Source organism: Abramis brama (genome assembly GCF_963993115.1).
Source record: "Abramis brama genome assembly, chromosome: 9".
NCBI lineage: Eukaryota > Metazoa > Chordata > Actinopteri > Cypriniformes > Leuciscidae > Abramis > Abramis brama.
Window position 1 is genome coordinate 28,488,862 of NC_139971.1, and position 72,089 is coordinate 28,560,950.

Here is a 72,089-nt window from a genome sequence, read left to right on the forward strand (position 1 = left end):
ATCTGGTTACAGGTCTGATAGGTGCTCGAATGTATTTTACTGGCAGGCAGCAGTATGGACGGCCTGTGGGGTCCTGTGCAGTTTTCCTCTAGAGTACAGATGGCCGATAAGGGGAGAGAAGCATACAGCAGTTAGACCGGACCACAGGCAGTGAATATACTATGCTTCATTCTCTCTCTCTTTCTCATTGATGCCAATCTCTGTGGATGGAAGAATACTGTAATAAAAACACATATTCCAGAAAAAGGAGAGAGATCGGTTGGGAGATGGGTCAAAATCTTCTTATCTTGCTGAGTTATTAGTAGAGTTGACTCTGTAATGAAGTCTCAATGCTAAGATCACTCCACAGCAATATACTGGCCAATGACAGCTTGCCTTAGGCAAAAACTGTGTTTGCAATGAAAAATTAATAATGTGTGTTCCAAATCCTTGCCAATATAGATCACTTGGGCCTTGAAAAGATTTGTAGTCTTTAAATACGGGGTGTAACTCTTGTCCTACAGATCATGGAGGATTATTAGGAGGCAAAAGAACATAGCATCATATTGTTAATTGGAAGACTATTGTTTTCAGAGTGTTCAGAAATGAGACAACCGCATTGGAAGTATTGAAGGATTTACAAAGCAGATATTGTGTTCATATCAGTATCTGCCAGGATTAACACTCATTTTGTGAACTCTCTGACCATTTTTTCTTAAGTAACTAACACTTCCTCCACCATCTTGCCCTGCAGATTACCTAAACCAGCCGAACAACAAAGCTATCAACTATCAATCACCTTAGACTGGTTTAAAATCCGCATGAAACAGAAGTTACGATAGTCTTTTCTTCCTTATTGTGACGTATATCCCAGTGAAACAGCTTCTCAAACAAGCAAAAATGGAGGATGGTTTTGAATTGGTTGAAGTGTTGGGTGGTTGTGGTTTGCTATTGGTGTGTGACAGGTTGTTCCGCCCTCGCGCCAGTAAACACGTCATCAGAGAAGAGAAGATATGTAATTTCAAGATGGAGGGTAAGTTATGATTTACGATTATTATGATGTGCACAGATAAATCATTTATAATAAACATGGCAATATTCCATAAAAAATAAGAAGTGTCAATTTTGATTTCCTAGTGACTTTAAGGTGTTTTTTTTCTTCAGGTTTTTGACTTGGATTTGTCATCTTTGCTTTAGCTTCCCCTCCTCCCTCAGTTTAAATGGCTGTTAATCTGTCCATCATAGCAACGCCCAGGCCACAGAAGGGCCAGCAGACATAAGTGCCAGTGGGAGGAGGACAAAGCCCAGTGCTGTCTGTCAGTCACTAGGCAGGAAGTGCCGATCCCATGTTTCTCACCCTCGTTTCCTCTCTGTCACAAGCTGAGGGACTTTGACCTAATGCCACTCCAGCCACACTGCCTCTGCACAGCTGCCAGTGTGACAGGAGAAAAGACTGGAGGAGAGAGTAGGAGAACAGAAGAAAGGAGGACTATACTGTGCAGTATACATTTTCATGATCCATCTGTCTTTATATTCTGGATAAAACATCAAAAAACATCTTAAAACATTTTTTTTTATCACAATATCACAAATTACAGTTTAAAAAAAAAAAAGAAAAAAAAATATTTTGTAAATAAGTATTTCAGTTCATCCATCCATCCGTCCAATCTTTCTCTAATCCAAATATTTCAAACACATTTTTTTTCTGTATTATTTTAATTGTTAATCAATTTATATGTTTATAAGTTTTCATCCTTTTTTTTAATCATTTATTTATTATTCCTTTATTATTTATTATTCCTTTAACTTACAAATGTTATTCCCCCAAATTCCAGTTCCTTTGTGACACCATCCTCCAGGAATTGACTTAATTTTAGAAGGAAAACAACAGCACAAACATAAGTAGGTATTAGCAATTAATTCATTCTGATCCTTCTATTTTCTTGCCAAATAATCAAATTGTAATTAACAAATAAAGTGTCTGCTCTTGACTGGAGCATATTTTTGAAAGTGGACTACATAATTGTATAGAAATGCCATACAGCACAAACGTGTTGTTTACTTTGTAAAAGTTAGAGAGTTCAGTAGGTACTGCATTCCAGGAATGACCCAGGAATTGTCTCATTATTCTGATTTGAAGAGGCTGGGGAAATTCAAACTAATTAAATGGAGGTGAAGACTTAAAATGATTGACACTACGAGATGTCACACACGCATGCACGCACACACGGAATACCATTGCTAGCAGATCATCTCAGGTTTTGTGCAAATGAAAATGAATACTCTCAGCTGACTGGGTAATTGAATCAGCTAGCATGGCTTTTTATATGATAAACAAGGAAAATTGTCCATTGGGTTTCATGCCAAAGTGGAAAAGCCCAAGGCATGGGTGGAATCAGAGCACAAGAGAGAGGAAAGGATGGGAAGGAAAGGTGAAGACCCTGGCGTGTGTGGATTGTGGGAACATTATGGCAAGAAATATCCATCTTTGTCTTTTATTCAAAAGGCTGGAGGGTTAAGTTTAATGTGAGGACACTTTAGTTTGAAATGTGTGATTTTAAAGGTTAAGTGTGAAATTTGTTTAATGATAAAATACGCCTGTCCCAACTTGACAACTTGACCGACAACAAGAAGCAAAATAAGTTGATTCCCAATTTAAACAAAGCATCCCAGCCTGTCCAACACTGACTCAACCAATAGAATGAGTTGGAGGCGGGGTTTCATTTTTGTCCAGGCCAATGACAGTCTCAAGGGTTGTGTTTGGGAAACCTGTTTCAAAACAGTCAGAATTTTTTGCTGTTTGTGCATGCACCGACATTATAAACTTCACTTTTAATCTTTGCAATGGAGTCATATTTATAAGAGAGTTCATTTTTTTATGCAACAGCATGTGATTATATGTGTGCTCCTGCAATTTTTTTTAATTTATTTTTTATCAGCCTGACAGCTTTCGTTAACACCCAGTGCCTCGGTGCAGACATTCATTAGGGGTGTTTATGGGTGAGATCGGACACAGTGGTTGCAGTTTTGAACATAACCCTAAAGCAGAATTTAATACAAATGAATGTTTTAGGACATATTGAACATGTCTGAACCAGTGGGCAATTCCTGTCAGTTCTTATGATCTTTCTAAAAACCCCAAGCGTATATTTAAAGTATGAAAGCCAACGTTTTACTTACAGTGTGTGCTTAATCCTTTCCATGTGCACCATGGAATAGTTTGCCCATATATGATATATTGCATGCAGCTCATCTCTCTTCTAGTTAACTTACTGTTATTAATGTGAAGACATTCATTTTGAGCTTTTATGGTTTGATTTTTATTGGTCACTCACAGTGATGTTAAGCTAAACAAGTTTTTAACACCTGCGCCATTACTCAAAAAAACTTACAGCTTTCTCTGACATCTTTTAGTGGCTTAAACACACGCGCACACACACACACGCACACACACACACACACACGCACGCACGCATACTCGCACACACACACAAACAAAGGTTCACCCTATTATCGAGGCACAAGCAAGAGTGTGTCCACCAGCTGGCTAATATTACACTTAACACTTAACTTAAACAACTTAACATTTTCTCTACAACTATTTTCCAAACATCTCCTGCAGGTCAGAAGCAACCTCCTGTCTGTTGTCTCCTTTCTCCAGTTCTCCTTCTCTCTTTTTCCCAAAAATTCATATATCACATATAATATCGTATTTTGTTCCACATGCACCCAGACATCTCACTCTGGGATCTATATATAAAATCTCTCAGAGTCACTGAAGGATTTGATTTATTCGGCTCAAGTTACATTTGATTTTTTTCAAAGCTGCAAATGGACAGAATGGAAAATTGTATTGCTCACAGGCTGTTCTTTCATAGCTCAGTAGACTCTGGTTCTCAGTTATGTTTCATCAACTTTGTCTTATATTTAATATTCCTTAGGAGAAACAAAGACACAGTAGGAACAAATTAAACAATTGTTGGCTTACTGTAAGAATATAGAGCCATACTGTAAAATCCACGTGGATAGCACAGCTCAGATCACGTCAAGACATTAATAGAATTCCTCTTGAAATTTTTGATTGGAGGGGTTTTGGGTACTTCTTTGACATTTTGAGGGGCTTATAGTGTTTTTTCTTTGCTCTCCATTTTATCTAATTGCTATCTAGGAGAGATACTTGAGCTATTATAATACGTTTTTTGTTATTCTTTAAGGAAGCAGACGAATAAATCCAGTGTATAATCTCCCAAGAACAAACAAACACTGGCAAATGCACAGTGTTTACACTTGGATTTTGCAAGATGATTAATGGGAACTCAGAGGAAACTGGTTTCCTGACATATATCGACATGTCATTGCTGTGGAATGTGGATGATACAGTATGACACATTGTAAACAAATAAACACACTGTAGTTGGTATGCTGACTTCAGGTTTAGGCTATATATTTTAGCCAAACCTCATTTTAAGATGCTGTCAAAACACATATGAATTACATTACTTCTGTGCGTCGTTGTACATTCAAATATAAACACACCCGTATAGATGTATTTCAGTTGTTTATCTATTCTGACATGATGTCAACCAGAGCAGACATACTTCTGAATGTCACTACTATATACATATATGCGTATATGTGTGTTTAACTTCCTTGCATGTTTCAGATCTCTGCCGCTCGGGACAACAAAACACCTCGGCCACACCAAAGAATCCAGCTGTCTGGTCTCTAAGAAAAATAATAAATAATTCTATGCACAGACGCTTGCCAATTGTGAAAAAGCGACGGGGTAAATAAACACAGTACAGAATGAGAGAAAACTTTGCTCGGCTGATTACATGTTTTTAGTGCAATTGTGGCTAAATGGATTTTTCCCGTTAAGTGTTTACCTATGGAAGAGTGAGACTATGTAGACTGCCACACTGTTTATTTACAAGGAATTAACTCAAGGCTGGTTGGAAAACGACCTGTGTTCGGTTGCATATGTCTGAAAAATACAAACAGCAGATATCAGGGCATCTTTCTGCCTGCTTTGTCAAAACAGTGATTGTTTTTAGTGCAATGCCACAGAGAAGGGGGCAACTGGTTGGGTTTCTGAACCGGCAAAATTAAACAAAGAAACATTAATGTTCTGTTCAAGATGTGGAATTGTTCTGATGGTTGTCGGTGAGAATTAGTGCAGGGCGTGAATTTTGCTTCTGATTGGATGGAGTGCTTTTAACGGTCCGGTCGTGAAGAATGCTGAAATTTCTTTTCATTCTCATGGGGAGTATAAGGAGGAATGTGTACTATTGTGTGTCCATACATTTCTAAAGGACTCATACTGTACAGCAGGGCTTGACACTTACTTTTTTTGCTCACCAGCCACTGTGGCTAGTGGTTTTCCAAAGTTACTAGCCACTCAGCATTTTCTCTGGCCACAATTTTGACATCGATACCATGGGGAAAACTGCCATATAGATATTTTTAAAGGGTTAGTTCATCCAAAAATGAAAATTCTGTAAGTAATTACTCACCCTCATGTTGTTCCAACCCCGTAAGACCTTCATTCATCTTCGGAACACACATTAAGATATTTTTGATTAAATCTGAGAGCTGGCTCACTCCTCCATAGGCTTCTAAAGACGTTATAACTTGCTGGCCCAGAAAATGCATTAAAGACATCGTTAATATAGTCCAAGTGACTACAGTGGCTCAATCTCAAGTTTATAAAGCGACGAGAATACTTTTTGTGCGCAAAACCCCCCAAAAATAACGACTTTATTCCACTATTCTTTTCCTTCTCTCTGGGCCTCGAGTTTTTTCACGTAGTGTAATAGCGCAGTGCGTCTGTGTCGCACGTCACACGCATCACACACATGACCAGCGTTGGCCAATAGTGAGCCTACGTGGTGACGTGTAACACAGACACACAGCGCTAAAACACTACGTGAAAAAACTCGAGGCCCAGAGAGAAGGAAATGAATAGTGGAATAATTTGTCATTATTTTGGGTTTTTTTTGCGCACAAAAAGTATTCTCGTCGCTTTATAAACTTAAGATTGAGCCACTGTAGTCACTTGGACTATATTAACGATGTCTTTAATGCATTTTCTGGGCCAGCAAGTTATAACGTCTTTAGAAGCCTATGGAGGAGTGAGCCAGCTCTCAGATTTAATCAAAAATATCTTAATTTGTGTTCCGAAGATGAACGAAGGTCTTACAGGCTTGGAACAACATGAGGGTGAGTAATTATTGACAGAAATTTCATTTTTGGGTGAACTAACCCTTTAATATTATCTCATAATTTGACAGCAGGTATATCAGGCTGATGTCACTTTAAGACCCATTATACTGTTACACATGCGTTTTCTATCTCAACTGTTTATGTTCACTTAAAACATAACTGACTGTGTTTACATGAATGCATACATCTATGCACACAATAGTTAGCAAAAATTGAATCAATTTAATAGAGGTGGCTTTATCTGTCAAGCCCTGCTGTACAGTATGTGTGATGTGAAATGAGAGGAAGTTCAGCTAATGCTAAAAATAGTTTGACAACAAATCTCTTTGTTTACATTGTAAAATGATCCTGTCCTATATATGCTCAAGCACACAAACACATATATGTCAAGTGGGGAAAATGACTTTAAATTGTCCAAAAGATGGGCAGTTTATTAAGATGTAGACATTTTAAAAAAAGAGAAAAAACTGTGATAAATTCATTCACATTTTCAACTAATCTGCATTTCCATAGTGTCAGACAGACAAAATGCTTGAGTCAAGTCAGGTTCTTTATTTCATATAGTACAAAGAAATTCCTTTTAATACATCCATATGCTTAGTATGGAATTTACACATAGAGAGACAGAAGGGGAAAGACAGATGGGGGAAAAAGACTTACATGAGCATCATCCCTATGTGCATACATATTATGCAAACAATGTGGTATTGTGTGATGTGCAGAAATATATATTCATAGTCCTTGTAATGCAACAATACAAAACACAGACCAGGCAATGCTCAACACACATAAGAATAGAATAGAACATGTTAAATAATTGAAATCACTACATACATTTTTGCATTATTTATTTATTAAATCTAGCATTATTAATTTTGTATCACACCATTGTCTTTGATTTACTGTACAGAAAACATTTTCACTCTCTTTTAATGAATTGCCTACATGTTATAGATGGAATATCTGTGTGTGGCATGTTTCGTCACCCATTCCAAAACCCACAGTGGACCTTCATGGTTGATAAAACCCCCACAATTCCTCAAGTAGTTACTCGGCGTGATTTCATTATTGATCCTTATCCTAATAATTGATAAGGCTGGATAACATGGCCTGTTGCATTGTGGGAGTGCTCAGCCAGAGGCCTGGCTCATAGACTCCACTAATGGCATGATTGGCTAATCGCTCTTTCTCTCTCTTAGCACTAATAAGTTGTTCTGTGTGGGGAATGGGAACTAAAAGGTCCCTTGGTGTAGAGTGTTGGCTCTGGGCCCTCAGCGCAGTAGATGTCCACTACAGATTACTGCAGAAATTACTCTCAGATTTCTCTCAGCATTCTGGCTTTCAGCTACAACAGGGATAGATGTAAGCTGAATTGGCTTGCTGTTAATAAATGAAGACTGTTTTATATCAGGATTTGAAAAAAAAGTTACTGCACTTCCTAGATGACACATTCAAACACTAATGTCCAAATCATATTCTATGCAAATATGTGAATGTGAACATTTCAAACTACAGTATGCAAGCTCAAATTGTTGCCTTATGAAATGCATTCTCATCACTGCATTGCTACACATAGAAAAGAACAATCACAATGAGACCTCTGTAAAGTCTCAATTGTTTCTCTTAGACATCAATTAGATTAAATGAAGTTCAAATTGAGAATCTCGTCAGAAAAAAAGTTTATATCTTAACGTCTCAAACTGATTTGACAGGATTTGACAGTCTGCAGACTGTCCACGTTAATATTATAGCGCTGTACTCTTATTGTATGTCAACAATTGTCTCATTTGTATCTATTTTTATTTCTCTTAAAGAACTTTTGAAGAAACATCGGAGACAAGGTTGAAAATTCAAAGTAATTCAACTGAGAACTCCACTAAGACTCATGAGATATAAACATTTTCAAATATATTTCCTCTGGATGTAAGTATATCTGGTTTAATGAAACGGATATTTGAAGGTTACTATTGTCCCCTACTCCCCTTTAACTAAAACTAAAACCATAAAAAAACATATTCATTACTTGAAATAAAATAAAATAAAAGATTTTTGTCAGCTAATTGAAAGGCAACATTTCTCTCTCTCTCTCTTAAAGCAGGGCTATGCAGTTTCGGGAATTTCTTCGCTGTATTCTCGCTTTTTGCTCGCAGGTTTCTCTATAGAGCTCCCCCCACAGCTTCGGAATAGATATTTGACAACACTGTCGAAAAACTCGTTGGCGACTCTCAGATACCAGATACTCTCAGGCTAGTAGATCAACGACATCAAAGCAGATGGGACATTCTTTAAAACGTCTTCTTCATTCGGGTTCGAACAGTGTGAGGGAGCGCAATAATGACAGAATTTTAGCAGATTTTTTTTGCTGTAAAGCAATTCGTTACATCGCGAGACCTGATATCACGCGATACCTCCTGACGCTGAGTTGCAAGGGTGTTTTTTTGGCTCACAGGCGCTTGGGGGGTGCGAAACGACCACCATTCAACCCGAAAAAAGTCATATAACTATTCCAATGACTCCGAAGCTGTTCGGTTAAGGTAAAAAAGTTACTTAGTTCACCTTTAACTTGACTAAAACTGAAATACATTTTTAAAACCTTTGACGTTATAAAAACGAATAAAAAACCCCAGAATAAAAATGACAAATTACAACAAAATTGCTAAAACTAAATGAAATTAAAATTAAAAATATAAAAATAAAAAACATATTCAAAATATTAATGAAACCTAAAATGACACTGTCCCTTTGAGTTCTAAGGTTACTGTAGCACTTGCAATGCACTGGCCAAGCATTCACATCTTGGTTTTTTCACTTGGACAAGTCTTGGAGTATGTTTCTGGCCTAACTCACACACAGAGATGTATGCTTATAGACAATACACAAAAAGGTTCTTTCCCGGGGAATATTCCACTTATTACGTCTTTGGCAGCATTTTGGGACAGCAAGCCACTTTTCTCAACAACACCCAGTTGTTTTTACACAGATTGTCCTGCATTTTATCCAAAGCACATCCCAAAAAGGTCAGTGAGCATTCAGCGTAGCCTTCAGTTTTAGGAGTTTCTGCACCAGATTAATCACAATATTTCAGTTGCTTACAGTATATTTTGCCAAATACAACTGCATGTTATAATCCCCATCACATGGGCTTTGTTTTGATTAATATACCCAGCAGGGCAGCTGGGTAAATATAACTTTCTGAAGTTCTTTGAGTGGAGTATGTCATGATGAATTCATGGGAAGGGGAAAAGTATAGCAGAGCTCAGTTTCAACCACATGTATGTAATGCTTCTCCAAATGTGGAAGTGAAAAATCACATCAATTTGAGGGGTGTCATTGCTCATTGCTCTCTCTCTCTCCCACTCCGGCAGTCCTGCTGGCCAAAGGCTCATACAATGACTGAATTGTGCCTCGCATTCTGTACAGTAACAGGCTTCTGAATTTATTGTTTGTGTCAGCCTTCATAAAGAACTGTGTAAGTCACAGCACAAATGAATGACATTAGCTATCGTTAATGACGTATGCAGCCAGAGAGAAATGACTCATATTGAGACCTCGAGCAAGCCTTAATTTTACAGCGCAGTATAGTGACCTTTTTCCCCCCCGGCAGCATTGGATCCAGAATGATTTTCCCCATTAAATATAAATTATAAAGAGTTATAAAAGATGGTATGGAGAGCGGTTACTTTTTAACTTGGTATGCTGAGTGCCTCTGAAATGAGACAGGCCAACCCGATCTCACGGCAATTCGTACGTATTTTACGAGGTGGCTAATTCGTACGAATTCGTACGCTTTTTGCTAAATCGTACATATTTTACGAGTTGCCCAATTCGAATGAATTCATACGGATGACCTACCCCTGATCCCGCCCCTAAACCTACCCATCACTGGGGATTAGACAAATCTTACGAATCCGTACGAACTGGTCGTGAGATAGCATTGGACAAGCAGTGTTTTGGAATGAATCTCTTCAAGTCGCATCAAGTTAGCCTACTTTCAAAAGGTGCTTTAGTGTATTTTGATCGATACCGTAGACATCAGTGCTTATAGCCAAGCTATAAACTTCCATCAGGACAGCCGTAGTACTTTGTAAAAGAAAAAAATAAACACTCAAAATAGTCAGTCTTGGGTCCCGAGAACCAAAGCAGTGATGTGTAATTTTTTTTGACCACTATTTACCAAAAGAAGTACATATTTCTCTAAAGTGGATATTAATATAAAAAGGTATACGTGTATGGCTCATAGAAGGTCTTGGGACTGAGAAAACATACTGGGGGTGCAGAGTTTATCTCTTTTTTTATATTTTGCTCAAAGTAATAAACTAGGCTAGCCTACTAAAAACAAACAACGTACATAATCTAATAATCTAAACTCTCCTCATGAGCACAAAGCAAAGTTAACTAGTCATTTGAAAGCTTTGTGTCTTCCCTTGCCATCTCTAAATAATTTTCCAAATTATAACATTGTTTATTATGAAATTCTCTTAATATGCTTATTAATAATGCTAAATGTATGGAAAAAACAAAATTTCTAAATGGCACCACGCGTTAACTTGTCACAAACCTGGTTTAGTTAAATGGTCTGAATCATCTGTATGACATATAGAAATACTTGTATTTGCTGCATTCTCGTTTTCTGCAGCGTTTTAGCAATCTATTTCGCTGCTTTCTGCTACTGTTGTTAAAATAATGTCATCTGCAGCTCTCAATGTGGTGCTTTATCTTTAGCGAGAGAGAGAAGCAATGCTAATGGAAAGGGCTTGAATGAAGCGTGTTAATTGGCTCTAGATAAAAATATTAAAGGATGTAGCGCCGAAAGATCATTACTGTAAACGACCCTGAGCTCTTGAGGCATGTACTGCTCAGTTGTTTTGACGCACCGCTCCCTTTAATCTGTAGAAGCGGTAAAATGGAGCAATTATGTGCCACGGTCCGGATGGAACCAAGCCGGGGTCCAGAACCGGACCGTAGTCCGCCATTCAAATATCGCTGCCCTATAGCGTAAATACTTATATTATAATTAAGTATTCCTATAATAAATGTAAGTAGCCTATTATAGGTAAAATATAATTAATTATAATAAATCTAAGTATAGTAAATAAAAATATATAGATATTCTTTAAAAAATCATTTGAAAATGCAAATTGGTGACTTAAACAAATGCATACTATCGATTAACAACCTTGGATAGTTACAGTAGGTGTAGTAGGTCCATCTTTAATGGTTTATCAACAGCCTTTTTTTTCCGCCTCATGGACATCACATGATTACTTTATATTCACAAAATGGCAGTAACTTATTAACAATTAATTGATTCTCCCTAATTCTTCTTTTATTATCTTTTAAATTTTACTTTCTCAAAAGTTTTGTGGAATTGCACACGGAGATCGGCCACTAGTCAGGCGACTATAATTACATGGAAAATTGAGATGCCGCAAGAAGACAAACAGAAGGGACCGGGTGACACAGAAGGCCCTGGAGAGCAGGGCGGAGCGGCAACGATGAACAACAGAGGTGGAGCCAGGGTGCCAAAGACTGAGCCGAAGGCAGAGCGACTGAGGACCAAGGTGGAGTTGGAGGGAAGGAGGAGCCCGCCGGAGCTGGAGGGGTGGAGGGATGAAGTCCCGGAAGTCCATAGTGCAGGTAGAGTGATGATTTACCAATGTGGCGCCGGAGGGACAAGGAAGCCCACTGGAGTTGTAGGGTAATAGGACTTGGGCTACACTTAATCCCCTCAAACTCCACCAGTATTCCCTCTGGGGTGGGCTCAGGCTGGTCTGTCCTGGCTGGTGGTGAAAGGTACGCTGTTTTCCTCCTCAATCACGCAGATGTTAAAGGGGGAACTGTTGAGGAGGAGTACCCAGTCCACGTACTCCTTAAACTTCCCTCAAGGTCCGTCTTGTGGAAAAACACATACAGGCAGTAGTCATCATAATGCCCTATGGTATATTCCAAGAAAGCCTCCATGTGTCTCTCGAGGGACTGGTTCCCATGTGAGAGGAGGAGAATTTTAACTGCCGCTAGATCCATCTTTTGGTCACTACTTCTGTCACAGCTGGGTAGCAAATAAAGATAAATACAGGATCTTAATGTAAGCAGTATTACGTTTTATTTATACAGAATATTGAAACAGTGAACAGGAACAGAACAACCGGCTTAAACGTGACGAGAACTGACAATGAACTGAAAGAAACACAGGGCTTAAATGCACAAGTGAATGAAACTAAATAGCTAACAATAGCTACAGTATAACACATTACCAAATCCTTGAAAAACAATTACAACTAAAAGGCCACAGAACTAAAAACACATAGCAAACCCAGACAATCCGTTATATTTATAAATGTCTTCACTGTCACTTTTTAAAAAAAAATCAATTTAATGCATCCTTGATGAATAAAAGTATTAATTTCTCTCTATTAATTTTACCACAAATGTTTGAATGGTATCATTGTTTCCACAAAAATGTTAAGCAGCAGATACTGATTTCAACATTAATAATAATAATTATAATAATAAATGTTTCTTGAGCAGAGATTTCTGAAGGATCATGTGACACTGAAGACTGGAGTAATGCTGAAAAAAATGCTGAAAATTCAGCTTTGTCATCACAGGAATAAATAATTTTTACTGTTTTTACTGTTTTTTTATTTTTGATTAAATAAATGCAGCCTTTGTGAGCATGATTGAAATGTTTCAAAATTTTGACATGAGTCGTGTCTCTTAAAGGGTTAGTTCACCCAAAAATGAAAATGATGTCATTAGTGACTCACCCTCATGTCGTTCCAAGCCCGTAAGACCTCCGTTCATCTTCGGAACACAGTTTAAGATATTTTAGATTTAGTCCGAGAGCTTTCTGTCCCTCCATTGAAAATGTATGTACGGTATACTGTCCATGTCCAGAAAGCTAGGTGTACGTGACGTACAACCCAGAAGCACTACGCAGTTATACTACGTGAAAAAACTCGAGGCCCAGAGAGAAGGAAATGAATAGTGGAATAAAGTCGTTGTTTTTTTGTTTTTTGCGCACAAAAAGTATTCTCGTCGCTTTATAAACTTAAGATTGAGCCACTGTAGTCACTTGGACTACTTTGATGATGTCTGTATTACCTTTTCTGGACATGGACAGTATACCATACATACATTTTCAATGGAGGGACAGAAAGCTCTCGGACTAAATCTAAAATATCTTAAACTGTGTTCTGAAGATGAACGGAGGTCTTACAGGCTTGGAACAACATGAGGGTGAGTCATTAATGACATCATTTTCATTTTTGGGTGAACTAACCCTTTAAATCAGTGTTCGGCAGCAGCGTGTCTACTAATAGCAAAGCTGTACGTTTAACTGCTTCAAAAACAGCAACGTTATTACTTCACAACTGATAAATGTTGTGTAGCTTTTCAGATGCAAAACTATTTTAAGTTTCATAAAGTTTCTGTGATTGTGTATGTTTCCGTGCATGTGTGTATGTGTGTGCATGTGTGCATGTGTGTGTGTGTGCGCGCGCGCGTGTGTGTGTGTGTGTGTGTGTGTGTGCCTGTGTAGGCTACTGCATGTGTGTGCATTCGTATGGGAGAGAGAGTTTGGGAGAAAGAGACCATGCTGTCCATAGATAATTAAATGTGATTTCGTCTTTATCACATTGTTCGTTATATTTATTTGGTTCTTTTGCTGTTTTAGGCTGTAAGAACCTTTGAAATAACTGAAATAATTTGGCTAAATTATATGAAACTATGTCAAAACCTGCCCAGAACTTTATCTCACTAAAAAAATAATTACGCCAATGTTCACCAACCAATCAGAATCGACCGTTCAACAGCCCCTGGGTATAGGTTAAAATAAAAATGTTATACATAACTCAGTAATGTTGCCCAATGCTGGTCAGTCTTGCACCATCTTTTGACATAATGGCTTCTTGCCGAGGTCGGGATTAGGCTAATCGGTCTAATCCTACTTTGAGCGCCATTCTAGTAATTTTTTTCATGTAGGGGGCACAATTTGAGTAGTCTCGATCGCTGTATAATTCTCTCGCATTAGATTCAAACCGAATCAAATCAATTTTTCATAATATAAATATAATTTATAGCTTACACATGAGCATTATAGCTCGTGGAAAATGTGTGAATATGTTGAAGAGTGCGCTGCTCTGTCGCGATTCCCGCCCTCCCTTCCCTGCTGCACGCGGCGCTAATTGGTGCTCTCTGCTCGAGCCAGCAGACACGAGCCCCACAGACGCGGACACCTCAGCCAAATTCACATTGAGTCCAGTGCACTGAGAGAACAGTTCATTAGTCTTTTTATTTGTTTTCGTTTTATGTGTCTCCCCTCAATTAAGTTGAAGAGAGCTTAGTTTGGAAACAGCGGAAACGTCTTCAAAACATTTTAAGCATGACTTTGGATAAAAACGGATTTTGAAGTGTCAAACTGCGCCTCAGACTTCCAGAAAATAACGACAGACACCAACTCTCTCACAGGTACTCGTTATTAATAATATTTCATTATCCTGTTGCATTTCAATGGTTGCCTATATACTGGGAAGAAAAACACTAAAACCTAATCAAAATGCCCATCTTCAGCAGTTCAGACATTTTGATGAGGTTTTAAGGTGCATAGGCTATCAGAATAAGTGACAATTTGTGTTTTATGACAGGCGATAGTCAATTGTGATCATCTTTCCTTAGTTATATTATACATATATTATATTATGTTATTAAATATACTGCTAGCAATTAAAACGGTGGCATGTCTGCTATGTGTGATACTGACTTTAGAGAATAAAATGAATTGGTGACTCTCGTGAGGATACATATTTGCAGATATTCTTTGAGGTAGCCTAGTTGATCATGCATGGCTCGCCCCTTTCTCTTCTCCTGTTATCTTTAGGTGATAGGAAACATTTAATTTCAGATGATTTCATTCCCATCTGCGCTTTATTAAACATTCTCTTACTGGCAAGCAACTTTGTGTAAAGCAGATATTTGACTTTAACAAGTGCATATGATAAAAAAAAGAGGCATCTTTACAAAAGCACAAATGTATTATTAACACCCATGCTTGCTATTGTATAGATGTCCATTTTATTTTTTTCTTTGCATATATTATTATACATGCATTATTTTATTTACATATTCATTTATTTTAGATTTTAATTTATTTTAGTTTAAAATTTAATTTATAAATAATAATATATTGGTTAATTTATTAAATAAAATTATATATATATATATATATATATATATATAGCCTAGTTCAGTTTGCTAAGCCTATGTGTCATTCTTTTCCAGTATACCTGTTGCAGTTTTCTTCACTGTGCATGATTTGCTAGTCAGGTGGTAAAGGAATGGGATTTGTGATGGGCATTTGTAGCATTTGCGAACGATGTCGTTTTAAGTTTCAGAAAAGTGCATTCTGATACAGGCTCCATGGGGACACTACCAGACAGTCTATGTGGCATTACGTCACTTAAGTGTGGACTTGGAGGAGGAGGAGGGTCACAAAGGCTTAGGGCAGCATTTAAGGATCATTATCATTAGAATTGACCTCATGCCAAAGTAGGTTTTTGTCTTAAATGTTCTTAAATTTATATCTGCTAACTTTTATGGATTGAAAGCCACAAAACACCCATGGATGACTTTAAATTAAGGAAAAGATTAATAAGGTTGTGAAAGCAGATAAGGTTTGTTTTCAAACGGCCGGCCAGATTTGCTGGTGAGGAATGTTTAATGGGAGTAAAGTGTGTCTGTTGTGTCTGTCAAGGGAATGAAAGATGGGAGATTCTCAGCCTGCCTCTGGTCCTCCTCACACGTCCACGCCAACTGCTGAGCTGGGATTGGCATCAACTCTTGACTCTTGAAAGGGACTAAAGTAAGCCAGGACGTAGTACTCGAGTGGTTTAGAGGGGGCTCTTTCTCTTCCCAGCGGTATTTGACTCGTGTTAACGGGCCGGATAATACCTCTCTATGATGCACGCAGACTTTATGGAAACTCTCACACACTCCACCGTTTTATGGGGTGAGACCAAGAGAAAGTCTCAGTCATAAGCCACAGATGGAGTGTACACACAATTTATAGACTATGTGAGTGTTCCTTATTAAGTATTGACTTATTAATATCAATATTAGCAGTTCATTTATCTATATTGATTATATATAAAACATGAGCGTATCTGTTTTTATTTCATTTGCATGCACAAGCACACATGCCGTACAGTATAGTTGTACCTGTGTTCTCAATATAATGTTTTGCTTAGCAAGCTGGACCTCTGACATAAATGTGGAGAGGAAAGCATGATTCAGAGGAGCTGGATTTCCTCTGTGTATGCTGAAGAATCAAAGTAGGGCAGTAAGTGGCAGTGTGATGGATTCTAGTTGCTCTGAATATGTGTGTGTCCGTGTCTAAGTGTGTTTACTGTACGTCCGTGGAGCATAGTGCCACCTGGGTGTTAAAAGGCTCTAGCACAGAAGTGTGATTTCTTTTTTTAGACTTTTTTCATGCATTTTCTCTCCTCTGTCTGACATCAGCAGTATATGAGGCAGTAAGACAAAAACACTTTTGATTCTTCTAAATGAGTCAAGAAATCTAGTATTTAAAAGGCAGAAGGCTGTGCCCTAGTGCAGGAACTTCAGTTTAAACTGAATAGAATAGAAACAGTCTATCCTTTTCTTTTCTTTTTTTCTTTTCTTTTTAAAAAGCTTGCCATGCAAAAGTGCCATCATAATGCTAGGGTGTGCGGTTATGCCATGTTTTTACAGTAATTGCCAGGGTTGCCAGGTCTCTCCAGCCCAATGGCCAATAAAATATGCCCCCAAAATAGTTTGTGTTGGGGTGTTGAAACTGCAAAATTGTACATTCCCGTACAAATAAATAATTAGCAGCAAAAGCAGGGCAATTACATTTGGATCATGAGATAAATGGTCAGTGGCTTTATTCCATCAAATATATGTCAGATTTCTCACAGCTGATTGGTCTAGTTTCGGTTTGCGATCTCTTACCCGGAATGAAACCTCCTCCTCCGCAGGTTAGCTGTGTAATTTAAGTTACCATGGCGATGAACACCACCAAAAACCAATCAATTTTCTTAATCCTGAAAAAACTTAGTTTGCACAAATTAAACTCATACTTGCGTAGAGCCACTAAAACTTGCTTCATAAAATAAGCCAAAGGTTTTTGGAACAGATCTATTATGTTTTGGACACATATGCAACCCTTCTGGTCTTCCTAATAACCTGTGTTACCTGAGTCCGTGTTTTTTTTCACTGAATGTTTGTATCCTAAAATGACTGACTGACATGTTGTGTTCAGCTTTGTCTTCTTCAAAGGGATTCTGTCAGCGCCCTTACACACCTGAACAACCTTGATAAAAACCCCAAACTATGTCAAACCCCTCGTCTCTTATCCATCCTTCACACGGCCTAAACCTTACACCATCCGCCCCCTCTTCACCTGTGTGCGGGTAACAGTACAGTTTTTAATCCGCTCACTCCAAACACAGCTAATCGACAGGAGGCATTATCCGAGCACTTTGTCTGCTCTCAATTACGGCTATGGAGGTTCCAGGATGGATTGAATTACCCATAATTCCCTAAACCTGTCAGTCACAGACAGACAGACAGACCGAGTGTCAGGTATTCCGGGCACATAATGAGGTTTGGGAATGTTGGCAGGGAGGAATTTCTTCGCTCTCTTTCTGCTCTCTGTCATTAGATATACACCTGGCTCTCCTCAAGCTAAGTGCAGGTATGAGAGCTAAAACATCCTTCTTTAAAGATGAGAAGGGGGATTAAAAACATATCATTAAACATGGACTTGGCTCAAGCAAAAAGGTCTAAAGAGAGAGCTTCGCCCTTTTTAATGTTTGCAGAACACAATTGAAAGCTTTTTTTTACTGTACACTTTCCTCTGTCTAACATTGTGGAGATACTTTATATCTTTTTGATTTGCCTTTACCATAACAGGCAGAGTGCAATGATCCATGGATGATGATGATTAACTACATGAACGGCTGTGGATATAAAAAAACTGCCTTAAGTCAAATTTACAGACTGTAGGAAACAGTTGTTGAGGATTAGAAATTAAATTTGAGATTAAATTGTTATGACATCGTCCTGCTGTGTCATTGGGCGTTTAAGTTGAGGCCAAAGGACTGTCCAAAGTGTCATGTGAATACTATTCAATGAGTTTAACTAAAGGTCTGCTTTACTTTAAAAAAATATGTGCGCTGTCAGTCATTCAGTTATGTCCTGAGGCAATTATAATGTATTCACAACAAACAAGGGGAAATAAGATTTTACAAATGTTTCCATTATAGCTAGGCCTGTTAAATTGAGTTGTTTTCACATTCCGGGTCACAGAATCATGTATCACAGATTTTAAGTGGAATTATGACTGGAATATATTTTTCTTTTTTGTAAATGAGCAACTTTTTATGTCAGTCTGTGTGAATACGTGGCTGCATACAGTGAATATGTCATTACATTTATGTCTATGCTGAAAATAGTTAACTTAGAAAGAAGAGTAACAGCTGATCATGTGATCTCAACATGGCACACGTCCCATAAAGGGACACCCCAGAATAAGACAGATTGTTCTAAAAGACTGACTGGAGTCTGGAGAGTGATATCTGGATTCTGTATCTAATGTGAGCATCATTTTAATGATATTTCTTTAAAAAAGTATGTTTATTTCTTCATATGTAAAACATTTCTAAGTAGAAAAACTAAAAGTACCTTTATTGTGAAAATATGCTGCATGGTCTGCACTGTAAACATGAAAATTGTTAGGCTATTAGTATTTCTGAGAAAACTGATGCTTGGGAAACAATAAATACATTCAATATTCAATAAAATACATTCAAAAATAGTAAAAACTCACTTTACATTTACACCAGTTGGTGTCAGTATAAAGTCCAAGGCCTTATATTTAAAATTGTGCAAACTTGTTAACGAAGGATATTTTTACCAACTACCTTTACTGACCACAATTGCTTATATATTTTCCTTATATATTAAAGCTACAATATGTAAAAAAAAAATCGCCGCTAGGGGTCGCTAACCTCCTTACAATAACAACGGCATAGGTTGATGATGCAGTGATAAGCGGAATGATGGAACTTGCTGTCATGCTGATGGATCTAATAATGTTTATGGATGAGTACAAACATTCATGTTTTTTAACATGACTGTGGTATGAAGCAGGGTGCGATTGCTAATAAGAGACAGATATCAGCGCCACATGCGAGTCCCTCAGATATAAAGGAATGACATTTCATTCTACCGAACTACCCGCAAGTGCTGAATTACTACTCACACTGGTCAGTTTATTTGACGAATTAAAACTGTGAGGTAACGCAGCGCTGTTACATTTGGTCTAACGTTACACTAAACAGCATTTGAGTGTGTTGAAAGTAATAATGTTATTCTATGTGTTAGTTTGTTGGCTATATGAGACTAGCAGTAAGCTAGATCAACATTAGAATAACATACTGATCATATTCTAACATTTCATCATGTTGAGCTATATAACATTTATTTGTTTTATGTACATTTGCTCACCTGTCCAATAAAGTACATGCAAGAGCGGCGTCCCTGTCAAATCGTGACTCGTGAATCTCTGTCAAGTCCAAGTTAGTCGTGGACGTGGAGCTCTCGGCATCTCGAAAACGGCACGCTGATATTGATCCTCGTTTTAGTTCTCCTTTCGTCCCAAAGTCTGCTTGCCATGATTCATAATGTTTGAACGAAACAACAACAGCGTGCCGCTAAACGTTACGTACTATGCAGTTTTCTATGTCTGTCGCCATGGTTACTATGGCAGTTCAGGCGGAAACCAGGGATAACGCGGATATTACGTCATTGACAGGCGACAAGTGAACAGGGACGGGCACTTTTTAAAATTGTGAATTTCTCTGAATTTACAAATTCTTGGAAACATTTAGGATAATGGAAGTACACAATCGAAAGAAATATATAACACTGTGCAAGTGGTTTTTGGATATTTTGATACAAAATTCTTACATATTGTACCTTTAAGGAAAATTAGGCTACTTATGTTACTTACATTTTGTGTGAACAGCACCATGTGTGAAAAGCACCTTTACACTACAACATTTCTTACAGTAGTGTAACGCAATGCATTTGCTATTTATACTCGTGCAAACAGTATTGTACCACTTACACTTAGTATAAATACCTTTTGCTTTATTTGAAGTAATTCAACTTCAGTCATTTATGTTTAATTAGAGTCATGTGGAATAATAAATGAATGCTGCCAAACTAACTTAGCTCCATTTCACTTCAACCAAAACAATTATTTTTTACTATCTCTGGCAGCAACAAAACCATATTTCTGTTTCTCATAATAATATTTTTTTTTTTTTACCTTTTGAATTTTTCCTCTTTAAGCAACAAAATAGTAGTTGTACAGGTGGCGACCATGTGAGCTGACACTCTAATGTAAGTAGGCTTTGGTTATATAAAATATTGAAGCCATAAAATACAGCCAAATATACACAGAGCAGTATTTTAATGGTTATTCTGAGGGGGCAAATGATAGGATATTATTTATCTTCTTTAAAAACCGGTGTTGGTCTTAGAGAGCCCAACCGTCACCTTGAACATGATATGAATTTCATTTGACGTAACAAAGACAAATTTTCGTTGTATGTTTTGATTAGAATATTATGAAAACATAACATGGCCTTGGTGTCTGCGTGTGCTTATGTTGATATGAATATTATTTATACAGAGCAAGGGGGTAAGCCTTGCACCCAACTATGACCACAGTGAAAAAATTGACCCCTGCAAAGAATAACACACATGCGTAACCGGAGCTCATAATAATGAACCTGCTCTGACCTTTTGTAAAGCTGAACGGTAAAGTAATGTAGTTGACTATGTCTGGGGTAGGTGTGAGCTGTCCAGGAGATGTTTGCGTGACACAATAGCTGTGATGTCAAATCAGAGGAGGAAGAAAACATAAAAAACATGGGAAAGAAGTTCTATTGTTTGATATATGAACTTCCAAGACTCTGGCATTACCCAAGAGCCCCAGTACAGATATCGCCGTGACGCTTGCTCTCTGAGATAGCTACCTAAGCCCCTTTAAATCTGCCTTTACATGTCACAAATGCTTTATGATCCATCATAATCAAAGCTATCTGTTATGCCGCCTTGTTCTTTTAAATAAACAGACAAATCAGACTTATCTTTGTGTTGGAGTTAGAGATATGTAGGCCTATATCTGCTGTGTGCATTCCTTAGTGACAATGTATGTCTTTGTCAGACACATCTAAAAAAATAGATTAACTGTGTTTCTGTTTTGTTTAACAATGCAGTGGATGTGTTTGGGTAGCAGTTGGTCATTAAAATAAATGGACACTATTTGCATGAAATTCAGTATTGGTGATTGATATTCAACAAATAAAAATGCTAAACAACTGACTTTGCAATATATTATTTTAATGCGACGTACGTATGAAAACAATTTCACCAGATGGAAAGAATGAATCATACTAGAATAGAGTAGTGATTTTGTAGCGTAAATCTGCATAAAAAAAAAAAAAAAACTAATTACAAGCATAGATACATACAATAGAACAAAGATACAAATGATATATAAACTGCTTTATTGAATAATCAAATTTAAAATAACACTGCATGCATGGTCTTCACTGTAAAAATTGAATATAATTGATCTTTGTTAAAGCTACAAAAGTGATTTTCTCTTTGTCTTTTGTTTGATTAACATTAATGACAGATGGGAGAAGGTATATTAGGCTGCTGTCACTTTTAAGACCTAATGCATGCATCCAAAATAATGATCCACACCTGTTTTGTTTCTTAATTGTTTATGTTCACTTAAGACGTAAGCGACTGTGTTTACGAGGATACTCGTGAGATGGGTATTTTGACAATTTTGCGTGTACGTGTCTGTTTAAGCACAAAAAGTCGAGAAAGAGAACTGAAATGAAGTTCTGAATTGATTTTTTATTGATGAAGGTGGTGAATTTGTTCCAAAATGTGGAATTTTGGTCTGGCCATTTGAAAAGGGGTGCTTTAAAAGATGAATTTAGAGAGGATTTTACTCAACATGCCAAAGCACAGCACACTGTCAACACGCTCAAGCCCTCACTGACAAGTCTCTTAATTAATTCCTTTAAAGCAACCCTGCTAAAAATCTACGTAAACCAACTAGTGAGTTGTTGGACAACAAAGTTTAAGCCTCTCCATCCCCTCTTTCATAATTTGCTCGTTCCTTCATTCAAAATAATGGGACCTTTTTGAGAGCCCCTGCTCTGGAGTGTGTGAATCCTTGTTCTTAATGATTCCCTGCTGAGGGAAATTTCCTAATGAAGATGGACTACAACAGTTTTTTCTCTCTCTCCCACAATTTCATGGCACTCTGTTGACTAATGAAGCAGAGATTCAGACATGATCGTCACCCCAGCCATTCAGCTTTTACAATACTGTTTGTTGTAGAAGCAAGAAAGGGAGACGGGGACAGAGCAGACGAGAGATGGTGTGAGAAAATAAAAGAAAGGCATTTGAAAGAAGGCTGAAAGTGGCTGGTCTCATCAAGCTGACCTTTTGTTTAGAGACAAACAGATTTAGAAAGAGAGAGAGAAAGTATGTGTGTTGGTGGACAAAAGAAAGGACTTGAATAGAGCAGCAGCTGATGCAGAGCTGCTAAAATGCATAGACATGCCTGAAAGAGACCACAGTAAAGCAGCTGAACATTTGTTCGGGATTTAACAAGACCTCAAACACACGCACACACACACACACACACACACACACACACACACACACACACACACACACACACACACACACACACACACACACACACACACACACACACACACCTCACACAAAGATGCCCAGCCACTCCCTTAGATGACTCCATCTAACTGTCCTCTCCATCACAGGTCCACAGCAACAGAACTCTCCTCTCCCATCATGAAGACTGCTGGGGGGGAAAACAAAAAGCAGCAGAGGAGCAGACATCAGCATCTCCACCAGGTCGGGATGGGGCGGTTCTCCAGTGTCTGGTGGTCTACACTGATGATACTCTTCTTCTCTCTGCCCAAGGTGGACTGCATGAAGGAGAGTGTGCCTAGAGTTAAACTCGGCTACAAAGGTAAAATGTGTCCTTACGTGACTTTATGACTTCAACATTCTCTTTATTCCTAAAAGCTTTTAATTTGCTCTATGTCAACAATTTCTTTTTAGAATCATCTATTAAATCTTTAGTGTTTTGCTGAATTACCATGTATTTATTTTAAAAATCTCCTGGAACGTTAGTCATTTTTAAAGGTTACATTTTGAAGTACATTTTGGAGTGTGATGAGAGGTTTACAGCTCACTTGTATGAGGTCAATATTTAGACGGCACATGTGACTGATTGAGTGTACATAAGGGATGTGCTGCATATCACAGTAGCAGTATGCAAGTTTTGTATTTTGTATATACTGGGAACACACACACACGCACGCACACACGCACACACGCACACACACACACACACACACACACGCGCACACACACACAGACAGACAGAGACACAGCTATCTAAATGAAGATATATGCTTAGACATCTACTGTTTTTTATGTGAAGCTATTTTTAATGGCTATATAGTTCAAATAATTCCTCAAAGAAAACTTTGCATCTTTAGAATGAGAATACTTTTGCTTTAGGCTATGATTTTTTATTTTTTTTTGCAGATAAGTATGTCCCCAATTGTTTGCAACAATTTGTCTCACTTCTAGAGACATTTTGTACTTAAACTATAGATAAGGAACTTCCACACATGTATACATCATCTCATGTATTCAATTACTTAGCAATCCCCCAGCAGCCACACAGAACACAATAGCAAACAGATTGCAATGCTCTGGTAACAACCTACAACACCCTAGCATTGTGGCAGCAAGTTTTGTACAGGTGAGCACCACTCAATAGGGAAAATCTGAGAAATTTGTCGATCGGTCGATATTTTGGATGATCATTTCTAGTATGATTACGCTCAAGTGATGTGGTGCTGCGCCGCCATGAAAGTTTGTATTTGCATGCATTTTTAAGCCTTGCCTGTTTAAACGTTTAAGTGAAACGTCAATGAGAACAATCAATTTGGTACTCACGCGCTGTCTAAGAGATGCTATTTTTGTTTATTAGGCTATCACTCATAATTCATTTTGTGGCAAGCAGGACGAGGCCGAGGGCCGTGAGAGAACGGCACAAGACTGGTGGCGTGATTACTAATGAACGCACCTGTGCGCCGCACCGGCCTCGTATCTCACGGAGGACCTACGGAAGCATAAAAGGAGGAGCGATGACAGTGAAGGACGAGAGAGGACCAGCCTTCGCTCATTAGTAATCACGCCACAGGCCACTCATTAGTTCTCTCACGGCCCTTGGCCTCGTCCTGCTTGCCACAAGTTTCTTTGTTTTTTATCACTATTTACTTGTCTTCAGTAAGCTTGAGAGCTTGTTTACTTACGTTAGTTAGGTTAGTATTAGTTTTTGCTGTGAGTTCAAAATTGGTCTCAAGAATTGTAACATTTCAATGGTATCTAAAATTTGTATATCAACCTTATTTCAAGCAAAAATTACAATATATGATATATATTGTTTTCATGAAATAAAATGACTCATATCGTTATGGTCATATCGCCCACCTCTTGCTTAATCAGAAATTCTAGGACAAAATGGCCCTTTCATAATGAGAGGTTAAATAAGGCCATGACTCTGGTCTGTGATTTTACCCAGTACGTCACTGTAACTGGCTGCATCTCTTGTGGTATTTGCTAACCACTGTTTCATGCTGTGAGCGAACTCCCTCCCTCTACCTGTGGTTGTGTTTGATCGCTCGACTGCAGCTGCGGCTTCAAAGGTTTGATAAGTCAATAAGGCGTTAACGCTCTGATCTCAACAGTGATCCCACAGGCACAACGCATTTTAGCTTATCACTGGAGTTACTTTGACAACACCGTAGCAGTGCCAGTGCCACACTCAAACACACACACACAAACATATTTAAGCTGTATTGGGGATAAAGGCAAGATAAACATATAAAGCTATAAAGTGAATGAAGCGTAAAAGAAACATCTGTTAAAAGTAACAACATGTTCGTACTCATTTAAAGTGCACTGACACGTGGATTGTTTTAAGTCATGCATACTTTGTCCACAGTCATAGACGCATGATAAATCTGCACTGAGCTTTACAACATCAGTAGCACCACTGATTAGATACCATGTTGTTCTAGAACGTGTTTTTGATAGTGCTGAAAATTGATAAAGTGTCCCTTAGATTTTAATGTTCTTTCTAACCAACAAGCAGTGATGAAAGTCTTTTCTCCATTTCTCACTTCTGCATTCGATCCCTGCCTCGATTTGAGAAGTTAACTGAATACGGCGTTTGTTTTATACCACTGAGGAAAATAAAATTTATTGCTCCCTAAAACTGACCCACAGCATGCCAGAGCTACTGTAACAGACCCTCATCCATATCAGGAAACTCACGCCAGTAAAAATATGAATGACTGTGGTGAGCCCTCTGTTTATTTTCAGTTTCTTTAGCATAAAAATCCTACATGCTGTGCTTCAGTTTGCCATATTTTAGTTGCTGTGCTGGTGAGAATGTAATGTGATTGAGTGTGAAGAACAGACAGCTGTCTGGCTTGTGCTAGAAATGATGCTTTGTGCATTGAGTGACCTCTGAAAAGATTTTCTTGATGTTTCCACAATGAAAATCTGTACAGTATGTTGGTTTTATGACCAATTTTAGATCTTTTGATTTAGCTAGATATGAAAATAATAATAATAATAAATAAACTTTTTATTGTATATATTATTGTATACATAGGCTACATTTAAAAGCGCTGCAAAAAATAATTTTCCTTGGAATATATCTGAATATGGTTTAAACATACATTTTGTGGGAACAACAACAAAACAGTGGGAATGGTACTGTAACTTAATTCTGGATTATTTTGAAAACAAATCTTAATCTTAATATTTTATATTATTCCAACCTTGCTTTTTAGTTACTTTTACTGGAAAACAGAACAAAAATACAGATTAAGAAGTTATCAGTCTTTTAAAGCTGTCTATTTATATATAGTATATGAGATTGGCTTTAGAAGATTATCTAATCCATTGAGCTGCAGTGAACAGGTCAGTTTGATCTTAAACTTGCTGTTCCGCTCCATGTTTGGTCCTGTTGGAGAGGATGCAGAAGTACAGTCTTTCACAATCCATCATCTGAGCAGAATGCTCTCATAAAAACATCGGCACCATTTCTGTATCAGTGCACTCCTTTAAAACAGTGTTTTATTATCCAGAAGTATGCAGCACTGCTTGCACACCTCAGGGCCGGTCGACTGTGTTTTTCTCTGAAAGGAAGGCTAAAAGGGGAACATCTGATCCACATTAGATACATCTCATAATGTTCTCTGGAGTCAACTAAACAATATCCTTTCTGTCGTTAACATCACTCCTAGATGACAATGTCCAGTGAAACACATCAAAATATTATCTTCAGGTTGAGTAAATATTTCTATTAAAGACAGACTCCCTCTGCACAGGGCTCTTGAGTGAGGGATATTGATTGTTTTATGAGTGGTATATTTTCTTGTGTTTGACATAAAGTGTACATGCATGATGGTATAGACATGCATGAACGTGAAGCGTTGTGCAAACACAAAGCCTAATTTTGCAATAGGAAAACAGCAATATAAGGACTCAAAGTATAGTATTCAATGGATTTATAACTATATGGCTCCCAGTTGGCTGTGGCTCTCTAAACAGATGTAAAACAAGCAGGTCATACATATAGTCATGCGTCTTCCTAATGTACTGTACACAGAGTTAGACTAGTTTCCACTAGTTTGGCTCTCTTCCCAAACCACAGCCAGAATATTGATTACACCTAAGAGTGTAATCCTTTACCATCTGAGAAATCTTAAAAGAATTCTTACTCTGTGACGTTAGCTTTAACATGCGGTCCAGTTTCTGGTGAATAGCTGGGGGTACCTTAATTTGTCTACCCCTCAAATTGTGCATTACTTTAGGTTTGTATTTCACTCATCAACCTTTATGCTTTGCTGTTGCCTAAAGATAAATGATGTACCTGTATGGCTGAAATAGCATGCAATGTAAAGGTTGAACTGTACAGCATTATGTTAAGATTGAACTGAATGGACAATACCTTCTTTATGTTTCTACAGGGAGTCTGTGTTTCTTATATGAATAATTATTAAGCCACCACGATCAGGAAACTGCAGAAGTGTATCATTACACTACAAGCTAGCTTATAAAATGTGACTTATAAGAAGTTCTTATTAAAGGTGCTCTAGGTAACTTTTTAACCTTAACTGAACAGCTTTGGAGTCAGTGGAATGGTTATATTACTTATTTCGAGTTGAATGGTGGTGGTTTCGCACCCCCCTGGTGCCCGAGAGCGGAAAAAACTCACTTGCAACTTTGGGCCGGCGGGTCGGCGTCAGGAAGTATCGCGTGATATCAGATCTCGCGATGTAACGAATTGCTTGACGGCACTGCACACGTACACGACCCCCATTCAAGCACCGGCTAGCTATAAGCAAAGGGCAACGATAGATTGAGTTATGGCTGAGGCTGTAAAAAAGATGCAGAAAGCTAGGAAATCTTTGTCGGAGGACCAATGAAAGAGGAAACGGGAGACTGACCGAGCAAGAAGTCAGACTCGAGTAAATATCGGACCGGCTTTTTCAGAATGGGGAGAACTGAGAGAAACAGAAGCCTGCAAAACCGATGCTGATCCTGCTGTTGCACTTGTAAGTATCTTTGGAATAAACTGTGTTTAATATTTAAATTTCAAGTAATTGCGACCTCAGGATGTTTGCTATTGTCTGTAAAGGTTTTTATTATGATCGCTGTCTGTTACGGGCTTACTAGTACGCTAGATACTATAACTTTGATGTTAGCATTGTCATTAGCAAACACGATTGATTTCTGTAGTTGTTTGGCCGTTCCTCTGTCGGTTTTATTTGTGTAACTTACACTTTTATTTTATGTCACTAAGTCAATGCGTCTGATAATAGGCAATAAACATGTTGCACATATCATGATCGAGCTAGAAAAAACATTCTGATGCTTTCTTAGACAAGCAAAGGTAAACCGTCATTCTACCAGATTAACTTATAGATCTTACTAATATAACTTTAGACTAATATTAGCCTCCAATATATATATATATATATATATATATATATATATATATATATATATATATATATATATATATATATGCTCATTCTCCCAAAAACAAACAAACACCAAAGCAGTAGTTCGCCTCGTTCATATCGTTCGTTCCCGGTAAAAATAATAGTATGCATGACAACACAATAAAAAAAAAAATAAAAAAAAAATCGCCATCAGTTGGAAAGAAAATATTGCTTTACTTGCCTCGGTAGACCTAACTGGTTTTGAAATAGCCGGTTCCTCTGCTCAGCTGGGTTGACAGCTGATCAGCTGGGTTGCTCGTGGCGAGGGGGGGAGGGACAACAGTTCGTTTTTACGACAGAGTGTTTGAAAGCATTTACTACCAGACACTAGGGGGAGCTTCGTAGAGAAAAAACACTCAGACTTGCCTGGTGTCCCTTTAAAGTTATTTCACTCTGTGGCCATTTTGACAATTGCCTTTCTTGTCATGGAAGGATAGCCCCTTTGTACTTGAATGGGAATATCTGACATTTCCAAAACTGTTTGCCAAGCTTACATTTCAGCATAGCCTATATCAAATGTTCAAATCACACAAAGGGTCTTCTACTGAAATAAAATGAATGTATGCATATATTCATTCATACATTCCTACATATTCATTTACACCTATTTCTAATATTCTCTTGTCCATACAATGAAAGTGAATGGTGACCACAACTGTAAAACAAATATTTGGTGAATAATGACTTAATTTCGCCTATGAGTTGTCTGGACTACTTTTACTACTTTAAAATGTTTTGTCCTTTTTGGAGCTTGACAACCCCTGAAGTGAGTTTTTCTTCCACATCTTTTTTATGGGAGAAAGCAGTTCAAACATTCTGCTATGTATCCTTTGGTGTTCCATGTAGAAGAAATCATATAGGTTTAAGACATTTTTTTATATATATATTTTTTTAAAGGTTTTATCACTGTAAAGGCTGGAGTTCAATTACTATAGCTGCCTTATTGACTGTTGCGATTTCTCCCATTCCTTTTTGTGGTCATGTCCTCCTTATACTCTCTTTAATTCATATAGTACTGCTATGAGTGGACGTGAGGGCTTTATTCTCCTGAGGGATCCAGATAAAGCCCCATAGCTCCAGATAAATCTCTGTATACCTCATTGCTAAGGGATCTTTCAGCAGGGCTCTGACCTAAAACTGTTTGCAGAGTAGATTAGCATCAGCTAGTCAGGCGTTAGCATGAATGGAGTTTTATTTTGGAGCGGATTTTTTTGTCTTGTAAATATTGATCAGAAATGACCCATTCTTGACCGTCTACACCCCAGAGAATTAATAGTTAAGTCCTAAGATTTATTCAACTTCTTAATGCTCTAGACGCCCCAAGACACAACCAAAACAGGGATGTTTAAACAATATTTGCATCCATGGCTGACAGCAGAGGCAGAGGTAGCTAAAAATCGCGAAATGTAAATAATGAACGCCAAATGGTGTGTATATGTGAAATTCAGAATTTAAAACAGAACAAAAAGAGGATCAGAAAACATAAATGAATCTACAGAACTGCTTTCCGTGATGTTTAAGTGCACTCTGCCAGATTTTCTTGCTTTGAGGCTGCTGGCAGATGGTTATGTCTGAGTGCATGGAGAGCAGAACATAGGGTGGAGAAATGTTAGGACTCTGTCCAAGTCTACAAAGACTGTGTGCTTTAGTCAAATGTCATGACGTGTTTAAAAAATATCTCAAGAATCACGTATCCAGAGAGTTCGGTTTTACGCACCGAAGAGAATTTGAACAAGGCTTAACAACGTCACCTTCAGAGTTATTCCATTTCTCTTATGTTGGTGTTGATAGCTTGAAACCTTTAAGCTGATTTGTGTTATTGTGACAACTTTTGGCTTGCCTTCATTGAATGCGCAAACGCCAATCTCAACTGCATCTCAGCTGTCTAAACTGTTAACCAGCATTCTTCTGCAAGAATAACAGTATGTGTAATTGCTCCCCCAGGGAGCACAAGAGGTGAAATATGAAATATACTGCAAATGAACCATTGAGCTTATCTGCATCAGTGCTGACGTGTGAGAATTGATAGGTGGAGCAATTAGATCCAGCTCAATTCTTATAGACAGCTCAGAGGCTCTTGGTTTATGTTTGGCTGGTGAAGTAAGCTTTTGTAGATGGGCGGATGTTAAAGAGAGGATAACATTTTATCAGGATGGAATCTGAACACATAGATGACAGATAGCCCCGAGGTTACCGTTACTATAGATCATACTGAATAGAGATAATGGAGCCTATCAGTACATTAGAAAAATGAGAGATTGGGGTGGGGTGGGGTCAATAGGTGTGAGATGGTAACATTTTAGATCTATTGCTACACACAATGCTTACACAAACACACACACAAACACTCACACATGTTGGGTGTTCATGATTAATGAGGGCTTTCCATAGACAATGATTTTTATACTGTACAACCTGTATTCTATCCTCTAACCCACAGAAAACTTTCTGCATTTTTACATTTTCAAAAAACATCACTTGGTATGATTTATAAGCTGTTTTCCTCATGGGGACCAAATTGCCATCTTTGTGGGGACATTTTGACCACATAACATAGGGTTAACCAGACCAGGTAGACCTCCGCAGACTAACTAGAATTCTCCATTATGTTTCATCTTTCAACTTTTCTTTTAAAATGGCTTAGGAGAAATAAACAATAGAAACAAGACAATTGTTGACATATACTCATGCACATGCTCATGCTCATTCACACATAAATGATCGTATATGCATAAAAAGTCTGTAATATACTGATACACATTTCTACTTTAATATCCTTTCTACTAAAATTGCTTATAGGAGAAATAAAAATGGAATCAAATGAGACAGTTGTTGAAATGAATGTTAATTTAATGTTTATAGCCTGATTCAGATAATTTACAGTAGTCTTAAACAAGAATTTGGTGAGAAATGTTTGAGCACAATTTGAGACATTGTTGAGATACCTTCCAAAACTCTAGAGGAGGCACATGTGAGATAATTTAGATAATTTTTTCTTGGAGATTTTGCATTAGAAAAGCTTCAGTCATCGATCTGAATCTGTTTGTGCATACAGTACTTTGTGTTTATGTATGTGTATTTTTGTATTGATGATCCTCATTTGACTTCTCCAGAGCTGATCCATTCTCGAAGTGTGGTGCCATTTGTGGGTTCCAGCCATGGACAGCAGTTTCAGACAGTACTTTTAGATGAGGAGAGAAGCCGATTACTGCTTGGAGCCAAAGACCACATTTACCTACTGGACCCAGACAACATCAATAAACACCCCAAAAAGGTAAACACACACCTTACAGGGCTAACACCTGCAGACATGTAGAATCAGGTTTCAGAAAAGGCACGTAAAGACTTAACACTGTGTGTGGTCTGGGGCAGAACTTAGCACATTTTTTCCATAGAATCATTTAGAAGAGAATTCACTCACTCTCAGACTGGTTGACATGTTTCGGTAACACTTTATTTTACAGTGTCCTTGTCACATATGTTACATGTACTTACCATAGAAATAACAGTAAATTATGTATAATTACATGCACCTAACCCTCAACCAAATCCTAATCCTACCCTAACCCTATAGTAAGTACATGTAATTGCTTAATATTACTCAGTACTTAAATATATAATTACACTGTAACAATGACACCTTAAAATAAGGTGTCACTGTTCTTGTCTTGTTCTCTTTTCTTTGGTTTAACATAATTATATCAAGTGCATGTTTAGTGTGAGTGAGTGTTTGGAAACTAGACAGTACTATGTGGTTGCTAGGATGTGCATATGTATGTCAGAGTCACTAATACATTTTATGTCAAAGTATTTGTCTATTTTTTGCCAAACAGGTGCATATTTTTATGGTGAGAACAAATGCATTTTTCATTTTTTGTTTTAAAACTCTTGACTTGTCGACTGGTTACACTCCTGTACTTGGACAACATAATCTGGGTTAAACTAAGTACAAATCAAAACTGTTTATACCTTTCTAATCTCACAACATGCTTGATAGCATGGTATGAGAGTCTCTGGGATATGTTTAGCTTATGAATTCATTTATGGTAGGAGGTCCTTTAGACTTTCTTTATACGTTCAGTCCAACAAGTTCTCACAGTTATTTCACTGTCACTTCTAGATATTCCCATAGCATCATCACCCTACAGAGCTACTGAGCTGACCCTACCACTATCACACCTGTCAATCACTGTCTCCACAGTGGTCCCATGACAAGACCACATGACCTTCACCCTCACACACGCACACAAAACGTGTTTTTTTTTCTCTTTCTCACATACATGTAAAGACACCCATACAGCAAAAAATAGATTTTCTGATATATATTTTTAGTGTATTTCAAAGTATACCAACAATGTATTGCTAATAGAGATTTTGAAATATATTTACATAAAAACATTTTCAAGTTTTAGTTACTTATATTTCCTCATATATTTTTTTGGCCATGTATTTCAATCTAAATATATTTAAATTGTCCAGCATACATTTTATAAAATACATTTTGCATTACCCAATTTTTTTGTTTTTTTAAAGATTGGGAATGCACTTTTTGTTAGGCCTATATATTTTGCCACTTGAAAATTTAAAAGAATATATTTTAAATATATCTTAAGTAGTGCTTTGTACATTATATATTTAGCAAATATTTGAAATGTATGTTTTGGGCAATATATAGAAAAAATATACTTCTTTGGCCATATAGGCACCTAATGCTTTACTTTCATATATAAACATGCATGTTTACATTAGACATGCATGTGTGTGCGTTTATGACTCATGCGTGTATGTCCATTTTTTTCTTCAGTTGTATGGTGGAGGGTACGTATTGATCCCCTTTGTCAGTTTGTGGTAGGCACGACAATCTTCAAAGCGCCGTCATGTAAAGTCGTCTCACGAGCATGTGTAATCATGGATTGCAAATTACATGTAGAGACGGCTCTTGGAGGTCAAGGTCAAAGGTCAGCCCTGTGTATGCTAAGCGTTTAAGCTTTTATAATACATGTGTGCAGAGACAAGGCCAGCAGCCCCTTCATCACTCTTTATCTGAACGTGATCCTCCCTCTCGTAAGCTTAACCCAGGACTAGGGCTGCACGATTATGACAAAAATCATAATTGTCGATTATTCCCTTGAAATTGTAATTGCGATTATTAATTACGATTATCACAATTTACATTGAATATATATATAGGCATATTATTATACATGTTTGCTTAAAAATTGTGAACACACACACTGTCTCCCTTTACTTAACATACACATAAATTGTAAGAATATGACTAATAGTAAAGACTACTAAGAAATAAACATTAGGCCTATGCTAAAGCTATTAAATAGCAGTCCCAAACTAGCTTTTGTTAATACAATGTTGGTATGAGCCACCACAGTCATTTAAAATATAAAAAATAACACAAAGTGAAAATAAAGTGGCATTTTGGGGTTAATACACTGATCTATATAGAATGTCATTATATAGATAAGTGGGTTAATATTAAAACGACAGTTACCATAGTGATACACAATACTAACAAGAACTGTTAATGAAACATGGAAACTGCTCCTGGTGAATAGAATGAAAATCATCCCTGCATGCAAATCCTTCTCAGCTAACACACGACGTACCAGTAACGTGATTTATTGGTATTTTACTTTTCTGACTTACCAATTTACAACGTAACAACGTTGCATGCTCGTAGTTTCCTTTGCACTTTATACACAGCGCGCGCCGCCGCATTTGCGCGTGCAATTGAAGAGTGTGCGCTACGAACACAGTAGCCTATAACGGCTGACATGACAGGAACGTCCGTTTTTCTGAGGTGAAAGACTTTTTATTTCAGCGTACACATACGTCGCTGCCTGGTAGTTCCTTCCTATTGTGCTGGGTTTTCTGAAGTAGTTGTGATTTGCCTCTCACAACATGCTCTAAATGCACGCAGAGTGGATTATTTTTTATTTTTTTTGTAATCGCGGCTTTGAACGATTACGTAATCGTGGCATCCATAATCGTAATCGCGATTAGAAATTCGATTAATTGTGCAGCCCTACCCAGGACCCATGTTTGTACAGTATTTCATGTGTGCAGCTTTTCATCTGTTAAATACACAACAGATTACACTCTGTTTAAAATCTTACCTTGAGTCACGACATGATCTCATTCTGAAACAGAATTTTTGTATGGTTTACACTTCATGGTTGATATACTTTTCTGTAACAATGCCGTGAAAGACAATTGTAAACACTTACTCTGACTATTTAAGTTGTAAGGTATTTGCTGTTACTTTTGGTTGAATTTACTGTGTGTGTGTGAGTGTGTGTGGTCCTAGTAAACCCTATGTAATGGGGTCCCCATAAGGATATTACCAGACGTTTTAGAGCTTGTGGGGACTTTTTTTTTGTCCCCATGAAGAAAATAGCTTATAAATCATAATAATTTTGTAAAAATGCAGAAAGTTTTCTGTGAGGTTTGTGTTTAGGGGTTTAGGTTTAGGGGGTAGAATATACAATTTGTACAGTATAAAAATCATTATGTCAATGGAAAGTCCTGGACCCAACATGTGTGTGTTTCTCACTTGCAGCTGAGTTGGCCAGCTCCAAGAGACAGGGTGGATATGTGTATACTTGCTGGCAAAAACCCTCATGTAAGTATCAGTCAGAATATATGTCTGCTAAATGAACATTTCAATACACAGACTGTCTTCTCTAACTCAAACCTGTCTTGTAAAAGAGAGTGGTAAACTGTTTTGCATCAGGCTTCCACTAAAGTTTTTGAATGATTCTTTTAAAGGAAGAAAATAATACTTTTATTAAGCAAGGATACATTAAACTGATCCAATGTGACATTTAAACTTTCACAATGTTACAAAAGATTTATATATATATATATATAAAAAATGCTGTTCATTTGAACTTTATATTAACTAAAAAATGTATGTATATATATATATATATATATATATATATATATATATATATATATATATATGAAGAGTTCAGATGCAAAAGCCTCTAAGTGCCATCTGAAATTTTCGTCTAGAATGATAATTTTTCACTTAAATGGCAATGAAGATTACCTATTAATTGTCATTTAAGTGAAATTACTGAACTTAAATATACGAGATTGATAAAAATTATCATTCTAGAAGAAAATTTCAGATGGCACTTAGAGGCTTTTGCATCTGAACTCTTCATATATATATATATATATATATATATACAGTATATATATATATTGTATATTTATATATATTAGTATTTAGATACTTGCTTACTTACACTTAGATATTTACACTTACATGAATGTTATTGTTATTTGTATCAGAAACAGGTGGCATAGATAATTTTAGACATTAATATTGATTGATATGGTTTGTTTTATCATTTGAAACCAAACGTTTTGTGAAAAGTTTTAATTGAAAAATTATGCTTGTGATATCTTTCTTAATAAAGACCACTTAAGTAGACATGTTGCTATTTATTGCAATGACATTAATACATTTTTATGTGTGATTTAAATATCCAAATACTTTTTGAGGACACTGCACGTGCTCATAATTTCTTTATTTCTCTTTCTACCTCAGACCGAATGTGCTAATTTCATAAGAGTTTTGCACAGCTATAACCGAACCCATGTCTATGCCTGTGGCACTGGAGCCTTCCACCCCACCTGTGCTTTCTTAGAGGTCAAAGGTCACAAAGAGGCAAGAAATTAAATTACTGACTACTGACTGCTTCAACACAGAGTATATTGAGTTTGTTCAGATTTTCTATTTGATTGACTAGTATTCTTGAAAGAGTTTTAAAGTTTTAAGTAATTTCTCCTGTATGGTAACTAATGATAATGAGTGTTTTGTGTACTATGATCACAGGACAGCTGGCTGCACCTCCACAGCAACACTGTGGAATCTGGCCGAATGAAATGTCCTTTTGATCCACACCAGCCTTTTGCTTCAGTACTCACAGGTGAGACTGAATCAGATCTTCCTTCTCTTAAACACAAACCTGATGTAAAGAGCATTTTACTCTTTACACGTAATCGGCTTTCACCCAAGAAAAATCTGGTATGTCTGTTCTGTCTGTCAGACATTTTTTTTCTTCAAGTTAAACCGACCCTTATGTTTCCAGTGGAGTACTGTGGAGAAATGTCACACCTTGTCAAGAGTACCAGCCGTAAACTTTCCAAAATGTAAAATTTTTTCTTGTGTTCCAATTTTTGTGGGTTGTATTGAAGCCTGAATTTTTACAGCTGAGCAAAGTTTGATTAATTACAGCCATTAGTCATTACATAACCTTCCTTCCTGAGAAGGCCTGAATTAGGAAAGTTTTAAATGAATAGTTTACTCAAAAGTGAAAATTATGAGTACAAAACCAAATTGTGACGTGCTCCAAAAAGGCCCAGAAAATCATAAAAGTCATCCAGAAAGAGAACATTTAAGAATAAAAAATGTATCTCCACTGTAGCAATCAAATCTAAAGTAAGTAATGCAAATGAGAATTTTCACTTTTGGGTGAAGTCTTTCAACAGTGTGGTTGAGTGTGTTTGTTTATTTACACTGACAAGCATAATCAACCGGGAACAACTTTGGGAGAACGCAGAGCACATTCTGTGTTCCAAACCACATGCATAAAAAGAAGTAGGGTGGAGGCCCAAACACCAAATGATAATGATGATGATAGAAATCACTGAGTTATTCTAAAAACATAATCCATAAACCCTTTTTGGTTGTCATGGATAGATGGTAACTTGTGTTTAGATCACAGGGCTAGCATATCACGTGTGTAAGGAAAAGAGAACATGATGGTGATGGCTGATGGTCAGCTGTTGAAACAGTGCCTGCAGCCTGACTGACCGCAGCTCAATGTTTACGCTGAGATGCTCCCTTTCTTTGTTTTCAGATCAGTATCTCTACGCTGGCACAGCGTCTGATTTCCTGGGCAAGGACAGCACGTTTAGCCGCTCTCTTGGCCCGCCCCCAGACCAGCAGTACATTCGCACAGACATCTCTGAGGACTACTGGATCAACGGTCAGCTTTCCCCACCAGTCCAGTTTACACTCAGTGAATAACATACAGGCACATCTTACAGAATTTTTAGGTGTACTTTTTTATGATGCAGAATACTGAATAGACGTTGATCTGTAAATGTGGGCTTTCAGAAGAAGTCTCACCAAGGCTGTATTTATTTGATCAAAAATACAGTAAAACTTCAATATTGTGAAATATTATAACAGTTTAAAATAACGGTTTTCTACTTGGATATGGATATGTAATGTATTCCTGTGATGGCGAAGCTGGATGTTCAGCATTCATTAATGCAGTCTTCAGTGTCACATGATCTTTCAGAAATCAATCTAATATGCTGATTTGCTGCTCAAGTAATATTTTTTTATTATTATCAATGAAAACAGTTGCTCTCTAATAATTTTGTGGATACTTTTCTCAGGATTTTTTGATTAAAAGAAAGCTCAAAAGAACAGAATTTATTTGAAAAATAAATCTTTTTAATAGTACACATTTCTTTACTGTCACTTTTGATCAATGTAATGTGTCCTTGCTGAATGAAAGTATTTAATTCTGTAAAAAAAACCACCTTTCTTTCCCTAAACCTTTGATTGGTGTTTATAAATAAAACATAATTTTGGCCAAACACACAAGCCCAGTATATCTTGCTGCTTGGACTGCTTGGAGAGTCATAACGCTCCAATCCTTTAGACATACTCTAAATTACTCTGAGTTACCAGCTGCTGGCACTTTCCACTTCTCTCCTCTCTGGGTCTTAGTCATTTGCAGAGAGTCCAATATAATACAGTCTTTGTCTAGTCATCGAGTTAATGACTGTCTTTCTTAAACCTTTGATTTTCCTTCTGAATGTTAGAGCTCTTCTAGTAGCTGATGCAATTTAATGGAGTTTAAACCCACACAGTCTATTTTCCAACCCTAAACACTCATTAACGGTCTGCTGTGAGTCCAAAAGGAAATGCCTAGCATTTACACTAAACAGTAGGATACAGTTTTGTCTTTATTCTCTCTCTCACACACAAACAGTGGATAACAAACAGGGTCTTTGCTGTTTTAATAGGCTTCCACACTTTCTTCGAAGTCTTATTAAGGGATTGTTGGATTAGTATCACATATATCAATTAAAGCTGACCAGCTTTTCTCTCTCTTGTCCACAGAGGGCAAGTTTATTTCCGCCCATCCCATTGCGGACACCTACAACCCTGACGATGACAAGATTTACTTCTTTTTCCGTGAGGCATCCCGTGATGGGAGCACTGCAGACAAGAGCGTGCTGTCTCGCGTCGCCCGGATCTGCCGGGTAAGTTCTGTCCTCACGCTGCCTGATCAGAGACAAACTCACCTCATCTCTCTGATCCTTCCACAGCACATGAGATTAAATGTGCTTCCCCTGAGAGGGGAGGCTTCCTGGTACGTTCCCCTTGATGTGATCTGCTGAAATCGGACCAAACCACTGTTGTCAGGCGGGGTAAATCATAGCAGAGGTCTGGTCATGTAATTGCTGCCCAAGTCGTTTATTGTTCATGATGACAGTGGAAGTCTCTTATGTAGGGAAATAAGTGTGCTAAGTGACTCCATTGTGTTCCACCCATTCCTTAACACCAGTTCACTACGAAGGCTGGGGGCATTACGCTAATACATCCACAAAGAAGTCAAAGTTAGATTTGATGTCAACTGAAATAAACGATGGGGAACAATAGCTCAAACATCACACTGACCACAAATTCGTCATTTTTACTCCCTTGAAAGGGCACTGTGGGAAGTGAACTCCATTGCCAAGGTCATTTCCAAAGAAAGTGAGCAATTGAATCCCTTCACATGGGTCTCTTCCACAAGGTCGTCATCAAATAATACAGAATATGGAAGTAATTTTGCAGTTTGTGATCCTGGGTGACAAATCCTGAACAAAGTTTAATTTAATTTCATTGTTTTGAGCTTAATTACTCTCATGTACCCGTGCAAGGACAATGTTAGATAAACGTGTTTTAAACAAAGACATGGTAAAAACAGCTATAATTTCTCTTATTCTGTTTTTTTATTTAATTTATGAAGAGAATAATGTATAGTCAGTTGATCATTATCACAAAATATTAATTCAATTCAATTCAATTCAAATTTATTTGTATAGCGCTTTTCACAATACATATTGTCTCAAAGCAGCTTTACAGAAAGTGCATTTCAGAAATGTACATAGAAAAATACAGTTAGTTAATCATGTATTAATTTAGGGCATTATATATCGCCAGCGTTGAGTCGTCTCTTCACAGGCGTCGAGTCGTCTCTTCACGGGTGTTGGGGCATCTGAAGGTTCCATGAGAGGCTGGATACAAACTGGAACTGACAACGACAACTGGAACGGATAACGACAGAAAAGCAGATGGGAAATAATTAGCATAGCTGCTGTTCATAATATTAATGCATTCGATATGATTCAACTGTAGTATAAAAGGTAGTATTATGCGAACGCTTGGCTAAAGAGATGCGTCTTTAATCTAGTTTTAAACTGGGACAGCGAGTCTGAGCCTCAAACAATATCAGGAAGGCCATTCCACAGTTTAGGAGCTAAATGTGAAAACACCCTCCCTCCTTTAGTGGACTTAGATATCCTAGAAATGACCAGAAGCCTCAAATTTAGTGATCTTAAAGAGCGCGATGGATTGTAGGGTGATAGAAGTTCCGTTAAATACCCAGGAGCTAAACCATTTAGGGCTTTATAGGTCAGTAGTAATACTTTGTAATTGATACGGAACTTAATAGGTAACCAGTGTAGAGATGATGGAATTGGTGTTTTACCATGTGATCATATTTTCTTGACCTAGTAAGAACTCTAGCAGCTGCATTTTGGACTAACTGTAGCTTGTTTATTGAGGATGCAGGACAACCAGCTAATAAAGCATTACAGTAATCTAGTCTCGAGGTCATGAATGCATGAACTAACTTTTCTGCATCAGAAACAGATAGCATGTTACGTAGCTTAGCCATGTTTCTAAGGTGGAAAAAGGCTGTTCTTGTAACATATGAAATATGATTTTTGAAAGACAGGTTGCGGTCTAATATAACACCCAGGTCTTTTACTGTAGTGGATAAAGTAACAGGACATCCTTCTAAATTAAAGTTGTATTGCAAGAGGTTTTGTGGGCAGTTTTTTGGGCCAATAAGTAATACCTCCGTTTTATCTGGATTTAATAGCAGAAAATTACACGTCATCCAGTATTTTATATCTTTAACACACTCTGTCAAGTTAGATAATTTAGCGTTTTCATCTGGTCGTGATGAAATATATAACTGAGTGTCATCAGCATAACAGTGGAAATTAATTCCATGTTTTCTTATAGTATTACCAAGTGGCAGCATATATATTGAGAATAGCAGAGGGCCTAACACAGATCCTTGCGGCACTCCATAGTTTACTGATGTTATCTTCGTTATCTTCTATTTTTCCCCATTTAAACAGACAAAATGGTAGCGGTCTGATAAGTACGATCTAAACCAGCTTAATGCCTGTCCATGAACACCAGTGTAGTTTTGTAGTCGATTTAAGAGTATTTTGTGATCTATAGTGTCGAACGCAGCGCTAAGATCGAGTAAAACTAGTATTGAGATACAGCCTTGGTCAGAAGCTAGAAGTAAATCATTTGTAATTTTAACGAGCGCAGTTTCTGTGCTATGATGCGGCCTGAATCCTGACTGAAATTTCCCATGCTTCACAGTAGGGATGGTGTTCTTGGGATGGTACTCATCATTCTTCTTCCTCCAAACACGTTTAGTGGAATTATGACCAAAAAGTTCTATTTTGGTCTCATCTGACCACATGACTTTCTCCCATGACTCCTCTGGATCATCCAAATGGTCATTGGCAAACTTAAGACGGGCCTTGACATGTGCTGGTTTAAGCAGGGGAACCTTCCGTGCCATGCATGATTTCAAACCACGACGTCTTAGTGTATGGAAACGGTGGTCCCAGCTCTTTTCAGGTCATTGACCAGCTCCTCCCGTGTAGTTCTGGGCTGATTTCTCACCTTTCTTAGGATCATTGAGACCCCACGAGGTGAGATCTTGCATGGAGCCCCAGTCCGAGGGAGATTGACAGTCATGTTTAGCTTCTTCCATTTTCTAATGATTGCTCCAACAGTGGACCTTTTTTCACCAAGCTGCTTGGCAATTTCCCCGTAGCCCTTTCCAGCCTTGTGGAGGTGTACAATTTTGTCTCTAGTGTCTTTGGACAGCTCTTTGGTCTTGGCCATGTTAGTAGTTGGATTCTTACTGATTGTATGGGTGGACAGGTGTCTTTATGCAGCTAACGCCCTCAAACAGGTGCATCTAATTTAGGATAATAAATGGAGTGGAGGTGGACATTTTAAAGGCAGACTAACAGGTCTTTGAGGGTCAGAATTCTAGCTGATAGACAGGTGTTCAAATACTTATTTGCAGCTGTATCATACAAATAAATAGTTAAAAAATCATATATTGTGATTTCTGGATTTTTTTTTTTAGATTATGTCTCTCACAGTGGACATGCACCTACGATGACAATTTCAGACCCCTCCATGATTTCCAAGTGGGAGAACTTGCAAAATAGCAGGGTGTTCAAATACTTATTTTCCTCACTGTATATACCCAGACATTTCATAAATATATACTGTGTGTGTGTGTGTGTATATATATATATATATATATATATATATATACATATACATATATATATATATATATATATATACATATACATATATATATATATATATATACATATACATATATATATATATATATATATATATACATATACATATATATATATATATATATATATATATATATATATATATATACACACACACACAAACAATGAGCAACAAGATACATATATATACATATTTAAATGTAATTAAAATAGAAAATTAAATTGTAATAATATTTTATTATATGTTTTTAGGTTATTTTAGTCAAATAAATGCAGCCTTGATGAAAATTCTCCAAAACTTCGTTGTCTGTGTATATGTTGAAAACTGTTTTATTGAACAGTGCTTCAATTGACCAAAAAATCAAATATTATAGAGAACTGTGTAGTGATTTTAAGCAGTTGTCCATGCAAGTCAGCTGTCAACCTGCAAGTATAAAAAGTCAATGATTTAAAGCAGTTTCCTTAATGCTGTAGACTCATCCTCCCGGGCTGTATGCTATAAAAATTCCAAGCTCTATTGCAAAATTCTTGTTTCGAAGCGGGCAGGTTTTTATAGCTTTAGAAGTGAGCTGTAAAGCTATCCGAGGCCAGATTCCTCACTGGATAACTGGCCAAACACTAGAGAGGGCATCTTTGAAGATTAAAGAATTTGGAAAACGCCACTCCTAAACCTCTTTTAGGTGTTTGCCCCCCTTTTTCTCAAGTGTGTGTGTTATTCAACAGGGATAATGGCAGAGGAGGAATATGTTTGCTGCTTTAAGTGGGTGTAGGTGAAATCATTGGAGTCCTTTGATTAAACCCTTCTGGCTATAATGAGGAGATTCATTTAAGTGTTCTCAGCATTTCTTCTCGTTCTAAGACCTCTCAGTGCTCTATTGTGCATCTAAAGACGTAAACCTGCTCTTTGAGTGTTCATGGAGAGGGTCGTTATATTCCCATTATAAACTTGCCTCACTCGCTCTTCTCGATCTCTTGAACTCTCTTTCTTTGTCTGTCTCTTTTGTGTGTGTGTTCGTGTGCCTCTTGTGTGTGTCTGTGTGTACCTGAGGGGTTTGTGGTGTTCTGTAGTCGCATGCTTAAATAAATAAGCTGCTCTAATCAGAAGCAAATGCTGGTTTTACATTTTTATTGTAAAGACTATACTGTAACTAAATTAAAGATTTAAATTATAAACGTGTGCTTTCATAACAACAACATTTAAAGACCCTATATGCATGTGTTTGCTTGCAGAATGATGTTGGGGGTTTGAGAAGTCTTACCAACAAGTGGACAACATTCCTCAAAGCAAGACTTGTGTGCTCCATTCCTGGACCAGATGGAGTGGACACACACTTTGATGAGCTCCGTGAGTGATGCGTTTTCTGTTCCTACTCCCTCTCACAAACACATATTTCACTTTTATCATACTTCTTGGCATTTAAAACGATGTTCATCGTGTATTTGTGTGTGTGTTACAGAGGACATCTTTCTCCTCCCTAGCAGAGATGAGAGAAATCCAATGGTGTACGGAGTGTTCACCACCACCAGGTGAGAACCAGCTCCTAGAGTACAGTGAGCGTATTAATATTTCATTGCTTTTGGTCTGGGTACTGTAGCTTGAAATCCATTTTTAAACTTGTTGATGTGATATAAAATGAGTTCAAATATATTGTATAGATTAACAAGGCAATTAAAAGTATGGTGATTTGTATAAAGTTGCCCATTTAAAATGTGTAATTCTTTTTTACTGTGGCATTCATCTTCTTTAGTTTTTGTAACTTGTTTTTTGGGGTCAGTTCTATCTTTAAAGGATCGGCGGTGTGTGTCTATAACATGGAAGACATCCGTGCGGTGTTTAATGGACCGTATGCTCATAAAGAGGGACCAGACCATCGCTGGGTGGAATATGAAGGCAGAATACCCTACCCACGACCGGGAACTGTTAGTAGCACTCTTTCAATTTTTTTTTATTTTTTTTAAACCCCCTTTCAGTCATTGACACTTTTGACACAGGAGTTTTATACATTACCGCTAGAGGGAGACATAACACAATATAAACCTTTTACCTTACATATTTCAAAACACTGTTACACAAACACAACATTCATGATAATACCAAAGGCAGTTTCATCACTTCATATGAGTGCATATTTATAATAACTTCCAGAAATTCATGCTGTTATAAATTCTAAATGTTTAACTATAAATCTTATTTCCTTTGTAGTGCCCCAGTCGGACATATGATCCTCATATAAAAACGACTAAAGACTTTCCAGATGAAGTCATCAGTTTTATACGATTGCACCCGCTCATGTACCGCTCCGTGCACCCAATGACGGGCCGACCAATTTTCACTCGTATCAATACAGAGTTCCGGCTCACTCGGATTGTAGTGGATCGTGTGGCAGCTGAGGACGGACAGTATGCTGTTATGTTCTTGGGCACAGGTATGATATGTAACAGCCACATATGATGGGTGTATTTTGTGGGGGAAAAAAATAAATATTTTTTTATTTTATTTAGGTATTTTAAAAGGTTTTAATGACCTCATGAACTGCCTACAAAGATAGCATTTTGCCAAACATAGGCATGTTCTAAATACCTATAATGTTTAAATATGCAAAAAAGGTTGGAAACGCACTAAACACTTGGCCCTGCATAAGCTTCAAAAGTTAAAAATTAATAAATAAATAAAAGTAGCTTTTATTTCAATCAACCAGCAGATGGCAGTAGAGCTTATCTATTTAAGAGGCAAATGTGTGCATGTTTGTCTGTACAGATATGGGATCAGTTTTGAAGGTTGTCAGCATCACTCAAGAAAACTGGTCCACAGAGCAGATCATCTTAGAGGAGCTTCAGGTGTTCAAGGTAAAAGTCACAACCATTCAAATATGAAGCATTTATGGATGAATGAAAAATGACAAATTAATAAACAAAACAAGTTCACCTTTTAATCTCTTTATTTTTTTCTCTCAGAGTCCCTCACCCATCCTCAACATGGAAATCTCCTCAAAGCAGGTAAGAACAGAAGTTTAAACTTGGTTCTAGTAAACTAAACCTTTAGCTTGGGAATGAATAAATGAAGAAAATAAATAATTCATAAATTAAATAAATCAACTTTTTCATCAATAAATGACTGTCAGGATTCATTAGTAAGCTGTTTTAATCTCAGAGGTTCCACAGGACTATTTGTCATATTTTAGCTACTGCAAGTCAAAGTTCTCAAGCCTCTGTCTCAAAATAGATTTGTTAGGACCTCCACTGTTTTGTTCTGGTTTATCAAAGTCTTGCGGATAAGTTTCTTCTGTTCTTGTGCCATTCCTTTCATTTTTCCTTTATACTCCCATTTGTCTAATTATATCTTATTATACTTTGGAACTCATGGTTAGGTTAAGAGTTCACCCAAAAGCTTTTATCCTTTCTCTGCATAAAGATAGAACCGTATGGCTACATCAGTGGGACACTTGGCCAATTGTTTTTGTAACTGTTTATTTTTTATGGCCTTTTTTATTTTAATAGTAGAGGATAATAGAGTAGCGATAATATTAAATGGTTTCAAAAAAGATCCTGAACAGCATTTGCATTTACAAGGGTGTTAAATGGGAAGGTCTACTCTGAATGCCTGTTTATTTTCAAACTTCTGCAAGAAAAGCAAGAGCACCACAACTTTTATTGTGCTTGTTGTTGTGTTTAGGGTTAGTTTCGTCACATGTACACGTACCTCTTTTTTAGAGTTTGTTGGACCAAAATAGACACGAAATGCAAACGAATGACATTTACTGATAACTCTATTAGAGAGATTGCTCCAGTAAGCACTTTTTTTGTCATTGCACCTGGTTTATTACTTTGTGTGTGTGTGTGTGTGTACAGCAGCAGCTGTTTGTTGGAGGAAGCGACGGGTTAGTGCAGGTGTCCCTGCACAGGTGCCATATTTATGGGCAGGGCTGTGCAGAATGCTGCCTGGCTAGAGACCCCTACTGCGCTTGGGACGGCATCCAGTGCTCCAGATACATTCCAGCCTCTAAGAGGTAACACACAAACACACATGCACATGAGCCGATAAAGTCATTGTCCCAAAGAAGAGTCGATGCAAAGCCTTGATATTGATTCATGAAGTCAGCATTTCTGTTTAACGGTCTTCTTATCGGCACACACAAAAATGCAGCGCCACATGTATCCTATGATATCCCTGAGATGTGCACCGTGTGCAGTTTGGTGCTCTGGTGTTTGGGATAGCAGAAAGTTAAAAGAGAGAGAGGGCTTTGTGGTGCCCTCTTTCTGACCTACTTCTCCTGGGTGAGTTGTTTCCTGGAGTTCAGCACAGAGAAGAAAATGATAAATATTTGATTTTTCCTGTGCCATAGGGTGTAGTGGGACTGGACTGGACAGGCAAATTGATTAAAGTTGCTTTGTTGTTGAGATGATGTATGTGAGCTGCCAGAGAAGTTTTCTTGCCCTTTCTCTCCCCTGCTCTCCGGTCCGCCACTGCCGCAAGGAGGCCAGGTCAGTCCTGCAGAGAGAGAGAGAAAGAGAGAGAGAGAGAGAGAGAGAGAGAGAGAGAGGAATTTTAGTCTGTTTTGGAGATTGTTTGGCTGACAGATGTCTCTGTTTGAAAAAACACTCTTTGTGGCTTCATTAAGATCAGTGGTGGAAAGAGTACTGAAAAAACATACTCAAGTAAAAGTACCATTACATTCCGAAAAATGTAGTGTGAGTTGAGTAAAAAGTACTTGTCCAAAAAACTACTTGAGTAAAAGTAAAAAAGTAGCTTATTTAAAAGTACTCATGAGTAGTGAGGAGTGAGTACTAAGCTGCGGATTCTACCTCCTTATTAGGACTGCATCGAAATATATTGGAATTATCGAAATATCGCAAATGTAGGCTATATATCGCAATATGCATATCGCAACGGCTTCCAATAACTGGGGTTATGAACAAAAGTCAAAGAGAAAAATCACTCACTCTTGGCTGAATAACTTTTGTAGCTTTAATAAGAATCATTCTATATTTAATTCATACAGTGAAAACTAAGCAATGTTTTATTTTTTTACAATTGATTATTCAGTTTCTGTTGTTAAATAAACCTAATGTAGGATAACCTGAAACCCTAAACTCTGTGGTTTACACTGATGTTAAAAAACACTTCTTATGCTACTGTAAAACACTGCAGCAAAAAGAATGTGAAACAATACTTATATATTGTTAAATATATTTTAAAGATAATTTATTTGTATAGTTTATTTTATACACTTTAAGCATTATCGTATTGCATATCAAATATTGCATTATTTGATGAGTTATAGCATATCACACTTTTCTTCAATATCGTGCAGCCCTCCTTATAATAAACACTGCGCACTACAAACCTTTAGAAACTCATACGATAGTTCAGCATCACACACACCATGAGATGGGTTAAATAGAGAGATAAAAAAAAAAAAAAATTCTCTCCAAACCGGTACCAATTTAGCAGTATTCTGAAAAAGAAACAGGAATCACTAATATTATCAATTTACCTCACCTAATAAACTGAAAAAGGCTAAGATAGTGAGCTCACATGAATTACACTGTAATTCCATGCCATTATATCTTACAATTTAAACGTAAATGCACATTGTTCTAAAAGGGTGGCATCATCCCTTATACATTTAACACAGCTACATTTACTCAAATTGAAATGCTGATAATAATATAATTTGTAAGGAATTACATTTGTGTATCACAAATTGTGCAATAAATAGGGATATATCTGGGGAAACTTTTACAAATAAAACACACCCAAACAAATGCATAGGCCTATCTCTTTGTAGTCTCGGCGAAGCTGTTATATCAGTAGCATCCACAACAACAACAAATGTTGAACTTGAAAAATGTTTTTTTTGTGTGCAAGTGCACTTGCTGAATGAAGGCGGATTGTATGAAATGGATCAATCAAAAAACGTTGTTTATTAACGAGCTGTAGTCACACACTGACAGAACCGCAGTTCAAATTAATGTCATATTCATAGGCTAACGTTACACTGTATACTGAATCTGGTCCTCCAATTTTAGTACAGAGGGTGTTTTTCCACAGTTTTAGAGTGTCCCCAACACACTTTCACAGCGCGAACCACACAGAACGAGCTGCCGACTTCTCCAAGTGACTCCTGCATGTCGAGCGCGAGACAGCAGTGCACAGATCGCGACGCGCGCCTCGCTATAGTAAATGGGAGCGGGAATACTGCATTATGAACTCATCCCTTGAGGGAGTAAACACTGTACTGTACGCAATAACCCCAACACCAAATGTCAGGCCCTTGCTGTAGATAGACCAGCCTATATAAATATATTAGTAAGCAGAAATGTAAATATTCCTTAGCATATTAGAGGAAGATGCTGATATCTCGATTGAATTGATGCAGGAAGAATGCACGTCCACAGCAGCCATAATTAACAGTAGTTGGTGCCTTGGCGGTTAAAGTTTTCTATGCATGATTTGATTTGACGACAGTCACGAGACCGATTACGCGATCCAATCACGTTGATGGATCAAAAAATACAATTTTAAAACAAGCATGTAATGAGTAACGACCACAAAAGAAGGAAAATAGCGGAGTAAAAGTACCGATACATCACTTAAAATGTACTCAAGTAAAAGTAAAATTACAAAAAAATTAAACTACTCAAAAAAGTACAATTTCTGAAAAAAACTACTCAATTACAGTAACGTGAGTATTTGTAATTCGTTACTTCACACCACTGATTAAGATTCATGTCTGTCATCGAAGTTTGTTGTATTACGGAGAGAGCCGGAAGAGGGTGTTTTCATAAAAATGGTGGCAGTTCTGATTTTGTGTTTGAAATTAAATAAAATACATGACACTAGTCTTAATGTCTATTTTCTTGCTCTGAAGATTAAACTTTAGATTAGCCAGTTATGGATTAGCCACAATTTTTAAAGGTCCCATGATGCTTTAAATTCATGATTTACTAGAAAGGGATTTTTACTAGTTTTTTTCACTCACGTTTTTTTCACTCACAATTTATACTTGATAAAATATGTTTAGCTTGGCATAACAATATTATATACATGACTTTTCCAGGTCTAGTAGGTAAGCTCTCTGTTGTCTGTCACTGTTAACTTTTTTCAGATAAAGTAATGCCACAGATGTTGCCTTGGTTATATTATTTAAAATAGAATTTCTCAACTGGTGTGTCGTCTAGTGTGTAGTCTAAGAAACAAACGTAATTCTATATTTTTTCTGATGCGAGACTTTTCATTTGAAAGATGCACATGAAATCTGTTGACACTTCTGTTAGACGCAGTTTAAGTGAAGAGTGCCTGAGAACAATGCATTGCCCTGATTCAGTATCTGCTGTCAGATGAGATGTTGTCAGGCTAAATGTTAGTGTCATTAATCTAACGTTATTTTCTGAACTTGTTACAAAATAAAAACTTCTCGGGTTACGACTGTAACCCTTGTTCCCTGAGAAGGGAACGAAATTCTGCGTCGAAGACGGCACTTTGGGGAATGCCTCCAGCGTGATAGTGTCTGAAGCATGTGTGGAACTAGTCCAATCTCAGTTGGTGTTGCGTCATGACGTCACATGTGACGGTGTATACGGAAGCTACAAAGGGACGCCAGAACACAACAGTGTTAGCTTCTAATAGGTCAGAGCAAGTCATTATCAGGCACTCAGGAGGTCTGGCAAAGGGACGCAGCATCTCATTCCCTTCTCAGGGAACAAGGGTTACAGTTGTAACCAGAGATGTTCCCTTTCAAGGGAACTTGTGCTGTGTTGAAGACAACATTTTGGGGAACGAAATACCCACAGCGCCACACTGACTATTGCCTGTCTTGGTGTGAAGCTTGTTATGCACAGCTCAGGACGAGAGGACTTGAGAACCCAATGTGGAGGGTAGATCCAAGCTACAATATCTGATGAAGGTGTGCAAGGAGGCCCAGCCAGCAGCATCACAGACCTCTTGAAGGGAAACCCCTGATAGCAGGGCTTTGGAGGAAGCCACTTCTAGTCGAGTGGGCTCTTATTAGGAGAGGCGAGGGTAGACTGTGCGCCTCGTACGCTGAAGAAATTGCCTCCACAACCCAGCTGCTAATCGTCTGCTTAGAGGCAGGGGAACCCTTCTTAAGTGACCCAAAACACACTAATAGCTGGTCCGACTTCCTCCAACCTGAGGCCCTCCTAGGCCCGGACAGGGTATAGTAGGTGTAGACTTCCTGATCAGCCGACACAGGTGGTGGTGGATAAAAGGCCTGCAGGATAACTGACTGTGCCACATTAGATGGCACATTGGGCACGTAACCCGGCCTAGGGTGGAGAATGGCCTTTACCCTCCCAGGAGCGAACTCGAGGCAAGAGGGAGAAACAGATAAAGCCTGCAGGTCCCCCATTTTTTTGAGGGACGTAATGGCTAGCAGGAAGGCCACTTTGAAAGAGACAATCTTCTCCGACACCTAGTCAATGGGTTCGAAGGGTGCCAGGGATAACCGTTCAAGAACCACTGCCAGGTCCCACACAGGTACTATGGCTTGGATGACAGGCCTCATCCTCCGAGCACCATGAAGGAAACAAACGATTAGTTGGTGTTTCCCCAGAGGGCCACCACTTAAAGGCATGTGGAAGGCAGCTATAGCCGCCACATAGACCTTAAGTGTGGACGGGGAAAGACCATCAGAGAAACGACTTTGGAGGAACTCCAGCACTGAAGCCACTGGGCAGTTAACTGGGTCCAGCTGGCGTTCTCTGCACCATAAAGTAAACACATTCCACTTTAAAGCATAACATTTCCTTGTGGAGGGAGCTCAGAGTTTTAAGATGGTCTCAACAACCTCGGTTGAGAGACCAGTACTTAGGAGTTGGTCCCACTCAGGGGCCAGACCCATAGCTTTCACAGCTCCGGCCGAGGGTGGTGTAATAGGCCCTCAACCTGCGAGAGAAAGTCCCTACTGATGGCAATCTTCCATGCGGGGGCTGCTAGGAGCAATATGATGTCTGAGAACCAGACTCGGGCCGTCTAGTACAAGGCTACCAGAAGTAAACTGACCCCATCCCGACGTACCCTCTCTAGAACTCCGGGGAGCAGAGCGATCGGGGGAAATGCGTACAGTCACAGAGGAGCTGGATGTGTGAGGGAAAACCAAAGTGGACAATGCGAGTTCTCGTGAGAGGTGAACAAATCTACTTCCACTTAGCCAAGCTTCCTCCAAATTAGCTCCACCGTGTCGGGGTGGAGCCTCTATTCACCGGGCCTCAGATTGAGAGCAACTTGCCATGGGACCACAGAAGAACCAGATGTGCCAGTCAGCACAGAGGGCGTGACCTCAGGCTCCCCTGCCAATTTATATAGGAGACCACCGACGTATTGTCCATTCAAACTAGATCATGATGGCCCCTGAGGTCTGGGAGGAAGTGTCTCAGGGCCAGAAACTCAGCCATCATCTCCAGGCAATGTGCCACGAAAGATGATGCCCTCTCCACAGACCTCTGGTAAAGTGGCCCTCCATGACCGCTTCCCATCCCATGAGCCTTAATCGATATAATTGAGAATGCCCTGAAGCCTCAGTGGAGCTAGAGCAGCATCCATACACTTTGTGAAGGTGCGAGGGGATAACGCTAGGCCGAACGGAAGAACCCAGTATTGGTTTGCTTTTCCCCCAAAAGAGAACCGCAGGAACTTCCTGTGTTGAGGAAGGATGGATATGTGGATATGTCCTTGGATATGATTTGACTGGGATGATACTAACAATGATAGGGATATTTAGCATCTTTAACCTGAATCTCCTCAGAGAACGATTCAGTACCCTGAGATCTATGATAGGACGCAACCACCCATCCTTTTTGGGTACTGTGAAGTACCAGATGTAGAACCCGGCCTCCTTCTCGTGAGGAACACACTCTATGGCCTCCTTCGCTTAGAGTTGACAATAGTGTTGACCACCCCGCTGAATTTTCCAATGAATTTCAGCCTCTACATATTCTACTAGGGAGATCAGTCTCTCGTGACTGACCTCAGGTGATGTGTAAAATACTTTCAGATGTTATCGCTCCGTCACGGGGGGGACCGCCCTCAGAGGCCTGCTCGCAGCGTCAGGGCCTCTTTCCCGAAGCCTTCCTCGCCTGAATGACAGTCCGAAGGCGCACATCCGTGTACACCATCACATGTGATGTCATGACGCAACATCAGAAGACTAGTTCCACAGAGTGCAGAGTAGAACTCATCAGCAGCTCTGTGGCAGTTACATTTGAATATTGATGAATGGACACAGAAAAATATTAGAAACTCAAGCTGTATTTGCTCTTTAAATGTTTTGGTTGTTCAAGGAGTCAGAAATGTAATAAAAATAAATCAGAGTCTAAATAAAAAGCTTTTTTCACTTCTGCTCACTACTTACAGGAGGGCCAGAAGGCAGGACATCAAACATGGAGATCCATCCAGCCATTGTTGGGACACAGAGGATGGTAAGGAGGCATACAAGGGTGTGTGTGTGTGTGTGTGTGTGTGTGAGAGTGAGAGTGTGTGGTCTTGGTAAACCCTACGTTATGGGGACAAAATTTCCCCACAAAGATCAGGAATCCTTGACCTTGTGGGGACATTTTTTTGGTCCCTATGAGGTAAACAGCTTATAAATCATACTGAAGGCTCGTTCACACCAAGAACGATAACTATAAAGATAACTATATTAGCGTCCACACCAGCGTACGATATCGTTCTGTTTATTCTTTTGGGTAGGTATAGGGTTAGAGAATAGAATGTACAATATGCACTGTATAAAAATAATCATTATGTCTATGGAAAGTCCCCATAAAACATGGAAACCGAACTTGTGTGTGTGTGTGTGTGCATATAGAGCATAAAAGCACTAAAAGCTATGTTTTGTTTTAAGATGCCGCATTGTCCTGTGGGGCTCAACTAATGGACAATGCTAACCCAAAAAATACCTTTACTGTATTTTTGATATGCTGATCGCTCTCGCTCTCTCTCTCTCTCTCTCTCTCTCTCCCTCCCTCTCTCTCTTTCTCTCTCTCTCTCTCTCTTTGGCAGTGTTTGGGAGGAATGTTGAGGAAAAGGTGTTGTACGGAGTGGAGAGCAACTCCTCTTTTCTTGAGTGCGTTTCTAAATCCCAGCAGGCCTTAATCCGCTGGTTCGTACTGAAGCCAGGAACGGACCACCGTCAAGAGGTATCACCAACATTTATCTGCCACTCGTGTGTGTGTGTTTGATTTACCCACTTTCCTAGTTATATCTAGAATGACAGTTAAGTAGTTAGCAACACTACAAAATTAAAAACATTTTTCTATAAACGAAAGCAGTGCATAGGGTCATGCAAATGAAATGTTGAATAATTTATTTCGACAGTGAATTGCTTGTTTACATAAACTGCAATCAAACTGATTCACCAAAATAAATAGTAGCCTACCATAAAATGTGCTAGTGCAGTGTTTTAAACATCATTCAGCATTCATGTAATGTATAACCTGGGAGTATTCCAGTCATATTTTCTCTTTCATAAAAATGTGTTTTGAGATCACAGGCTTTTTATCATTCGACACACTCCAGAAACAGATTTACAGTAACTTTCAACCCCCTGATGCTTAGAAAAAATAGATGTTGCATAATTCTGAAGATCATATTACTAAACAATGTGTTGTAACAGAGAGACCGAGAACGCAAACAGTTCTGTTGGTAATCGTGAAAATGGCCTGGGGCTCAGAAAACTAAGGGAGCACAAACATGGAGATACAGAACACAGCAGAACTGTCAAGAGGTGACCTTCACTGGTGGATTCATCTCTCTGTTTTACACCTACACATTTAATCTCATCTTCACTGCTGTCTATTGGGTGTCATGTTTCCCTTTTTTACTTTAGAAACACATAAATACACTCATCTTTCAGATATCTTTTAAACTCTCTGATGGAGTGTATTTATGCTATCTGCTAAGATAAAGATACTCCAGTTGTTTATTTAAGTCACTGTTTTGTGCAGTGTGTTAAGAGTGTAGTAATGGATCTATGTCTGTTGTGGATGAAAGTTCATAGTGCAGAGACAGAGGTCATTTTAACCTTGTGCCGTGTGTGTCCCTCGTCTTTATTAGCTGTGATGAATAGACGGGGGGCCAAGACCTGACTCTGGAGTGGTAGATCAGCATATCCTTCTATTGATCCATCTCCACAACAATTAATCCCAACAGGAGTGTGTGTGTGAGAGAGAAAGAGAGTTGAAGACACATTTGGGGAGGCATGACAGCAGAAGGTCAAATCACAGCACAAATGTCACAGGATAGTTGCAATTCTAGTAGAAACATGCAGTTTCCTGCTTTTGGAAAAATCCTTCAGTCCCACGTCTCAAGTGAACATTAGTCTTGTTATGATGCATTTGTTTTATTTTTGTTTCCCTTCCTGCTTTTCTTTTCCTCCTTTCTTTCTCCCGTCTTTCCCACAGCACAAAACGACTCCCTACCGCCCAGCTGCCCAAAACACCTGCAACACACAATCTCACGTGTGGCGCAATCTTAAAATATCACCCCATACTTCACCTCGTAAAAGACAACAATGAATGATAGAAGAGAAAACAGAGCTTGCGTGTTTGTGTGAATGTTTATCGAATCAAAGTAAAACAATATCTGGTTGCAATAACAGAAAGGATGCTTCATATCCCACATAGCTGAGAACACAACAGCTATGGGATGGGAATTTCAAAGATTCAAAGATTTATTGATTCTGGTTCCAATTCTGATTTTGGTTCCTTCACAATTCTGTGAAAACAAGTTGTCTTAAAAACTTACACCTTGAATTGATTTTGTCTAAAGCCATATGAAGGCAGCACACAATAATAATAAAAAAATGTAGGCCTATATATACGATATAGATATAGATTTATGCAATAGTACTAAAAACCCAAATGTGTTTTACAATAACTAGGTTCATATATTTACCATCACTAAGTCCAATTTATTGTATGTGAAAAAATCTCATATTTTTTGAATTGCTTGTTCCACAGCTGGCCACATTTTAACCATGTTCATACTTTTTAATGAATTACATTTAATTATTTTAACAATGAAAAGATTTACAGTATGCTGATTCTAAGGAATTTGAATAAATACATTTAGGCTAATAAATAAACTATAAACTATACTATGATTCATTTTTGAGTGCATAAGGGGCAAAGAGTTGCTTTCACACATTTGAATTGTTGATTCTTGTGCAGGGCTGACATAACAAAAGAAGCATGCATGACAATCTTCATGACAACATCAACGCTTTATAGTCTAATCTTGAAGTATGCAGCATATTTTATTATGATGTTACATACATGTAGATGGAATAATCCAGGCATTCTAAAACCAAATGTAACCAAACATCATGCAAATCCTTCCTGTATTATTCAAAAAATCGGAATAAGTACCTGTTATCGATTCCCAGCACTTAATAGCCCTAAACAGGACTGTTCTCACTCCCTCTCATTCTCTTTTCCCTCTTCATCCCTCTACGCTTTTTCCATGCTGTTCACTACCCTCTTTTTACAACTAAATATTATTTCCCAGAGGATAGTGGGTCACTGGCAGGCCAGCTCATATTTGAGATGTGAGAAAGATCCTGTGTTGAAGGTTCCGGACCCTCTCTCTTTCTTTCTCTAAACCCACAACCAAGACACAGTGGTGTGTGGAGGGGCCACAGAGAGACAAAGTCCTCGTATTGTAGTTTTAATGCCTTTGACCCGGCTCTTAGACCGATGCTGTGCTTAAACCTACTTCTTCTGTGATCAGAGGCCAGTTTCCTCCTGCCCCCCCAGTAAAACCTTCAGCAGGAGTTATACGGTGTGATATACTGCTGAGATACGAAACACAGACACGCATTCACTTCCAGCAAACTCACACACCAGAACATCTCCATGACACACACACACACACGTTTCATCTTGACACTCGTGCCCTTGGCCTTTATGTTTTAGTTCCTGCTGTCACAGGTGCTGTAGACATTGCAAGACCGCCCTATTTCCTCTAATTCCTGACACGTTTCTGCAGGGTACGATTTATAGTCATACTCAAAATTTAAATTCCAAATCTTAAGAGTTGTTTAGTGCAATCATGACTATTGCATTTCCTTGAAGCATCTTTTAGATGGCAGATAGCTTAGCATAAGTCAATGCAGCGCTTAGCAGCTTGCGTGTGTTTTACAGGGATTCGGTATGCTTTGAAGCTTTCTTTCCCTCCTCTCCGTACTGCACAGCTGTATTGATTTAGTCCACAACTACAGCAGGAGAAATCAGCAGCCTCAAAAACATAGATAACAGAAAAAATGAAAGGGAGAGAAAGAATAGGCAGATAGGAACGGAAGGAAGGGAGGCGAATGGATGGAGAAACTGATATTGGAGAAAGAAAATTGAGTGCAAGGGCCAAAAAGAAATATTAGCATGACTAAAGCTGGTGGAGATGATTGATTTGTGAATAAATTGTTATTTAGTTACTTGACTAAAACGAAATCTGTGAAAATTCAATCAAGGTCTTATTTTGGATGACAGCATCAAATTTGTACATCCAAATGTATACGACCAATAAAACTAAAATCGGCCTGATTTATACAATTAAATCAAAAAGATTGTGATATCAGTAGTATTTAGGGCCACACTAACTTTTTTTTAAAACGTATCTGCGCGGATGAATTAGTTTCAAGCCACCAATATGCACATGGATACAGGACATCTTATAATTTTATTTTTACAATGGGTATTTTGCAAGTTAGTCGTATTGAATGATCCATGTTTTGTTAAGAACTTCCAGCATCTCTGTATAAGAATATGATGTGACATGCATGGGCAAATTACATTTGTATGCATATTCCTATAAAACCCGTCCAGACAGCTCTAAAATATAAATTGTTATTATACTGTATGTTTATCATATTTGAGTAAAGACATGGTTTGAATAATGGATGTTTTGCACTCTATCATTATTTTTTTTTTTTTTTTTTTTTATAATTTTTTGAATCAGTTCATTGAGTCCTATTTAAATGCACTGAATACAGAGCACTCAGTATGTCAGAGGTGACCAGAAAGATGGACACCTTGCATATAGATCAGTGCAATGGATCACGCAAACATGAAAGTAGACCCTGTAATTTCTCAAGACCTTCTCTACCCCTCTTTTTCTTCTTTCTCTCTTGTTAGCATTAACATGTGGTCAGCTTGTCTAATAAGATTCTAATGACCAATCAGGTGGTATAATGTGAGGTCAGCAGGAAGTGGAGCGCAGAGGTTAAAGACTGATCTCTGACCTTGAGGGAGTCTTGTTGTGGGTTCCTGGGCAGAATGATTTATGTGAATAAACCCAGCAAGTGACACATATATTCACTGCTTGGCTGTGATTAATTTGGTGTTTGTTTTCAAGAACGTGTATTGATATGGTTGACTTTTATGAAAGAGTCCTAATAATTGTGTTTGTTGCAGATCAAACCAGACGAGCGTGTGCTGATAACCGAGAAAGGTTTGCTGATTCGTTGGCTCCAGCGTAGCGATGCAGGTTCCTACTTCTGCACCTCCCAGGAGCACAGCTTCACCCGTAACCTCCTCCACATCTCTCTGCACGTCCTGGACCCCGGACAGCTCAACGGACACCAACCTGCTATACGGGTATCATCAGAAAACCCTTCCGTGGCCGAACCCCGCCAGCGCTATAAGGACTATTTGCGCATGTTGAGCGGCCCTGCGCACTCTCTAGACGAGTACTGTGAAACAGTCTGGCACAAAGAGAAGAAGCAAAAACAGAAGGGCAAATGGAAGCATGTCCAAGAGCTCCGCAAGAGCAGGAACCGACGCCACCACTAGGGGTGCCAATGATGCGTGGATTCGAGAGTGAGGTTAGAAGGGTCACAGTGCCCTGGGAGCCACTGGATGTGGATTAAATGAACTCAAACAATCTCAAAACCAAATACAAATACAGAAAATAACTATCTCCTGACCAGTCTGTTCATGCAAAGCAAAAAGTCCCCCAGAAACATCAATCTTACCATTAAACATGAATCTTGTTTTCATTATAACTGATGCCTCAAATATGACCCACTGATTCTTTACCATTTAGAAATACCAAAATACCTATGTGACCAGTCATCTGGCTGATCTTTAAGGCAAGACACTACAGGCAAAGCCATCGTTTTTTTCAGGCACTGGGCAATTTTGATATTTTTGGGCTATTTTTCTTCCATAACTTGTCTTCTTTCAGACTAGTAGAAAGAAAATATTTTTAAAAAGCACATTTGATTCTTAAAATAAGTTTTTTTATTCAGTTAAACAGAAATCTCAACTTTATTAGTACTTACATGAACCAAACTTTCCAATTTTATCCCTATCTATATTCAGAAGGCTTTTACACAATTTTCTTTCTGGCTGTTGATTGTATTTTCTGATTTATGGAGTGATAAGAGATATCTAAAAACACCTATGTACAACTGGGGAAGTACTGTGTTATTTATTAGTTAAAAATGTTATACTGTTTACCTGTAGTGTCTCGCTTTAATACTATTTAATACTATGTCAGAATCAATGGGGCAATGTATTGTATACTAAAATCATATAGCTATAAACCTATAAACGATGCTCTACACCAGGATTGTTCAGTCTGCAAATGTCTGGATTAACGTTTTTAAAAACATGGCACCAGTTCATTGCGCTTTAATTTTAACCAAGAATAAAAATGCATTCATGTTGAATGTATGTAAATATTTATATTATTTGTACATGAGATTGTGCATGCTTTAGCATTATTTACATAGAATTCTTTTTTGAGATTACAGTTTTAACCAAGCATTTAAATTTCACTGAGTAAAATACATTATTTTTGTATTTTTGCAATTTGTCTTATAGGTCATTTGTTTATGACATATGACGTTATTTAAAATGATCATGGTGTTGAAATAAACTCTTCTTATTTCTACTTAACTGTGCAATGGAGAAAAGACATTGACTTTATTATTTGAAGAGATAGTTAAAAAAATAAATAAATTCTGTCTTCTTCTCTTCATGTTGCTCAAAGTCAAACTATGTAGGATTAAAAAGTGTCATAAAAGGGGACTATAAGACCCTGTAAGATGCACTGTATTCCAATTCTTCTGATTTGGTATGAAAAAGCATGTGAAAAGAGTATGTGGTGATTAAATGACAGAATACATTTTTTGGTGAACGATCCCTTCAAGTAATCATTGATCTACTAAGAAACAAAATATAATCATTTGCAATGGCATGTATAACAAGATACTTTAATGTCTATAATTCTGTATTTTATATTTTAATACAGTATGTCGTTAATTTTTCATCCAATTGAAGTTAAATTGTAGTTTCATGTTTTCTCTCATATTGCTTTTTATACAGTTTTAAGTTTTCCCTCAAAATATTGCTTTTTATTTTTAATTTCATATGTTGTCATTTCATATTTAGATAAAGATGGAGGGTTGAAACCCCAGTTTTCATTCCAAATGTATTATTTTTCTCAGAAATTGGTCTTGCTCACTCACTGTTCCTCCCCCATGCTTTCAAGTGTCTGTATCCCTCAGGATACAAAAACCATTTAAGGGGTTAAACACAAGTTCAATATCTGTGATGTTATATAGATGAAACAATCTGACCCTATATCTCTGTCACAGCCTCATAATCGCACTTAAATACGCACATACACACTCTAGGCACAGATATATCTCATATCCCATGACTTTAAATCTGAACAAGAGTCACGCAGCCGGCTCTTCTGAGATTCATCGCGGGACTGCGTTTCTCTGAGGTCAACCTGTCTCAGATCAGATTAGAGAGGGAGTGAGCTCCTCACACATACAATAGAGAGTGACCTCAGATAACCTCACCGCCTGAAGCGTGTGTGTGTGTGTGTGTGTGTGCTTTCAAGGTCAGACCTCCTCTCCCATCAGGATTTCTCATCTCCTCTCATTTGGTCAATGTGTTGCCCTGCTGAGGAAGTCAAGGTCAGTAGGTCATACTCACACACACACATTACTTTATTTCTGTTTTGTTAATTTCCTAAAGGGAGGAAATAAACAATATGATCCTTTATAAACTTAGTTAATGATCATTTTACACAAGTAAACAAGTCCTAAATGAACCGCATCGTGCCAGAAAACCAACACAGGATCCGTTTTTTTGCTCTGGGTTCGACAACAAGGCCTTTCTGTCCGAGTCGGGGCACGGCCCGGGGATGGCAGTGACAACCACATGGGGAGTGCGATAAAGGGGAAATGACTGTTTCTGGGCTGATGGGTGAACTCATTTATCAGTGCTAAAGTCTTGAGTAATACCGCTTTCTCTTTCCCGTACCTCCTGCCACGGCCAAGACAAGCAGAAAGTGATCTTTTCTCTCCAGAATGCCCTCCTGTAGTGGTAATCGTTGGAGCTCTTTACCCGTACAAGAGCATCTATTAACAGAGATGTTCTGCTTCGTGCCGTGGCAGGTCAAAGGTGGAGCGGATTGACTGAAAGAGACAGAGACAGACAGAAAGAGCATGCGATGCGAGAAAGATTCAAATCGGATAGATTAGGCTCAGCTGGGTGTTGTCTGTATTAATGAGTGTTTTTGCTAATAATAGTCAGCTTAAATGAACTGCTACTTATGAGTTTGGGAATTATAATTACGATTCATTTCATTTTGGTTTGGAAAAAATATATTTCTCTTGTTTTAAGCTCTTTATGCTTGATTCATTCATTTATATTTATTAATTTCCTTTTATTTATTTTTTATTTTTTGCCAAAAAAAAAAAAAAAGAGCAAAGGATGAACTAGGTATGCAAAACTATGTGTGTGTATTTTAACATTAACATGCTGCCACATAGACTGATGGCAAATGTAGTTTTGTCACCTCTTAAGTTTGCTAAATAACATTTTAGTAATATTTGTAGCTATTTTTTCCTACCAGTACACAATACAAATTATTAAATATATGAATAATTTGACCAGTACCCATTTGTTTCACCATGATTATTTAATTGACACGTGCTCAACTTGAAAAGTCATGGCTCAAAGAATTTCAAACATGTACAATATAGTATGTGTGTCACCAGCAGTTGCAAGGAACACACAATGAAGATCAGGTATAACGTCTTTAATAATCCACTCAGACGGCTATACAAACAAGATGAGCAAAAGAAACCAACCACTATGTGGAAACATGACCGGAAAAATTAACACTGAAGACTGCAACTTAAATACAAAGCAAATGAGGGAAATAATGACAAACATCTGTGATGATAAATGAATCTCCATAGTAACTAACAAGGAAACAAAGGAAAACATATGACTGAAAATAAACTGAAAGTCTATGAAAATGAAACTAAGAACAAAATAACAGAATGTCCGGGACAATATGACATTGTGGCATTTATGTGAATTTTCCTTCTAGTCTTTTGGAAGATGTCGGGACTGAATTGGGACACAGTTTTGCAACTTGGCTCTGATTTTGCATATTTTATCAGTGTTGGCAGCTGACTAAATGAAAGTAAAGCTGTTTTTGCCCGGCTACCATGTGTTGGGCTGGATTGTGATCTGAAATGTTTTATAATCATCACTTATTTAGTACTTGGCTAATTTCAGCTACTACAGCATCAACACATTTCTGTGTAAACACTCTAATAAGCTGGAACTTTAACACAGAACCAGTTTGATGTGCTTTGTGAATTTAAAGTGCTAAGGTTTACATTATATTCATGTAAAGTTTAGCATAATTCCACACATTTGACCATTACATGTTATCATGCAAAACTAATGATGCATAGCTAGTGTTTTGTAACATGAATTGTATGCAACTGAAGTTATGTGATACATGACTGTTTGCCACATCATATATTATGGGTTGCACAGTAGTCGATTAATTCTACCTCTAATGATGCTTTAGGTCTGTGTCAAACTATCATGGATCCCATAACTTCTGTTGCATGTGTCAGTTGCATACAATTCATGTCAACAAAACCATTCAGTCACAATATAGCTGTGCATGGGCCATAATGCAGACACTGTTGTAGGTCAGTCCACTCTTGATCCCAGAAAGTGCACGTTTGCAGATATGACTCAAACTGACTAATGTGTTTTCCAGTCTCCCAGTGGACGCATGCAGGACACATGACCGTGTCCTCTACAGTCCTCTAAACCTGGCGCGAAACCACATTCCATTTCAACCAGCATTATCATAACTGTATAAATTTGCTTCTTCTCCAGCTGAGATCTGAGTATTTGAGGAATTTGTGGTTGTATCATCAGTAGTTTTGTGCAGTGTTTTTCTGTGATTTGCTCCCGCGGCGCATCCGGCACACAGGGTTCACGCATTCCTTACGGCAAGCCTTCGGTTTTCCCGAAAGCCTGTGGAGAGACAAAAAAGAGGGATAGGCCTACAGATAATTATACGATCTTCATGTGGAATGTATGATTCTGATTAATTTATCATTTAGCATGTTGAAAATGGAGAAATGACCACTGAAATATTGTGTTGGTTTCCTTTCTATTATTCTCAGCTCTGTTGCTGAGTTTGTAAGACCGTTCGCTCTCTCGCTCTCTCGCTCTCTCTTTGTTAACAAAGCTGATGAATATTTCAGACCATGCGTTTGAGAGTTTTTGAAGCTTCATTGTTTATTTAATAGTTAGAACAAATCGGAGCACCTATCCGAGAGAGAATGCAGGAACCCAGTGAAAAACTAAAGGACAGTTCTGATTCTTAATACATTTAGGCCTTTTTAAAATAATATTAAAAGTCTAGTATCAAACTGAACACAATTATACTCATCTAGAAGTTCATTTTAATGTATGCAGGTAATAATGTTCATTTAAACTGAATTGGCTATTTTGTATCGGAAGTTAAAATTAAAGGGATACTCCACTTTTTGTGGAAATAGGCTCATTTTACAACTCCCCCAGAGTTAAACAGTTGAGTTTTACCGTTTTCGAATCCATTCAGCCGAACTCCGGGTCTAGCGGTACCACTTTTAGCATAGCTTAGCATAGATCATTGAATCAGACAGGACCATTAGCATCTCTCTCAAAAAAATTACCAAAGAGTTTCAATATTTTTCCTATTTAAAACTTGACTCTTCTGTAGTTACATCGTGTACTAAGACCGACGGAAAATGAAAAGTTGCGATTTTCTAGGCTGATATGGCTAGGAACTATACTCTCATTCCTGCGTTATAATCAAGAAACTGTGTTGCCGTACCATGAGTGCAGCAGGCGTAATGATATGACGCAGCGCCTTAAAATAGTCCCCAGCTCAGTAACTTCCAACGTGACCGGGACTAAGTTTGTCTAACCTATTAGACCTATTTTCAGACGCATGCTGCACCCATGGTACGACAGCAAAGTTTCTTGATTATTACGCAGGAATGAGAGTATAGTTCCTAGCCATATCAGCCTAGAAAATCGCAACTTTACATTTTCCGTCGGTCTTAGTACACGATGTAACTACAGAAGAGTCAAGTTTTAAATAGGAAAAATATCGAAACTCTTTGGTAATTTTTTTGAGAGAGATGCTAATGGTCCTGTCCGATTCAATGATCTATGCTAAGCTATGCTAAAAGTGGTACCGCCAGACCCGGAGATCGGCTGAATGGATTCGAAAACGGTAAAACTCAACTGTTTAACTCTGGGGGAGTTGTAAAATGAGCCTATTTCAAAAAAAAAGTGGAGTATCCCTTTAAGAGAAATTAAGGTAATGGCATTCTGGGAAAAACATATAAATACAGTAGGCTACATATGGTTTGTAATATTTTTAAATGTTTTTGTAAGTCTATTATGCTCTCCAAGGTTACATACAAAATATAGTAAAAACAGTAATATTGTGAAATATTGTGAAATAACTCTTTCCCCGCCAGCATTTCAGTTACGAGCCACCACCAGCATTTTTGATCATTTTCACAAAATGTTCATGGCCCCCAGAATATTTAGTTGTATGAATATCTGAACATGCAAAAGATATATCAAAAGAAAGAACAGAGCCTAAAAAAACACACAAAAAACTGTTTTATTCTTGCTAAATGCATTCTTTTTTTTAAATCAACACTTGAATGTTGGTAAGTTTCATAAAAAAGCTACATTTTTGAGCAAAAATCACGTTTTTGTCAAAGACCGCATTCTTTGATTTGAATCATTTATCTAAAGAAAAGCTAAAAAACACATTTGAACGAAGGAGCTGAAAGGATTGACTTATCAAAACAAATGTCGTGGAAAAAAAGTACAGGATTGAGATATCAAGGAGGTACAAGGTATGTTTGGCAGAATATTACAGGGCAATTACGCTGCTGCAGATGTGTACCGCAGCGCTGACAGACAGAAAAAGAGAGAGAGAGGAGCTTCCTTTAAGCCAGGGACAAGGGAAGAATATTGATAGTGTCCTGAGGGAAGAAGGGCAGGAGGAATGTATGACGGAGAGAGAAACAGTTGTTACCTCTGAGAGGGTAATGAGTACCTTTGTGGCTCACACCTGATTTATGCCCAGGATCTCTCCACCTGAGCGCTGCCACAACATGCTGAACACACACACACACACCTGTGGAGTGATGGCTTCATTCACAGGAAACATTTGTATGTCTGTGTTTAGGCAGCATCTTGATTTTTCCATGTACCACCATCTCTAAAATTACAGGCCACAGCTGGTTTAAGATACGAACAATATGAGCCTGTAGTTACAGAGAATTCCTTGTAGTGATAAAGTTCAAAAGACATCATTAGGGTAAGACAAATTACACTAAAATAATGCAATAAATATTAACAAAATGTCACAAATAAACGAGTCAGTAGAGAACCCTGCATTGGACTCATAATTATCTGAATTGATTTAACTGATGGAGGTCAAGGGTCGGATGGTTGGGGATTGAGTTACAACTTCTGCATGGACTGATCTGCATTCATTCTTGATCATGTGTTATGGGCGAATGTTTGTTGATTTAGGGTCAGTATGGGCTCTGGAAAGGCCGCTGATGTCACAGACATCAAAGATGACGGAGGGTGACTTTTGGCTTAAACCTGCCGTTGCTGAGCATCGCTATGCAGATGTTTTGGAAGATGAAAGAATACTCAATTTTAAGTACGTTTGGTAATAATTATCTACGATGTTTGAAGTTTGTGAGTGATGCGGTATCTAATGCTATCAAAATGCCGAACAGTATTTTTGTGACTGATTTGTTTTTTTTCCCCCTTTGCTTAACTAATTTGCCCACCTAAACGATATTTAAAATAGCCTGAAAATTAACCCCACTCGCAAACCATTGGTCCGACCTTTGACCCTGTGCTCCCAGGATTTGTGGGTGAAAGGGCACCACAACCTTTTCATGGATCACTCAACACAGAGAAACAATGTCATTTGCAATGACACTAACTAGATATAACCTAAAAAGCATCAGACATCAAACGCCCACGTCCGACAATAATCGTCTTGAAATGTATTGTTGAATTTTCGTTTGTGGCTGTAGCACCATTGTTTTAAAAGCATGACATGTAGAGACTCAAGTTGTCAGAGAGGATTTACCTGCTGAGACTTTACAGTTACTGTTAGCATGCTTATCTAAGTTCATTCCATTTAAATCAACACTGCTGATTTATTATTAAAGCTAAAAAAAAATCAACTAATTTACCTGTATAGTTGACCTGACCCATCCGTAGACTGAACTGCACAAGATAATAGTTTGGTGGAGCTCAGCAAGCACGTTAGGCACTAAAAACATAATGGGCTATCAACTTCTACAAGCTTTAAATCTGTTCTGTGCTGTGCATAAACTCTGTCCCGGATTAAACTAGAGGAATGTCAGCTTGCGTAAGAGAGCGGCAGTTTGACAGAATTTGGGCGATTTTTCAGAGCTGAGCTGTGGAAACCACAATGAACCTCACAGTGCACAACAGAGATAATTTCATTCAAACGTATTACTGTCGTAACATGCTATTTCCTGTCCTGATTATTTAATACATTCACAATATTATATGTATTTCACTGGCCTTGCTGAAGAAAAGCTCAATTTTTTTTTATCCTGAAGAGAATAGGCTACAACAGAGCAGGAAATTGAATTGAATGCTGTCAGTCATTCTTTTGTCCTCTGGGATTTTAACATCTGTTAAGGCAGAAACATCAATCTAACTCTTTCATACTTGGCTAAAATTGTAGAATGCGCCTGGCAAGCCTTGAGAGAAAGAATGAGAAAAATCAAAAAACATCACAGCACAGGTTTGACATTTAATTTAACTTGAAATTTAGAAATTATTTCCCAAACAACATAATGTAAAGTTGGCTGACTGAACATGAAATGCTCTTTCATTGGGTGTAATGTAGCCTACACAAAAATTACATTTCGGTGTAGTCTACTGTATGTTGATTTAGAAGTAGCAATTTTCAATTATTGCAGTATTTCTTCTGTGAAGTCTGTAAAGTATAAAGGTGCTGTAGGCTGTGCCATTTTTTTGACTATAGCTTACTAAAGCATAAAAATACAATGGCCCGGTTTCACAGACAAGGTTTAGAGTAAGCCAGGACTAGGTACTTTCTAATTCACCCTTCGCAGGTGATTGACAGGCGATCTGACCAATTATAATCCGCCGAATCCGCCATGTTGTCCGACAAAGCAGTCAGGAGTTAGCAGATAAATGTTGGTGGTGGACTTGAACTTGAAAAACGGAGTGTACTGACGTCTTTCCACGGTTGAAACAACATTCCTTCTGATGTTAATTTATATTTATTTGATGCTATAAATTAACTTGAAGGAAGAGATGATCTGTTCACGAGCAGCTTTAACAGAGGCGCTACAGCGATCTGTCACGACACATTAAAGAACCACAAAAGGGTATTTATTGTCTACATTTCTTTAAAAAATGACCAAATTAGAAAGTTGATAGTTTGTTTCATATCAAAAGAAATCTGCTCTGTCCTGTAACCTGCTCCGCGATGTATTTTTCACTGCGTTTAGAATGTGTGGCGTGAGAGCGGCAGAGCGGCATGGGTTGGACATAACTGAAGGGGGCGGGTCTTTGCAAACGGTCTATTAGGACATTTAAGTAGCTTTTATGAGCATGCCTTAGAAAAAAATATGACTAGTGTGTGTGTTTTGAGACAGTGACATATGTTAAGATATGTTAGTGCAAGTTGCTTTCAGGTAAAACAGCTCAAACATGCATTTTAGTCTGCTAGCTTAAGCCAAAATTTCCAATAGGCCTTATTGTTTCTCTGAAAAGCAATGTCACAGCCAGTTATTCTTCTTTGAAATGCGTGTTCCGTGTCAGAATGTCTGTTTTTGTTTTGGTCTGTGTCAGGGGCAGTTCTAAGGTCAGTGGATATTCGGGGCTTTAGGCCAAACTAAAATTGGGTATTTTTATTTAAAGGAATTAATTAATTAAAGCAATTTAAGGGAATAAAGAAAAAGAAAGGCTTATTTGTATTAAGTGAAATAATTTAAACTATTTGCAAATAATATTTTATTTTTAAGTATGCATGCATACATTCTCTCTACATGAATCAAGGAAATGATAGCATATTTTCAATATAAAAAGGCAAAATGTAATAAAAAAAAATAATAAAAAAAGTTGAGTAATCTGCGTCACCGGAAAGCCTACTGTCGGTAGTTGAACATTTCTATTGTAAAACAGTTGTCAAATATTAAATGTTTGTCTAATTACATTTTACCAGGCATTCGTTCACTGTTCCCTTCTGTGAACGGTAAGCCCCGCCTTCTTTAATCATTTTGACATTGATGAGCTAGACCGCTGACCTTTTAGTCATCCTAACAACAAACAGAGCGATGTGTAATGGGAGTGCATCAGAACAGCATCAAGAATATATGCATTGCAGTGAATCTCTAATTTGCATCTTAAGTTTATTGCCAATAATAATGACGGTTTTGCGAAAGTGTAGAACTCTGTGAGCTCGCGCAAAACATCTTCAGTACAGCGACTAATTTAAACGCCTCTGATCTGCCGATGTATTCAACAGACATGTCTGTGATTGGCTACAATGCTCAACGCTGCAAAAGCACGTTGTAAGTACCTTTAATGCAAAGGGAAAAATATAAATAAAACTGTAATATGCACTTTTCAGGATTAGGTAATAAAAAGCCTCAGCAATAAAAATATTGCAAACATATACATTAGCTGGTCAACTTACAGTGTAAAGTCCTGTCGCTTTCCACACTTGTTGCGTATTTGAAGCATTTAATATAAAGCATGTCTCATGTTTAAGACAACTTGGATCGTGTGCTTTCCCCACAGTAGCTCACTTCTGCGTTCATCTTTTAATCTTCATTATTTTCCAAATTCGTTTGATTCTTAACATCATATCAATTTCAACGGTTTTGTCCCGTGCTATGGGTAAACACAGAGATTCAAATGACTGTACCAACTTTCTGGACACACACACTGTAAAAAAATAAATGATCAATAAGTTATGACAGCATATGTTTTTACATTGCTTTAAATTTAATCAAAAATGTAAATTAAAATGTTAAGCAATTTTCTACTTTTTAAGTTATACACGATTCAACACATTTTTTTTTAAGTCAGTTTAGTGTGATTTAAGTTGATATGACTTAAATATCCAAGTTGATTGTACTTAAAAATTTAAGGCAGCAGCTGGTTTAAAGCTTTTGAAAGAAGGCTGCATTTATTTGATCGAAAATGCAGTAAAACAGTAATTTTGCGCTAAAAATTATTACTGAATGGTAGTGTGTAGGCTATACAAATAAAAAAGATAAATAAAAGATGTATAGATCATAAATGTAATCTATACATATAATCAAATATATATCTTTAAAAAAGCTAAATAAGTACTGGATCACTACACTAACACACAAATTACTCACAAACCAGGTTTCCTGTGTCAGGTTTTAGTGTGTCATTTAGTGTTCTTGTGCTCTATTGATCACTGATACACTCTTCACTCTCCCCCATTCACTAAAGGCCAAGACAGAGATCAGATTCACCCCTGCACAGGAATTAAAAGCACACTGACTGGTAGCATGTTTCTGAAGAACACCGCAGAACTGGTGTCAGATTATGCTTTCTGCAATATCCCTTACTTCTTTTCTTCATGCAGTCTTCTTCACCATATCCTTATATCCATGGATAATGGCAGATGACAGTAGCTGACAACAAGATCCCGACTAACAAAACAGATGTAGAAGTACTGACCACGTCAACGCTTTTCCCTGAATCCTGGTAAGACAATTATGAGACTATGGTAGCCTTTTATTTTACATTTATCTGATGTAAAGACTTTTATTTTGATATATCTCCCCTATGGGAAAATTATGAGTATGGGAATGGAGTTGAGTAGCTTCCATCTTGCACTTTGAATGTTCTTGATTAATTAATTTGCACATTTAAAATGGTAGTCATTTTAATCTTGGAACCTTTTTTTTGTTTCTGGAATTCTGCAGAGTTGACCATTTTCAAGCCCTTGCTTGGTTGCTTACAAACCTCACACCTGACACCTGAATAGGGTGATGACTTTGGATTTGAACATGTGGACAACAATGGTGCTGAAGATCTAATCTGACATGATGTGAAATGAAGGTAAATCTCTTCCTTTGAGGAATTGTTATGCTTTGATTGATATACAGCCCTTATATGACAACTAATGATGCAGACATTGTTTACTAAAGCTCCTTAGTGTGGCTATCACCTTGGGGAAAAAAGGGTTTAAAAGGGGATTGTCCTGAAAATATTGACATTGTTGTGCATTTTAGTAAAGTTGTAGTATAGCCTAAGCCTAATGCATGTGAAATGGTGGTGGTCTTTTTGATATACAGGGTGGGCCATTTATATGGATACACCGTAATAACATGGGAATGGTTGGTGATATTAAAGTCCTGTTTGTGGCACATTAGTATATATTAGTACACACCACCCATCTTGAGGAGTTTGCCCCCTCACATATACTAATGTGCCACAAACAGGACTTTAATATCACCAACCATTCCCATGTTATTACGGTGTATCCATATAAATGGCCCACCCTGTACATGACTAATATGATGTGTAAATATGATAAAATATTGGTAATGCTTCCTAGTTTGGCTGTAAAACTAGGAAAGGTTTTATTTAAATAGTTTTTATTTTCATCTCTTTTTATACACATTTTGACTTTATATCTAACAATTGTGACTGTTTCTCACAGTTTGCATTGTCTGACAATGTAACATTATTTATTATTTTAATCTTTATCTCATGATTTTTTTTTTTTTTTTTAATACTCTGAGGCTCTGATTTATTCTGATTATGTTTGGTGATTTATTTGGTCTGACTTGCGCATGCGGCAGGCATGAATAGTTGCATTCATATTTTGTCAATATAATGAAATCAGACAGCACACGGCAGGCTGAACGCTGAATGTACTTTAAGTCAGCTGATAAGGTCAAGACTTTTTGTCCAGGCGTTTTATCTCCGCAATTATTTCAAGTTCCAATCCCCAGGCTACCCGTTGAGTCCAGGAAGCCTGCCCATTCTGTCCATAAAACATGTCAATTTTGCTAGCATTTTAATCACAACTCCACAGCTAATGCACATTGCAAATACTAGTTTTGAGTCTCTTCAAAGTCTTATCAAAGTTTTTGATTGACTGAGCTAAGATATAGAAAGACATGGATATTAAGTAGCTCTTTAACTTTGTGTGTGTGTGTGTGTGTGTGTGCATTGTTGTAAACAAATAATGAGAAGTGGGCCAATTTATTTTAATCTTTTTTAAATCACTTAGAAACAAAAGTCTGTTCTGTTTTGCTGTGAAAAGCCTGGAATAAAGCCCATGTAAAAATACTAATTACTTTAAATCCACTGCATGCTGGAATTTGCATGAATGTTACATAAGAGAATAACCCCAGCTGAGTAAACGAGAGCTAACAATGCCAAAAGAAACACTCAGCATGCACTGTTTAATCAGGTAAACGCTACCTACTGGCAGGCAACACGTGAAAGAGCTGGACAAAGTCCTGTAGCTTTGATGCAGACTATGAGGTTTTTGTATTAGATTATCCAGTTATATTTATAGTGAGTTATTAAATTGACCCACATGTACTTTTTTTTTGTCCATGAGTTTTTATGCTTTTCATGGCTCTTTTTTTCCACCTAGCAGAATGTTTTTTATAAGTTTTAGTTACTTATATTTTCTTTCTTTCTTTCTTTCTTTCTTTCTTTCTTTCTTTCTTTCTTTCTTTCTTTCTTTCTTTCTTTCTTTCTTTCTTTCTTTCTTTCTTTCTTTCTTTCTTTCTTTTGAAAGGGGTCTCTTATGCTCACCAAGCCTGCATTTATTTGATAAAAAATACAGAAAAAAACAACACCAGTATTTTAAATTGTAATAATTTTCACAATATTTTTTTTTCCAGGATTCTTTGATGAATAAGAAAATATAAAAAAGAAAAGCATTTATTTAAAATAGAAATCTTTTTAACAATATACACTACCGTTCAAAAGTTTGGGGTCAGTAATTTTGAAATAATGTGCAATAATGTGTTAATTTGATAAAAAGTGATAAAGATATATATTGTTATTTTGAATAAATGTTGTACAACTGTTTCCAACATTGATAATAAATCAGCATATTAGAATGATTTCTGAAGGATCATGTGACACTGAAGACTGGAGTAATGATGCTGAAAATTCAGCTTTGCATCACAGAAATAAATTATATTTTAAAGTATATTAAAATGAAAACATTTATTTTAAATTGTAATAATATTTCACAGTATTACAGTTTTTTTCTGTATTTTTGATCAAATAAATGCAGGCTTGTTGAGCATAAGAGACTTCTTTCAGAAAAAATAAAAATAGTTATGTTTCTTTTGACTGGTACTGTATATTTGTGATCTACATTTTACTTTTGTATGTTTTTATGTCTGTTGTCTTGACCAAGGCTGCATTTATTTGATAAAAAATAACTGTTTTGTATTTTTATATTTTAATATAAATTTGTTATTTACTTTTTGAGCATAATCACTCCAGTCTTCA

At 37.7% G+C, this 72,089-nt stretch overlaps 1 protein-coding gene across 1 annotated transcript; it reads left to right on the forward strand.

The window, feature by feature from the left end:
* Positions 1 to 14,379: 14,379 nt before the first annotated feature.
* sema3d (sema domain, immunoglobulin domain (Ig), short basic domain, secreted, (semaphorin) 3D) lies at positions 14,380 to 59,624 on the forward strand. The gene is made up of 18 exons (XM_084124377.1): positions 14,380 to 14,670; positions 23,121 to 23,332; positions 31,574 to 31,734; positions 35,035 to 35,097; positions 36,037 to 36,156; positions 36,325 to 36,418; positions 37,352 to 37,480; positions 38,632 to 38,774; positions 43,389 to 43,503; positions 43,616 to 43,685; positions 43,934 to 44,078; positions 44,362 to 44,584; positions 44,917 to 45,005; positions 45,114 to 45,155; positions 46,008 to 46,165; positions 52,534 to 52,598; positions 53,182 to 53,318; positions 57,588 to 59,624. The coding sequence occupies exons 2-18, from the start codon at positions 23,152 to 23,154 to the stop codon at positions 57,963 to 57,965; spliced, it is 2,313 nt and encodes a 770-aa protein (XP_083980503.1). The 5' UTR covers positions 14,380 to 14,670; positions 23,121 to 23,151; the 3' UTR covers positions 57,966 to 59,624.
* The last annotated feature ends 12,465 nt before the right edge of the window (positions 59,625 to 72,089 follow it).

What these genes read in the sequence shown, in the direction of transcription:
- sema3d (XM_084124377.1), top strand. Translation starts at nt 23,152, where the DNA reads ATGAAGACTGCTGGGGGGGAAAACAAAAAGCAGCAGAGGAGCAGACAT. An exon ending in CCTACCCACGACCGGGAACT is followed by an intron (nt 44,079 to 44,361) that starts GTTAGTAGCACT and finishes TTTCCTTTGTAG; the next exon opens with TGCCCCAGTCGGACATATGA. An exon ending in TTGTTGGGACACAGAGGATG is followed by an intron (nt 52,599 to 53,181) that starts GTAAGGAGGCAT and finishes TCTCTTTGGCAG; the next exon opens with TGTTTGGGAGGAATGTTGAG.